General features: G+C 40.7%; 1 long non-coding RNA gene and 6 gene segments (V, D, J or C); all 7 read right to left on the bottom strand.

Moving 5' to 3' along the window:
* LOC133067393 (uncharacterized) overlaps nucleotides 1-660 on the bottom strand; it is a 3548-nt gene extending 2888 nt beyond the window's left edge. The window contains exons 1-2 of one of the 2 annotated variants that reach the window (XR_009695237.1): nucleotides 586-660; nucleotides 1-355 (exon numbers count right to left, since the gene is read on the bottom strand). The exon at nucleotides 1-355 is cut by the window's left edge and continues 149 nt beyond it. This is a non-coding gene — a long non-coding RNA (uncharacterized LOC133067393). Of the gene's footprint in view, nucleotides 356-550 lie in introns of both variants that reach the window. The other variant, XR_009695238.1, reaches the window with a different exon arrangement.
* An 18872-nt stretch (nucleotides 661-19532) lies between these two features.
* Nucleotides 19533-20188, bottom strand: LOC133067053 (T cell receptor alpha variable 14/delta variable 4-like). The segment is given in 2 exon segments: nucleotides 19533-19900; nucleotides 20077-20188. Coding segments are annotated over 2 exon segments (417 nt in total).
* A 7122-nt stretch (nucleotides 20189-27310) lies between these two features.
* On the bottom strand, nucleotides 27311-27968 carry LOC133067052 (T cell receptor alpha variable 22-like). The segment is given in 2 exon segments: nucleotides 27311-27708; nucleotides 27826-27968. Coding segments are annotated over 2 exon segments (450 nt in total).
* A 3677-nt stretch (nucleotides 27969-31645) lies between these two features.
* On the bottom strand, nucleotides 31646-32296 carry LOC133067051 (T cell receptor alpha variable 9-2-like). The segment is given in 2 exon segments: nucleotides 31646-31980; nucleotides 32104-32296. Coding segments are annotated over 2 exon segments (528 nt in total).
* A 3822-nt stretch (nucleotides 32297-36118) lies between these two features.
* On the bottom strand, nucleotides 36119-41167 carry LOC133067049 (T cell receptor alpha variable 14/delta variable 4-like). The segment is given in 3 exon segments: nucleotides 36119-36124; nucleotides 40015-40319; nucleotides 41048-41167. Coding segments are annotated over 3 exon segments (360 nt in total).
* Nucleotides 41168-46043: 4876 nt separating this feature from the next.
* On the bottom strand, nucleotides 46044-46659 carry LOC133067048 (T cell receptor alpha variable 13-1-like). The segment is given in 2 exon segments: nucleotides 46044-46378; nucleotides 46547-46659. Coding segments are annotated over 2 exon segments (399 nt in total).
* A 22111-nt stretch (nucleotides 46660-68770) lies between these two features.
* On the bottom strand, nucleotides 68771-69464 carry LOC133067047 (T cell receptor delta variable 1-like). The segment is given in 2 exon segments: nucleotides 68771-69207; nucleotides 69416-69464. Coding segments are annotated over 2 exon segments (486 nt in total).
* Nucleotides 69465-72089: the final 2625 nt, after the last annotated feature.

The following is a 72089-nucleotide window of genomic DNA, read 5'->3' as shown; positions in this document are numbered from 1 at the left end:
TGCTCCTTGACAACCTCCAGGTGCAGGTTTGGGTACAGAGTGCGAGTGCCTGGGGAGCACGGTGCGCCCACCACACAGATGTAGAAGGCTGGGTCGCCGAGCTGGGCAGCGGTGAGGTGCAGGGAGCTGTGCTTGGCAGTTGCATCCATAGTCGCTGTGTACCGTCCATTTGACTTTTTGTTGTCACTGTTAGTCATGGTGATCAGGGGAACAGGACCTCTCCCAGGGTCCTGTGTGTACCACCTTAGGTTGTTAACGGGGCTCACTGTATAATTGCATTGAAATGTGCAATTCTCTCCCTCCAGGACCACCAGGGCTGGAGGACTCTGTTCCACTTGGCTTTCTCCACTCACACCTGTTCAAAAAGCAAAGAGAGATCTGAGAGATAGCTCACCCATTTTTATTGCTTTCTAATTTGCATCTCTTACTCCTCTCCAGAATGAATCCCAGCTGAATCATAACATGGCCCAAATTCTTCTCTCCTCGTACCCCAAAGCAATACATGCAGTACACCTTTTTGAAAACTTTTAAAAATATTCTCTGGACTTACTGTGTCAACCAGGCTAAAATTCTTCATTAACTTACAGCAGAAATGAAGCCACAGAACCACCAGGGAAGATCTCACATGCATCACCATTCTTCTGCACTGGGCTGTCCCCCAAAACTGACTAGTCTATTCAACACCTTTTATTTATTTACATGAACAAAGGATTCTCAGGGATTATGCTTAGCCAATCAGAGACTACATCCCTATTGAGCCAAAGACCAGATTTTGCTGCTTCATACTCAATCATACCCACAGGCAGGGCCAAGGCAAATACTGCCATCTTGGGGTCAAAACTATGGTTGCTCAGAACTTGGGTTAGGCTTCTTGCTAGGTTTCCTTCTCACTATTTTGAACATAATACTGAATATAAGCCCCTATAAGTCTCTGTAAACAGAGTAGGTTAGTACGTAAAACATACGTTTAAAAACCTTGGTATGAATTCTGACTTATTGGATAGGAGAGTTAAGCCTCCGTTTTCTCATCTGAAAATACATGTGGTAACACTTTGCTGTCATTTTTGAAAGATTTAAAAGACGTGATGTGGACTCTCAGCATGATGGCAAAGGAGGAAGCCGTATCTCCCTCTCCTCCACAGACATGGACGCAACAACGGTATTAGCGACAATATGCCTTGAAGGACAAGGCAGAACCAGCTAAAAGTAAACGCGTTCCCGGAAGAACAAGCTGAGAGCAGTCACATTTACAGGGGGGAGAAGACCAACTTAACCCCACCCACATCAGTCCCTCAGATGGGCTGAGCTCAGTGCTGTGTGCCCATCGTGGCCCCCATGGGGGAGGGGAGTGATATTGGAGCTTGCACCCGACCTTCAGTCCTCTCAGGGCCCCCTCTGTGGGCTGGTTTTCTATCTTACCTCCCGCCCAGTATGACAGGCAGAGAGGAATCCCTTGGACAGTGAGCAACAACAGAAAATGCAGGACGTCTCTTTTGCTGCCAGTCCTGCTCTGTGAACTTGGAAGAGCAGAACTGCGGTTCTTCCTTCAAAGGGGAAAAGAGAGTAAATGTGGGGAGGAGAAGGAGCTGGCCTTACTCCTAGCATTTCGGAGTAGGAATGGTTTCTCTCTCCCCCTATTCAGGATGCAGCAGAGCCTGGTCCCTTGGGACAGTAAGGAACAAGGAAAGGGAGAGTGTAGTTCTCCAGCTAGCACTGCCCTGCAAGACTGGGAATCAGCGCAGAACTGGTTTTAACCCCACACAGAGTGAAGGGGGCCTTATGCCAGATAATTCAATGCACCCTCCGTGGAGCCAGTTTCTACTTGCTTCAGGTCATACTTAGCATGGAATGGCAGGGCTTGGTCACTGGAACAGCTAGCAGCAAAGGGACAAAGAATGGTGTGGTATTACAGCTAGTACTGATCTGCAAGGTGGAGAAAGGATGGAACTGAGGTGTTTCCTCCAAATGAAAGGACAGGAAACCAACAGGTCCTTGTCCAAATTTACTCAGGAGTACACTCCCAAAGGGACTGGTCTCTATCTTGCCTCATATTTAGCACCGCTGACTGAGGAAGTTCTCGTCTAGTCTAGACCAGACCATAAATACTGGGAGAGGTACCTGCTGCTTCAAAAGCTCACACAATAAAGCCAATCTACAAGATGCATAAAGAATCGAGAAAACATGATACAATCAAAGGCAGGAAATAAATTTCCAGTAACCAACTGAAAGAAATGGAAATCTGTGAATTACCTTAAAAAGTGCTAAGTGTAGAAGCTTGTGAAAATTTTCTTATTGCTTCTATTTTCTCAGTGAAATAGGAAGCCAACAAACACTTGAGAGTGTGGATATCTGAGGATTTATTCCAAACTTGAAATATAATGCCCAAAGATTTTGAAAGCAAAAGAATGGCAAAAGATATATCACATAAACACTTACCTTAAAAAGCTAACATATTATCTGCTTGTATAACAAACTAGGTCTTCAGAATAGGATTATTAGAGGAGAAGACACATGCACATTAATCCTATTGGTTCTGTTTCTCTGGGGAACCCTAATACAGAGAATTTTTAAAATTCATAAAGAAATTTCATAAGCAAAAAACCATAGTCTCAAATTTTTGATGTACCTAAATAATATATATATTGTGGGTTTTACATACTTTTGTGAACATGTTATATTTTACAATAAAATTATTTTTAAACATTGGTGGCTCAAAGAAATTGTTGACTAGAAACATTTACTACAGAAAAGGATGAAAACAGAATCAGTCCAGGAAAATCAAGAGGAGAAGAGCTGAGAGAAGACAAGAGAGCAGAGAGGTGAAGGGAGCAGGAGAGGAAGAAGAGAGAGAAGAAAAGAACCTTAGGCCACAGAGCTGCCATACCTGTTCTGCTTAAACTAGGGGCAAGATATTTGAAATACAGTAATCAATTTTCAACAACACCCTCAACAGAAGCAAGGATAGTTACCAAAGTAGATTTTTACAAACTTCTTCAAAACTCAATGTGGCAACAGGAAAAAAAATTCAAAAATGTCCTACAAAGCAATGACAGAGTTCAAAACACTGAGGCAGCTGCAGATTTCAAGGCATTTCAAGTAGATGTGATTCTTCCAAACTCTAAATCCCAGTCCTCATTATTTAAATCCTCTTCTTCAAGAAGACAGATGACACAAGATTGTTCTTGTTCTCCATTGTTGGTTGTCCACTTTCCATCCTCGTGTGGACTAACTGTGAACATGTTTTTAGCGACTTTGTGTGGGTCCCCAACTGACAGAGCTGGAAACACATGTAGATAGTTTCCATTGCCTGAGATGATACTTCTTACACATCTTGTGATGCAATGGAGTGGATTTATCTCTCCTTACTTCTCCAATGGCATCTCTCCAACCACATTGTTTTCTCTATATTTCTAGCATGGGCTTGAGGTTGACTGGACATGTATTCCTTATGTATCCAGTAAGCAACTGGCAAAAAGCATTGCTAATATTGAAATATAAATATTGAATAGAAAAGAATGCCTAGGTTGAAAATGTTAATAAGGAAAAATGAAAGAGATAGGAAAAAAGACAAATATAACATTTAAAAATCAGAAGAAAGATGAGCCATTCAAGATGTTGAGCCTGGATAGCTGCCTCAAAATAAACAAAAACTGAGAAAAACAGATAGCCTTAACCTCAATCTCAACTCACACACACACACACACACACACACACACACAGGCAAATTTAAAGACAAAACTAATCTGAGAGAAATTAAAGAAAATATGAGATAAAATTTTATCATTTAAGGTGCTACAGATTATGAAGCATGAGATATATAACTCAGAATCCACAAAAGAATTTTTTTCATAAATTTACTACATACTATTTTTAAAATTCTGCATAGCAAACATGAACAAAGTAAAAAAGATTTTATTAAACTTTTTTAAAGACATATATATGACAGTTTTATGACAACTTTCTTAACAGAGAATGCTCTTTCAAATCTATATTTAGATGACTCTAACACAGGTGTTGTTTTAGTTGCTAAGTCACATCCGACTCTCAGGCACCCTGTGGACTGCAGCCCACCAGGCTCCTCTGTCCAGGGGTTTCCCAGGCAGGAATGTTGGAGTGGCCGCCATGTCCGTCTCCAGGGCCTCTTCTGGACTCAGAGACTGAGCCCTCATTTCCTTCCTACTGAACCATCTGGGAAATCCCTTAACACAGTAGGGAATGGTAAGATACCTGAATAGAAAACTTACACAAAAACGTGTAAATGACTTTTAAATGAAATGAAGTTCCATCTCATTCATAAACTTTAAATAATTTTTAAAAAATTTAAAGCCTAGCTGATAAGCAAAAGTCCAAAACCTCAGTAATACACAAAGTTTAGGGAAAATAGGTATTCTGCCTAATCATGACTATTGGTGGTAAAACTTATCTAGAAGAAACTTTAGTTGAATCATAAATACTATGGGTATGTTACTTTCTTAAATAATATTTTACTTCCCTAAAGTGAATACTTAATTATTATATTTAAAGTTTTTAATTATTTTGGTTTTCTTACTTACACATACCATTGCTCAAATCATCAATGTCTAGCTTCCAATTTTCTGCTGGGTTTGGAAAGTGATCACTGCTTATTATACAGGCACCGGTAGAGAACATAGGTAGTCTCTGCTTATATATTTTTAGTCCTCCTATTTTCAACCGGACTTCGGAACACACAAACACACACAACACGTCATCCACCCTAATTATTCAAATGTAATTGATGTTTCTGGCTCTAAATTTTTCCTCAAGGGTACAGCAGCATCCCAGTGCTTCTTGTTCCTTTTTTGAATGGCCCCAAGTCTCACTATTTACGTGACTTCACCCTGAAATTACTTTAATACTGGACAAGGATTAAATTACTTTAATCCTGGTGTCATACTCTTTTGCTAAACTCACTAATGAGAGTTGGGTATGAGGAATCTTCACGTCTTGTTCTCAGGCCCTAATCATTTGTATGAGTTTTGTATCAACCAGACACTGAGAGACAGAACACCACAGACTGTGCCACGGAGTGGATCAGACAGTCAGACACTCCGCATCCAGGCCCCGCTGCTGCTCAGAGTGAGCGTCAGCTCCCCCTGCAGTTCCCTTCTCTGTGTCTCTCAGAGCACAGTAGTACACAACCGAGTCTGACTCTTGGACTGAGGCTTTCTTCAAGTGGAAGAATTTTGATTTTCTGTGGTATGTGGCTTCAAACTCTCTGCTGATTCCCTTCTCCTTGTCCTTCGTGGCTTTCAGGAGGAGCTGTGGACCTTCTCTTGAATAGTGAACATACCAAAAAAGAGTTGGCTACCCGGTGGCTGAATTAGTGCAACTGATGGTCACGGCAGCCTTTTCTGGAAGAGTCACTTGGCCGCCTAACTGGGTCACTGAGTCTCCACGGGTTTGTCCTGGGGAAATATAAAAGAGTTCTGTGTGATCTTAGGCATAAAGCTCTGGAATAAAATTATGATTAAAGGTTTTGTTGACATAACAGAAGAAAGAATCCACATTTTTAGAAGCATTTTGCTTACCCAGCAGGAAGAGTATTATGGTCACTAAGCCTGAAGAAGAGTTCATCTCTAGAGTATCTTCTCAGTAGTGTTCTTGATTCTTAACATGAAGAAATGTTCAAGTCACAGTGAAATTTACTTTCACACAGAAAATGTGTCTGCATTAGGAATCTGCACCCTCTGGTGGACTGTCAGGAAGCATTTAACCAGACGCTTCCTGTGTGCTGTTATGGATCTGTCAGGAAACCTTTGGCCCTTACTAATTCCTGAATATTCAGGAATTAAGAGGAGAGGCCCTCCTTTCCAGGGCTGAGGAATCCAGGCATTTCCTTTGTTAATTTCTCATTATGGTGATAAGTACCCTATTCTCTCTTTAATAGGGATCGCCTTGTGTTTTGTAAGTCTGGAATTTTAATCTTTATCTTTGCTGAGAATAACTACAGTATATATGCCCATGCCATGTTGATTAAAATACCTTTGCTCCATCAGAGCTTTGTTCCCCCTGTCTTTCTTTCTTTCTTTTTTTCTCTCTATATCTCTCTCTATCTATTTCTGGCTGATTCCCTGGAGCGTGGAAGCCAACTGCGTAACCCAGGGAATATTAGCCTCTTTACTTCTTTCACTCTCTCATCGTCAACTCCAGACCACCAGGTTCCGGTCCATTAAAGGACCAACAGTGGACAGAGACAGAAAAGTGATGCATGTATCCTGGTCTCCTCCACAAATCAGAAAAGTGTTGTCCTTGACTTTATCCATGAGGCACATGTCAGTCTTCAGGTGGGGCTTGGAAATCTGATCAACAGCTGTCAACACCTCTCAGGTCTGTTTTGGTTTTAGGATACTACCTGACATGGAAGTTCTTTAACAAAGCATCCCAGGTATTTCTGTAGCTGAGAAGATATCAATTTTCTTAAGCACTTTAATATAGTGCTTTATAGTCACATGCATCCATGTGGGCCAATCTATAATCCACTGACTGTCAGAAAAGGGTTTTGTGGCTGATTACAGAGGAAGTAATAAGAAGTCAAGTCAGTATTGAATGTATCTCTATTTCTCAGCATTGTACTCCAATTTATAGAACAGAGACTTACATTTATTACATGCTCACTAATTATTTGCTTTACCAAACAAAAATAATGAATAAAGGGTCTTTGATTGAGGAATCACTACTACTTGAAATATAGTATTTTATCATTCCTAAAATAATATCATTTGTAAGAAATGCTAGTTTTTTAATAAAATATTTTTTGGGGGGAAAATTCACACTGTCCTATTAATAGTCAAATAACCTTGAATTTCAAAACCATTAAAATATGAAAACAAAAAAACTATCATAACTGAATTTATCAAATCCTTATAGAATGATCTGACATCAATATCTTATTCTACTGTTTCCCTGATTTCAAGATAAGATGGCTAACCTATCTGAATCAGCCAAGACTAACCCCATACTCTTAATGAAAATCTAGCTTCAGGATTGATTCTCTTAGCATCCATCTGCCATATTTTGTTGCCAAACTTTAATCAAATAATTTTCCTCCACCAGGTTGGGAACTCTAAAAATGTGGATTTCTGTCAAAAGCCTGGAGCACGAATTAAGACACTGTTCTTTCCCAGCTTTTCAAATTATTAAAGACATAGCTGATATTCATACAACAGCTGATAATAGAATCAATGTGTGACTGATTTTAAATGACAGATTCAGGAATCCCAACTATAACTTCATGAATTGTACTTTTCAGGACTGAGACCAAAATGTAATTTTTTTTTTCCTTGACCCCACTGCACAGTTTGTAGGATCTTAGTTCCCCGCCCAGGGATGGAACCAGGGCCCTTGGCAGTGAAAGAACAGACTCCTAACCACTGGACCACCAGGGAATTCCCAGAAATTCATAACTTTTAAAACTCCCAGATGGTTTTGCTGCAGCCAGTTTGATACTGGTTTATAAGATTTCTTTTGTAATCAGTGTCCTAGAGCAAGATGGTCATCAATGATCAGGAAGAAATGCAGTTTTTTAAACTGGCCTTTTGTTATGAAATAGCAGCAGCAAAAACAAGCACTTCTTTACCTTACTTTTTATGAATATTCATTTTTGAAGAAATAAAATAAACAAAACATCCTCAGGGCTATCAGAATGAAGTTCTGGAGTGGAACGCACCTTCTGTAAAACCCTGTAACCATGCATCCCTAGACACGCATGCATGGGAGCTCAGTCGCTTCAGTCGTGTCCAGTTCTTTGCAATCCTTTGGACTGTAGCCTGCCAGGCTCCTCTGCCCATGGGATTCTCCAGGCAAGAATACTGGAATGGGTTGCCATGCCCTCCTCCAAGGGATCTTCCTGACCCAGCAATCGAACCCTCAACTCCTGAATCTCCTGCATCGCAGGAAGATTCTTTACCACTGAGCCACAGGGGAAGCCCCATACTAGACACAAAGATGGAAGCTTAGCTCAGTCTGATCCCTGGAGTTCACTCTCCACAGATTTGTATCAAGCAGCTTCATCAGTCCAAAGTTAACATACAGATAATTTCCCTGATCCAGATTTAAGTAATAAATCAGGCTCAGATTCTCTTATGGGGCCACATATTCCTTCCTTTCTCCTTTATTTTTCAACTCCATTGTAAAAAATGGCCTCAAAACTATGCTAGGAAGGAATTCTGAAAAAATTTGACACATTAAACAGAAAGCAAAAAATAAGTTTGGATGATGCTGGGTTGAAAATAAATGTATAACACATGGACACAGAAAGTTGCTATACACACTTTAGAAAAAACATATAGGACAGTGAGAACACAGAGGAGAAATATTTGGAACTGGGGTCGCATTAGAAGACTCATGCAACACTGAAGAAAGACATTTGTTAAACTTGGGTTTTTAATTGTGTTATAAATACACATTCACAAAACTGTACTGCACTTATTTTATTTTTTTTTTGCACTTATTTTAAATAAACAAATTAATAAGATTTGACATATATACACATTTGTGAAGCTATTATTCCAATCAAATAACGAACAATGCATCACCCAAAAAAAAGTTTCCTCATATCTCTTTATAATCTTCCTTCAATCCTCTCCCTACCTCCTACTCCAATTTTCATGCAGCACTTCCATCATGAATTAGTTTGCATATTTTATATGATAGAATCCTGTGTACTGTTTTGTCTAGCTTCTTTCTCTCAGCATAATTAAGATTCTTTCATGGTTGTAAGTATCAATGGTTCATTGTTTTGTATTGATGAAAAGTTCCATTACATAGATAAAAATGATTTGTTAATCTATTCACCTATTGACAAACATTTCTGTTAGTTCTATTTGGAGGCTGCTACAAACAAAGTTTCTTTGAGCTTTTATGTGTCACATTTTTAGTAGACATGTGCTTTCATTTTTCTCTTGGGTGAATATCTGGGAGTGGAATTCCTGGAGCATATGGTAGGTGTTTATTTGACTTTAACTTTCTTATTTTTTCTAGTGTTTTTTTTGTAGATTCCCTTGGATTTTGTACTCAGATAATTGTGCTGTCTGTGACTAAAGATAGGTTCATGTCTTCCTTTTCAAATTGTGTTTTTTTGTTTCTTTCTTTTGCCTTTTTACACTGGCTAGAATCCCTAGTAAAGCACTAAACACAAACAGCGAGAGCCAAAATTCTTCCCCTAGTGCTGAAATTAGGGGGAAGCATTCATTCTTTCACCATCAAGTATGATGTTTAATATAGTTTTGCAGAGGTTTTTTATTAAGTTGAGGAAATTGCTTAGGTCCTAATTTGCTAGAAGTTTTTAAACAGGAATGAATGCTAAATTTTCTCAAATGCTTTTTCTGCATCTATTGAGGTTATTCTCCTTAATTAATCAACTGCTACTTGTCAGCCTCTCTGACTAGATTACTGATAACTTGCCACAATAAAATGTCAAAGAATATATCACTCTCCCATTTTATATAGTAAAACAAGGCTCACAAATGTCTAGAAAGTTCATGGCAGAGCTAATAATTTTGAATAGAAATCTCTCTGATAGCAAAACCTGATTCCCTGTTTTTTATACTATAGATAATTTTCCGGGGCTTCCCTGTGGCTCAGTGGTAAAGAACCCGTCTGCAATGCAGAAGCCGCAGGTTGGATCCCTGAGTTGGGAAGATCCCCGGAGAAGGAAATGGCAACCCACTGCAGTATTCTTGCCAGGATAATCCCCTGCACAGAGGAGCCTGGCAGGCTACAGTCCACGGGGTCACAGGGGGCTGGACATGACTGAAGCAGCAGAGCGCACACGCACACAGTACCATCTGTTAACTGCTTTCTTCTTTATTTCTGCACATTGAACAATAAAAAGTGACTAAATCATCACAGATTTGACCCTTTCACCAAAAGAGGACTGCACCACATTGGAAAGAACATCCAAGCTGCAGTTCAGGAGCTGACCACCAGGTAATGACTTGGCCATTCCTTTCAGATCAATTGTTAGGCACCTGAGGAGCAATGCACTATAACAAAGATGACAAATTCTTCTAGGTTTAGGTGAACCACCAGAGTACCAAAATTTCATTCACAGCTCCTGATCACTCGCTTTCTCTAGTTCTTGAAACTGGCTTGTGATAAAGTAGTCTAGAGGATAGCTGTTCGAATTAACTAGGATAAATATTTCTCAAAAATTTAAAAACAGAAGTGTCATATGATTCAAGAATTCCACTTCTAATTATGTCAAAAAATTGAAATTTTGGTATATGCCCCAAATACTGAGATATTTATATATCTATGTTTCTGTCAAAAGGTGGAAGCAACCAAAATATCACCAAATGAATGGATAGATGAAATGTGGTCTATACTTACCCTAGAATATCATTCAACCTTAAAAAGGAAAGAAATTCTAAAACATGTGACAACATAGATGAAACTTGAGTACATCATGATAAATGAAATAAGACACAAAATGACCTGTGGTGCATGATTCCACTTCTGCAGGATGTCTAAAGTAGTCAAACTCAGAGAGAGTAGAAGAGTAGTGGCCAGGGGCTAGAGGAACAGGGGAATGGGGAGCTACTCTTTAATGAGTACAAATTTTCAGTTTTTCAACATGAAAAGAGTTATAGAGATGAATAATGTTTCTGTTTAATGATAATGTAAATGTATTTAACATCACTATATTCAGTTCAGTTCAGTTCAGTCACTCAGTCGTATCCGACTCTTTGCGACCCCATGAATTGCAGCATGCCAAGCCTCCCTGTCCATCACCAACTCCCAGAGTTTACTCAAACTCATGTCCATCGAGTCAGTGACACCATCCAGCCATCTCATCCTCTGTCGTCCCCTTCTCCTCCTGCCCCCAATCCCTCCCAGCATCAGGGTCTTTTCCAATGAGTCAACTCTTCGCATCAGGTGGCCAAAGTATTGGAGTTTCAGCTTCAGCATCAGTCCTTCCAATGAACACCCAGGACTGATCTTCTTTAGAATGGACTGGTTGGACCTCCTTGCAGTCCAAGGGACTCTCAAGAGTCTTCTCCAGCACCACAGTTCAAAAGCATCAATTCTTTGGTGCTCAGCTTTCTTCACAGTCCAACTCTCACATCCATACCTGACCACTGAAATGATCACTGTGTTATGCGGGGAGCCGGCCTGACTGCTCAGGCCCCTTCTCGGCCCTGAGAGAGATCAAAAGGTCCCTCTCTGTCCCGCCACCCCTGATTTGTTAAAGTGCAAATTGGCCTTTCTCACCTCCCTCAAGGAAATCGCTGCAGCCACCATTTGCCCATCTTCCTGACTCTGATAAGATTATCGGGCTCCTGTGAATGGCTTATGTCTAGGTAGTCTTTACCTGATTGTAAGACCCTGGTGCCATGCTCTGCTGGAGTTAAGATAAAACTCCTGAGCTAAAACTAGTGTCTGCAGTTCTGCACGTATGCAAGTCTTTGATCTAAAATTTGGTGAATCCTGTTAGTATATATATGTATGTTACCCCTCAATAAAGTCGTCGGAATCAGTCACATGCTGACTCCGTCCCTCTCAACCCCATCTTTCTTAGTCTTTTTATTTCTCAGGTCCTGTGGTGATTGCGTCCTCGACCTGTTCATCTAGCCGGCAGGCCCGGCAAGTGGCGCCAGAACGAGGGACGTGGGCGGATCCCAGAGCACAGCCACCCAAAAATATTGAAAGGGATCCCAGGAGAAAGCCTCACCTATTCAGGTATCGTTGGAAAACTGTGGGTGGAGAGGGTATATAGTTGAGAGTAAAAATTATGGGGCAAAGTAATAGTAGGCAGTTCTTTGTTTCTATGTTAAAAACTATGCTAAAAGCTAGAGGAATTTCTGTGTCTAAGCAGAAATTAGAAAGATTTCTTGTCTTTGTGGAGGAAACTTGTCCTTGGTTCCCAGAGGAAGGAACTATTAGCCTTGAAACTTGGGTAAAGGTGGGAGAACAAATTCAAACAGTTTATACCCTCTGTGGACCAGACAAAGTTCCTCTTGATGCTTATTCTCTATGGACTCTAATAAGAGATTGTTTAAACCCAGAACACGAAAGTAGGAAATTTGAAACAGCCTTGAAACTTATAACACCCAAGTGTTCAGGTGCCCCCCAACGGGTAGCGGAGCACATATATGACTCCCCAATTGTTTCAGGTTCCAGAAAAAATGATAATGAGACTACTGCTCTGGAACAAGACTCAGATTCGGAACTTTCTCCTGATGAGGAAGACGATTTAAAAGAGCAGGCTTTTGAGCATGACAAAGAAGGATGGGATGCCTTTATAGTAACTCAACAAAAGAATAAAGACCAAGGTTCCCCTTTTTCTGAACTTAGAGAGATGCTAACATCCATATCTCAGAGAATGGAACAACTAGACTTATCGCCCATAAATACAACTAAGCCGTTGCATTCTAAAACGCCATCCGTTATAGCCGGTTTAGATCCTGACCCGCTGCCGCCGCCCGTCCCGCTCCCTCCCCCTCCTCTCGCAGAAGCGCCTTTGATTCCAACAGCGCCAGTATACGTTCCATCTAGCCTAAAAAGGCCAGTACTTTCACCATTACAAATGGCTGTGAAAACAGCCCGAGAACAGGGTGAAAATCTTGAGGGATATTCTATGATTTTCCCTGTTTTTCAAGATGCTAATCATCGGAGGTATCATGAGCCTCTACCTTTTAAACAACTTAAACAACTGAAACAAGATTGCGCCCAATACGGGCCTACTGCGCCGTTTTCTCCAGCCATAACTGAAAGTCTTTCATCTCAGGACTTGCCTCCTAATGGTTGGAAGGCAGTTGCACGAGCCTGTCTCTCAGGAGGTGATTATCTCTTGTGGCGCTCAAAATACGGCGAGGTCTGTAACATCATTGAAGACCGTAACTGCCGCAATGGGCTGCAGGTTACTTTTGACATGCTAATGCAGGAAAGACAATTTAGAGACCTCAATCAACAACTGATCCTTCCTCTCCCAGAATATTAAACGATGAGGGGCGAGCTGCTCTGGCCCTAATTGAAAAGGCCCTCTCTGAACATTTTGCTACCTACTGTGATTTTTCTCAACCGTGGGGACTATATGTGTTTCCCTCTAAACATACCCCGACGGCAGTGTTATATCAAAATGCTCCCTTACAGTGGATCCATTTACCTGTATCGCCTTCAAAAGTTCTTACTCCTTTTTTTTATTTCATTAGCCTCCTCGTTGCCAAAGGAAGGCGTCTTTCCAGAGAAATGTTGGGAGCCGATCCTGCTTACATTTATGTGCCCTATACCAAAGAACAGCAGGAATGGCTTTTTCAGTTTAATGACTCATGGGCTTTGGCCTTTTCCTCCTTTACAGGTCAAATTATTAATCATTTACCTTCTGATAAACTTCTGCATTTTGCCAGCCAGCATTCATTTATTTTTCCAAAGAATGTTTCTAATGTTCCTATTCAAGATGCTCTTACGATCTTTACTGATGGATCCTCCAACGGAACTGCTGCCTTTGTGGTTAATGATACCCCTTTCTCCTGGCAGACGAACTATACATCGGCTCAAGAAGTAGAACTTTCAGCCGTCCATAAAGTATGTTCACGATATTCCTCACAGTCTTTTAATTTGTTTACTGATAGCAAATACATTGCTCATGCTTTGCAATATATAGAAACTGTTCCCTTTATTTCTACTGTGAATTCTAACATTCAACATTTATTACGTTCAATTCAGTCTCTGCTGCAACAGCGCACCTTACCCTGCTTCTTTGGACATTTACGTGCCCACACTGGGCTTCCTGGACCTCTGTCTATGGGAAATCAGATGGCTGATTCTCACACTAGAGTTTTTCTTTCACAGGTGGAAGCAGCACAGCAGTCACATGCGCTACATCACCAGAATAGTAATACTCTTCGTTTGCAGTTTCAAATTCCTCGAGAGACTGCACGACAAATTGTTAAATCTTGTTCTGTTTGCCCTAAGTTTCTTCCAGTTCCACATCTTGGTATTAATCCTCGCGGGCTTCTACCAAATCATCTTTGGCAAATGGATGTCACTCATGTCCCTTCCTTTGGTCGTTTAAAGTACGTTCATGTATCTATTGACACCTTTTCAGGATATATTGTGGCATCCTTACAGACTGGTGAAGCCGCAAAACATTCTATCTCGCATTGTCTTTATGCTTTTTCCATTTTAGGCACGCCAAAGATTATAAAAACTAATAATGGCCCCGGCTATGTTTCCTCTGCTTTCAAAAACTTTTGTTCCTCTTTTTCTATCACCCTAAAAACAGGCATTCCTTATAATCCACAGGGTCAAGGCATCGTGGAACGTGCTAATCAAACTTTGAAACTACAGCTTCAAAAAATACAGAGGGGGGAGCTCTACCCCCTTCTACCCAGAAATTACCTTAATCACGCTTTATATATTTTAAATTTTTTAATTTTAGATAAAGAAGGACATTCAGCCGCGCAGAGATTTTGGGACCCTCAGATTTCCAGCAGAAAGCCGATGGTCTTGTGGAAAGACCCGCTGGATAATAACTGGCATGGCCCAGATCCCGTGTTAATTTGGGGGAGGGGTCATGTATGTGTTTTTCCACAGGATGCCGAAGCACCGCGCTGGCTCCCGGAAAGGCTGGTACGCCAGACGGAGGAGATTACTGAATCAGCAATTAGGTCGGCTGACTTTACAGCAGAGGAATCTTCTCCCGACAAATCAGCAGATGCATGAGTGTTAATGCGTACTTATATTACGAAAATAGATCTGTTTCTTCTCCTAATGATTTTAATCGATTTGAGGGTGACTACTACCAAGTTTGGGATGAATATTTCTGGATGACCCCTGAAAAAGGACAGCTACTGACCCCTGCTGACATTTGCTGGGAGCAAAAGCCTCATGTACCAACATTTGGAGGCCGAGAATTTCCAGGATATCACATGAAACATATGGGACTATTGCCTACCCACAAATGTAAGACTGTAATGGATGTAACATTTATTGTCAACAAGTCTGTTATTTGGCCAGGGACAGATTGGGAAAATAGCCCTGGTATAAGATGGGTAGCCCCAAATAACACTCGATGGATTTGTGGATACAACCTTTGGCCCTGGCTCCCTGTAGGATGGGTGGGGAGATGTACCCTAGGGTTTGTGTTTGCCCCTGGGAGAATTCATAAGCAAAAAATTAGTCAACCTGTTAATTTACCTTATGTTAAAGCCCGGTGGTCATGCTCTGTTTTTCATTGGTATGATTATTTAGCCTCAATTTTCGTGCCCTCTTTAGGAGCCACTGATATTATGCTCAGGGTAGAGGCTTTGAACAATTTTACAAAACAAGCTTTGACAGATACTAGAAGAGCTTTAGAGGCTCTTAATGAAGAACAAAAACAGATGAGAAAAGCCGTTCTACAAAATCGCATGGCTCTGGATATTCTAACAGCCTCTCAAGGGGGAACATGTGCCTTAATAAAAATGGAGTGTTGTGTATATATTCCTGATTATTCCTCAAATGTTTCTGATGCTTTAGAAGATATGAAACAACAAGTAGCCGCTATGGATTTTTCTGACTCCAGCATTTGGAGTCAGATATCTGCCTGGTTTCATAGTGGTTGGTGGAAATCTATAATTTTTATCATTATATGCATATTGTTATTGCTGTGTTTTGGCCCTTGCATTTGTCAATGCATATCTGAGATGATAAATAAAAGATTGCTGATGTTTTCCCATTTGCAAACGCGGCCATTTCCTTCGAGGGAGATGTAATGGCCATTAGTCAAAAGAAAAGGGGGAGATGCGGGGAGCCGGCCTGACTGCTCAGGCCCCTTCTCGGCCCTGAGAGAGATCAAAAGGTCCCTCTCTGTCCCGCCACCCCTGATTTGTTAAAGTGCAAATTGGCCTTTCTCACCTCCCTCAAGGAAATCGCTGCAGCCACCATTTGCCCATCTTCCTGACTCTGATAAGATTATCGGGCTCCTGTGAATGGCTTATGTCTAGGTAGTCTTTACCTGATTGTAAGACCCTGGTGCCATGCTCTGCTGGAGTTAAGATAAAACTCCTGAGCTAAAACTAGTGTCTGCAGTTCTGCACGTATGCAAGTCTTTGATCTAAAATTTGGTGAATCCTGTTAGTATATATATGTATGTTACCCCTCAATAAAGTCGTCGGAATCAGTCACATGCTGACTCCGTCCCTCTCAACCCCATCTTTCTTAGTCTTTTATTTCTCAGGTGCTGTGGTGATTGCGTCCTCGACCTGTTCATCTAGCCGGCAGGCCCGGCAGTGTTATACACTTAAAATTATTAATATGGTAAAAAAAAATATCTCTTAGGACGGTATGATTTTTTGAGTTAAACAAATTTAAGACTTTTTAAAATTAACTTTTACTGGAGTACAGTTGATTTTACTGTGTCATTTTCCGCTGTACAGCAAAGTGAATCAGTTGTGCACACACAGCACACCCAGTCTGTTTAGAATTATACTGCCATGTAGGTCCTTACAAAGTATTAAGCAGAGTTCCCTGTGCCCTTCAGTAGGTTTCTTATTAGTTATCTGTCTATATTATATATGTAGTAGTGTGTATATGACAATCCCAGCCTCCTAATTTATCCCTCCCCTACTTCCCCCTTGGTAACCATAAATTTGTTTCCTGTATCTGTAGCTCTACTTCTGTTTCGGAATTAGGTTCATTTGTACCATTTTTTAAGATTCCACATATAAGTAATATATGATATTTGTCTTTGTTTGACTTCAGTCAGTGTGACAATCTCCAGGTCCATCCATGTTGCTGCAAATGGCATTACCTCATTGTTTTTATGGCTGAGTAATATTGCACAGTATACATGTACCACACCTTCTTTATCCATTCTTTCCATAGACATATAGGTTGCTTCCATGTCCTTGGTATTGTAAATAGTGCTGCAGTGAACATTAGGGTTCATGTATTTTTTCAAATTATGGTTTTCTCCAGATTTATGCTCAGGAGTGGAATCGCTGGGTCATATGGTAGCACTCTTTTTAGTTTTTTAAGGAGCTTCCATACTGTTCTCCATAGTGGCTATACCAATTTACATTTCCACCAACAGTGTAGGAGTGTTCCCTTTTCTTCTTTTCTCCACACCTTCTCCAGCATTTATTGCTTGTAGATTCTTTGATGATGGCCATTCAGATCAGTGTGAGTGAAAGTGAAAGTCACTCAGTCATGTCCCACATTTTGTGATCCCATGGACTATACAGTCCATGGAATTTTCCAGGCCAGAGTACTGGAGTGGGTAGCCTTTCACTTCTCCAGGGGATCTTCCCAATCCAGGAATCAAACCCAGGTTTCCCACATTGCAAGCAGATTTTTTTGCCAGCTGAGCCACCAGGGAAGCCCAAGATTTTTTACCAACTGAGCCACCAGGGAAGCCCAAAGATCAGTGTGAAGTGACATCTCATTGTAGTTTTGATTTGCATTTTTCTAGTAAGTAGTGGTGTTGAGCATCTTTTCATGTGCCTCTTGGTCACCTGTACATGTTCTTTGGAGAAGTGTCTATTGGATCGTCCCCTCATTTTTATTTGAATTGTTTTGGTTTTTTTTTAATATGGATCTGCATGAGCTGTTTGTATATTTTGGAGACTAATCCCTTGTCAATTTGGTTGTGAATATTTTCTCTCTCTGTGAATTTTCTTTCTGTTTTGTTTATGATTTCCTTTGCTATGCAAAAGCTTTTAAGTTTAGTTAGGTTCCATTTGTTTCTTTTTATTTTTATTTTCATTACTCTAGGAGGTAGACCAAGGAAAGATTCTAGTGTGATTTATGTCAAAGAGTGTTCTGCCTATGTTATCCTCTAACAGTTTTATAGTATCCAGTCTTACATTTAGGCCTTTAAACCATTTTGAGTCTATTTTTGTGTATGATGTTAGAGAGTGTTCTGATTTCATTCTTTTACATTTAGCTGTCCAGTTTTTCCAGCCTCACTTATTGTAAAGAATGTAAGACATTCCTTTTAAGATTTCTACTCTACACAATTGCTTTCCAAATACAAATATAAGAAGCAGCTACTATACAAGATCACTTAGCAACCACCCATTACCATTCAGCTTTTAAAACACTGACAAAAATGGGATTCAAGTTAGAAGGAAGAAGTTGCAGAGAAGGAATATTTGGGATTGTGTAACAATGATTGAATGAGAGAGCCTAGAAGGGTGCAAAATCAGCCACATGATGGCAAAAATGCTTTTGGAAGAGAGTGCAGTGAAAGGCAAGACCAGAGACAGAACATAATTCATACAGTACTTTGCAAAATGTCCTTCTAAGAGCCACTAATTATTGATCTTTTTGTGGATAAGACTGAAGAGAGGCAGGAAAATCTTACATTATGGAAATTGAGCCATTCAATGATAGAGGTGTTAATAAGAAGCAATGAGTATTAGCACAAAGTAGGCACCTTAGAATGTAAATAAAGGTACTATTAACTCAGCTAACAAAACTAAAATGAATGAATTTATTAAATGGTTAAAAACAACATGATATTCAAAAGAAGGAAAATCACACAGATTTCATGACAAAACAACGCCTGTAACATAACATATAGTCAATTAATATTTAATGATTTGCTAGGAAAATTAAATAAACAGTCTTGTTTAGGCTTCAGAGACAAAGCAGAACAGGCCTCTGACCTTGCTTCTAACCTTCCTGGACAGTGCCCTGACTGTGAGTAACTGCCTGCTGTGAGTGCAAGACTTCCAGCACCATGGATAAAATGGGGAAGGAATCTTGAGATTGTTGAGCTCCTAGAGGGATCCCCCAGCCTGAGCAACATTCCAAGTTTTACATGACTAAACAAACAGCATTAACATGAAACCAGAGCTGCAACTGGGTCACAGATTGGTGATGATATCAGTTTGCAACTGCCCTGCGATTGTAAATGAGAGCCCTGAACTGTAATCTTTGAAGTCTTACCCATGGAAAGGACTCTTTTCATAACTGGGACTCCAGAAGTGCTGTGACCTGGGACTTCCCAGTGCTGGAAACTCTCAAGTCTGGATGTTGGTCAAAACCCAATTTGTTGATGTATCATCTACTCTTTCTATTTTCTTTTAATGTTAGTGTGTTTAATGCTAATATATTGAAAGTAAGCTAGATAATTCTCCAATAAACATCTATATTATTTATTTGTATATAACAAGTGGCGTATTTTGTTAACAAATCCTTTGAACCTGAGACAAAAGTGAAAACTTTTGGTGAAACATGAATAAATTGAAATGAAAATCCAACAATTCACACATATTTTTACTGATTTATAATTCAGACATTTTTGAATTTCCTTAGTCAGTTCTTCTAGCTCATATGAATCACTGCATGGCAAGGATTTTATGTGGCTAATTTCTGTCCTCAGTACATAATTTTACATTTTTAATAAATAAATAATTTAAACCTAAATTTTTAGGGATAAGGATTTTTTTTAATGAATGATAGCTCTGAATATGGCCTCTGAACCTAGAGAACTGTTTTCTTAGAATGAGTATCTTCTCTCTAACCCTATGCTTGTTCAACCGTAGTCACTTCCTGTCTGTGCTGGCAACTCCCTGCTCTGGTCCCTACGGCAGGTGGAGCAGGGCCCTGGGTTTTGGTGCAGGTCCCTCCTCCACACGTCTCACTGTGGGCTCTCTCAGCGCACAGAAATACACTGCAGAGTCCTCCAGCTGTGAAGCTGAGATGACAAGTGTGATAGATTTTCTTGCTTTCTGGAAATTCAATGAGTAGCGACCTTCTGTGGCATTTTGCTGGTTATGAGAATCCTGACGAATAAGGAGAATCATCCCCCCACTGCTGGGCTGCTTGTACCAGGATAAACTGTAACGTGACTCACTGGTGTCATACTTGCAGTCCAGGGTCACAGCTTCCTTCTCCTGCACTAATACTTGTGGTTGTTGTTCTTGAGTTACCTTCTGGGCAATAATGGATCCTAAAGAAAAAAAAAAAAAAAAAAGAATCAGAACTTTAGGAATAAGTGGTGTGGAATAAAGAAATCCCATTTTAGACCCTACTACCACCCCTTCTTCCCAGGGTTCCCATAAGACTGCTTGTTCCTCCAGTCCTTAGGTAACAGAGGAGGTACAGTTCCACCAGGACCATCCTTACCTAAACACAGTGAAGCCACGACCATCTTCAGAAGGCTGGAGAGAAGCATGTTTCAGCTCTCCGCTAGATGGAAAATATCTTCTTCTTCAATGTCAAGGCTTTGCAAGGTGAGCCTGACAGGGTGAGGGAAGGATTGCTGGGTGTGTGCTGCTGCTGCCCCACAACAGGAAACAGGGGTTTCCTGGAGTAGCAAGTTGATGCGGCTCATGTCAACATCTCTATGGACCAGGTGAGTGTCTCACTCACCCCAAACTTCCTTTTGCATTAACCAGCTCTTCAGTTCAGTTCGGTTCAGTTCAGTCACTCAGTTGGGTCCAATTCTTTGTGACCCCATGAACCACAGCACGCCCGGCTTCCCTGTCCATCACCAACTCCCGGAGTCCACCCAAACCCATTTTCAGTTGATACCAATTACATCTGAAAATAAACACAAGTCAAATTTGATATTGAAAGGAAGAGTGATAGTTTGACTAACTACTGTGTTCAGCTATTGCATCTATGATGGGACTTGTTTCAAGATACTGCATGTAATGGATTATGGAAACAACATAAGATGTAGTGATCAGTTTCACCCCAGATAATATACATGTTTCAATGCTGTTCTCTTGAAATATCCCACCCTCGCCTTCTCCCACAGAGTCAGGAAAAACAATAAAGAATAATAGTGGTAATAATTCTTCAGAGATCTGAAAGGTGTCCAAGAAGATCAAAACTACTTACAATAGAAATTCCAGAAGAATGATAAAGAAGCAAAAATCAATGAAATCAATCTCCCCAAATTTATTAAATACCTGAGAATATATTAATAGGTTTAAATGCTCAGTATCTCCCCAAAATGAAACAATAGAGAGTAACATTTTTAACACAGTAAGTTTTTTGAATTTCAAGGTGAAAGGAAAATCTCTCCACTTATCTATGTTTGAAATAAAGAGAAGGTTTACCTAAAAAAAAAAAAAAAAGATGTAGTGATCTTTTATCCTCATACCTACATATGCTTTCTTTCATTTAAGATAGAAATAAATTGCTTTATGAAAAGAAGACAAATCCGTTTGTGTTAATTACTGCAGCTTTCTCAACCTACATATCAATATAGCAATCACTATAATTCTTCACCACCACATCTGCTCAGTTACCTAACTTGGGACCTAATAGTAGGAGAAAAGATAATCCCCCTTTACAGAAAGCTAGAATGAATCTCACAGACATGGAGTCCTGTCACAGTGGTCCCTTTCTCTTCTCTATTTGTTCTGACAGCCCAGGTCTGTTCAGAGAGGTCAAATAGATGCTAGATAATTGGTCATCAGGTTATCAAACCTTTGAATTTATGTTGTTCCCATTAATTCAATTGGAACCCTCTCAGTCAGGTCCAACTCTCTGTGACCCCAGACCTGCCAGGCTCCTCTGTCCATGGCATTCTCCAGGCAAGAATACTGGAGTGGGTAGCCATTCCCTCCTCCAGTGGATCTTTCCAACCCCAGGATTGAACCCAGGTCTCCTGCATTGTAGGCAGGTTCTTGACCATCTGAGCCACCAGGGAAGCCCAAAAGAGCCAGAAAAAGCCTCTATATTCTGTGCACCTAGTTCTAAGGGAATATACCACAAGAGACCTCCATAAGACAGTTGATCATGAAACTACTACTGATTATAATATTTGTGTAAGAATGTAAAAGGAAAGCCATGCCTAAGGTTAAACAACATGGTGTCAACTACAAATTGGCACTTGCCAAGAGTATTTGTCAGCAACTGAACAACAGCAAGGGCATTTGTCTTCCACCTCGACAGAGACTGAACCCTGTACTGCTGTAGCTGCTGACCTTCAAAACCCTCTGAGGGTAATGCAGGGTGGACAGTGAGGCACTCTGTGCTCCCAGGAAACTGGTGAAACAGGTCTTTACATAGTTAGATATTTTCAGGAACTGATTTCATGATCCCAATCCTTGCATCTCTTCATATCTAGAAAAGCACTAAATCCTTTCATGGTGACATCAGCTCCTTGGGACTAGCAGAAAATCTTTCGTAAAGTAAGCACTTGATTGTGTTGAATTCCCCCTTTGCCAAAATCTTATATGTTGACATTCCCCCACTACCTCTTTGGAGCAGTCTCTCAGAGCTATCTGAGCTTCAGTCTCCCTGGCTGCAGTCCTCATTTTGCCCCAAGTAAAACTTAGCTCACAGCTCTCACATTGTGCATCTTTTCAGTCAACAATGACAAACAGCAGAGAGCTGTTACCTACAATGGCCTACCCCTTAAAGCTGAACAGAATTTACCTTCCTATCTAGAAGTAATTACAGCCTCAGCTAAACTGATTGAAGTTTCAGATCCTGCCCTGGCATCTCCATTAAATCTGATGGTACCACACATAGCACAAATTGTTCTCCAAGCTAAAGCACCCACCTTTTTCTACCAATCATTTTACTAATATAAAACATTAATTTCCCCTCAGGTTATTCAACTTTGTTACCCTTCTCAGTGAAAAGTTCTCCTGATAGTACCTTTGCTATTCAAAATGCCTTCGTGTCCAGAGCAGATTTTTTTAACACTCTCATAGCAAATGTGAATTAATGTGTTTTAAAATAATCTTATCTTAAATATTGAAAAAAAACAATACCAGGCTGTCTATGCAATAACTATTCTAAACTCCTTTTTAAATCAATCATTAGCAAAAACAAAATTAACTAAATATCTGAACTTGTGAATCTATCTTGGATACATTAAATTACAAAAAGTATACATACAGTGGTAGTTATAGGTTTTTAACACAGTTCACATATCATGTATGCCTGTTAAAATGAAAGTGAAAGTTGCTCATTGTGTCTGATTCTTTGTAACCACATGGACTATACAGCCCATGGAATTCTCCAGGCCACAATACTGGAGTGGGTAGCCTTTCCCTTCTCCAGGGAATCTTCTCAACCCAGGGATTGATTCTAACTCTCCCACATTGCAGGCAGATTCTTTACCAGCTGAGCCACAAGGGAAGCCCAAGAATACTGGAGTGGGTAGCCTACTCCTTCTCCAGCAGATCTTCCCAACCCAGGAATCAAACCAGAGTCTCCTGCATTGCAGGATTCACCCTTTCTTATTTCTTTAACAAACATCTACTGATAATTAACTATGTGAATGGGGAATGCTCAATTCAACATATAATAGTAAGTGAAAAACATTATAAGCCTATTGTAACAATAATTTATTGAAAAGGTAAGCTGAATATTCACAATATTATGTGATTGCAGAATTATCAATATCATATTTATTGGATATCACACATTTCCCTATAATTGGCATGCAATATATAATCAGAAAAATAATAAATGTTGTTTTCAAAACACTGTATTAAAAAAAAACCCATTCATGATAAGGATTATAAATTGATACCAAGAGGTTATTTATAGAAAAGGAGTCTGAGTAGCAAATGTAAAGGCAATCTTACAATTTTGAAACAAAACAATGCTAACTCCCTTTAAGAAATCAATAAGCAGCAATTATTCATCAAATGTGTCATACTTTCTGGGTCATCTTGAACCTAACCTTCTTATTCTACGCTTGTCTAACACATCAGTTTCCACTTGCAGACAAACAATATGACAGATGCTACTTTGAAGGTTGCACCAGAGAAGGGGGCTGCCCATCACAAGTATGAGTACAGGTAGTGGCTGCCTGGGCAGCGCTGTGTCCTTGCTGCACAGAAGTAGACAGCTGAGTCTCCAGGCTGGATGGTTGCGATGTGCAGGGAGAGACATTTGGAGGTCTTATTCAAGAAGACAGTCAGTCTCTGGTCTTTTTTTTCACCCATATTTGAATGAATAGCTACAAGGAGCTGGGGACCTTTCCCAGGTTCTTGCTTATACCAAGGGAAATACTCTGAAGCTGTGTCTGTATAAGTGCAGGTGATAACAGTGGTGTTTCCCTCCTGGACACTCAGGGTAGAAGGACTCTGCTCCACCTCGTTTCCAAGACTGACACCTATGGAGAAAGTAGAAGTCAGAGAAAGGAGAAGGTTGTCAGATTATTAAGTTCCACAATTTACTTTCCCTTTTCTACAATAACTAGAAGAAACCTGAATAAAGTCAGTCTCGGTGTCTAACGAATATCTACTAATACACTGTTTCTCTTTTTTTTTTTTTAATTTATTTATTTATTTTACTGTTTCCCTTAAACCCTCAACTCACAGTCCAGCTGTAGCCATAAGAATGTGATTAAAGCTCCAATGGGTGTCTTCATTGTTTTTCCCATTTAAGATCAATTGTGGACCTGCAGTCTCCAGCCAGGAGACCTGCTTCTGTTACCAAGTGTCCCCTTCTTTTCTCTAGTGGTTTCTTTCACTGTCTAGCCAGCCAATAAGAAAAAGACTGCTTCTGCCCTATGCCTATCCATTCAGAATCCATTCAAAGGAGCCCTCTACATGTTCTGATCAGCAGAGGTGCACCACCATCTGGTGGTCACATCTCTAACTACTGAATTCTGGTTAAATGTCCTTTTCATGGCTGTGCCTATGAGGGACATGCATAAAAGCAGCAAAGGTCAAACAAATTATGTCTCAGATTGAAGTAATCTAATGCACAGTAAGAATATAGAGATAGAGAATTTGACTGTTTATAAGCTGAAAAGAGGTAGATGCTGTTGCTCTTTATTCAATGATGGGCCTGATATATAATTTTTAAATTATAAAAGCACCATGATTCACTCTTCTAAACAAACAAGCAAACATATATATATATATATATATTTATATGAAACTATCAAGTTCAGCCAATATACCATTTTCATTTGCCTGTTATGGAGGAAAACTCTGTAAAAGAAACTTGTAAGCCAAAGATCAGAGTAACAGAGAGAAGATCATTTGACATTTCAACTGCCTGTTATCTCAGACTGTCTCCTCTAACCTGGTTTTCAGTGGGCCCTTGCTTTCTCAGAGAATTGACAGTAGAAACAGTTGAAATGTATACTAAAATGTAATTACTAAATGGCAGAGATCTAATGTTGCAGTTTGCATTAGACAGCTTTTCTTTGCTCAGCAACAAGGGTCTGGAATAAGGAGATAGGAAAAGAACATTAAGGGGGAGGTGAGGATATCCAGCTTATCCTCTACTTTCTGCTGCTAGCTCATTTGATCTATTTTTTAATTATACAATTTTTCATTCTGCCATCTTGGATCTAGTTTCTGTTTTGTAAAATGAGGTGAACTAAACCCTGTCTAAGGGCTCATCTAGCTCTAAATTCTTTTATACTATTTAGCAGAAAAAATCTTTATTGAGGCCTGCTCATATACAACGTAGAGTGATGAGAGAGAGTGGGGAGAGACCCCTTGCACTCTGGAACCCCAACACCATTTGTGCATTTCATGCAGTCTTCGGGGGCTGCGGTTGCCACTAATTAACCCTAGGTCCTCTTCTGAAGCAGAGTCCGTGGAGTGAATCCCTATCTGTGATTTCATTTCTCCTATAAGATCAAGGAGAATATAAATCCAGAGTAAAATGGCATAAAATGGGGCAGGGCTCACTGAATGTGAGCGTCATCACAGACAGTGAGGTCAAAGGGGCTTTGTGACTGAATCGGTAAGGAGATGTTCTTCTGGTAATTCATTCTGTAAGTCTTATTTCATCTTGTAGGAATAAAAGAAAAAACATCTGCACGACTGGAGGACCCGGAGGAAGTCGCTGAGTTGCCAACAGGTAAAGCAAGAGGCTCTTTCTAAAGCTACCAAATTGCTTTCTGGCTTCTGTCTCTCTGTGCAAGTGTAGGTGGGGATCACCTATGTCATTTTTAGAACGAGTGCAAAATGAAAATTTGGAATCTTCTTTGCAAGAAGCAGGGTAAAGTCTCATTAAGTAATGTTTCTAGTGGCTTCCCTGGTGGCTCAAATGGTAAAGAACTTGCCTGCAATGCGGGAGACCTGAGTTCGATCCCTGGGTCTGATACCTGGGTCGGGAAGATCCCTTGGAGTAGGAAATGGCAACCCACTCCAGTATTCTTGCCCGGAGAATTCCGTGGAACGAGGAGCCTAGCAGGTTATAGTCCATAGGGTCGCATAGAGTAGGACAGGATGGAGCAACTAACACTTTCACTTTGAACGTTTCTAGTGGCACCATTTTTCTAAAATGCTTTAACTCTTCATACAAATTATTTTCATGTATCTGAATCTAATTTTTTGAGACTTTCGATCATTTTAGGTTCACAGAAAAATTAAAGAGAAGATGCAGAGGTTTCCAATATACCTCCCACTCCCACACTTGCATAACCTCTCTTGCTATCAACTTCCACACGAGACTGGTCTATTTCTCACAACTGATGAGCCCATATTAACACATTATAATCACCCAAAGTCTATAGTTTACTAGGATTCACTCTTGGTGTTGTACATTCTATGGGTTTACACAAATGTACAGTGGCACGTATTCATCATCATAGTATCACAGAGAGTAGTTTCACTCCTAAACATCCTTTGTGCTCTGCCCATTCATCCCTGCAATCAGTGGTTTTCACTCTCTTTATAATTTTGCCTTTCCCAGAATGTCACATAGCTGGAATCGTATAGTAGGCGGCCTTTTAGATTGACTTCTTTCACTTAGTATTATGCATTTAAGTTTCCTTTGTATTTTTATGGCTTGACAGCCCATTTCTTTTTAACACTGAATAATATTCCATTGTTTGGAGGTACCACAATTTACTTATCCATCCACTTGCTGAAGGACATCTTGGTTAGTCCCAAATGTCGGTACCTGTGGATAAGCCACTGTAGACCCGTGCCTTTCTCTCAGCCTGTGGCAGCTGCCCTCAGTGTTTGGTGCTCCTTGGCTTTCAGACACAGCACTCCAGTCTCTGCTTTGTCGTCACATAAAATTATTTTTCTTATATTTGTTATTACCAGGACTCAAAACTCTGAATACAAACTTTAAAAATATTACACACATTTAATTCCCTTTTCACTTTGAAGGAACACACATATGCAGTTAACCAAAAAATTGAGTCATCTCTTTCTGTTTGTTGATCACCATATATCTTTTCAAGCATTTTCCATCAGAGAAATTTATATGTAGCTTATATTTAATCTGTCAGGAGCACTAGACTGTTTTAACAGGACATTGAATATTGGCATCTACATCAGTTATGACAATGGATCCATATTAGAGCTTTATATCCACGAGAGATTTCTGGGATAAGAAGGGCAAAAAAAAAAAAAAAGTGAAATGACAGTCCTAAAGGATCTGATCTTGGGAAGAAAAAAGTGCTGAACTATGAATCTGGAATCCCAAAGAGGTAACAAGGTACTTGCATGGTGTAGCCCTGCGGAGGGGCGGGGCTGAGGCAGCTGCAGTTTGGGCACAGGCTGCAGATCACCAGGGAGCACTGTGCCTCCACCGCACAGAGGTAGGTGGCTGCGTCTTCCAGCTGGGAGGCTGCGATGTGTAGGGTACTGTACCCTTCCTTAAAATTCACTGTGGAACTCAGCCTTTCATTCTGCTTCGTCCCTGAAGTTATGAAAAACAGCGTGGTGAGGCTGCCTCCGGGATTCTGCTGGAACCAGTGCACACTGCTCACTGTGGCAGAAAAATTGCACCTCAGAGTAGAGTTGGCTCCTTCCTGGAGCTTCAAGACTGAAGGGCTCTGCTCCACCTTCAATCCTCTCACCCCTGCTTGGAAAGAGAAAAGCAAACACATATGATGTCACTGAGGGGTCACGGATGGGGTTTCCAGACCAGGAAATGTGGACACTCCCCAGCCCCTTCTCTGGGATGACCCCGACTCACAGCAAATCTGGGCCCACAGAAGCCCCAGCAGGGCTCCCCATTGTCTCTTCATGATCCCTTGCCCAGGTACTGAGGTGCCTTCGCCCCTACTCTGAAGGATATAGAGTCCTGGGGCCAGAGAAATGTTGTTCTTACTGTCAGTGTGTTCCACCAGAATCACTGAGTACCATTCACATCTGAGGTGTGTCAGCTCACTTAACAGGAAACTCCACCCACAGTGGCCTAGTGAGACTGCAGTAAGGTCAGCAATTTCTCCAAAATTGAGGTTTGGGGGGACACTGCAGAGAGGTAAAAGCAATATTTCTGATGTATGTAGTCATAAATAATTTTTTTTTTCTTAAAAGTCTATATGTAAGAGAAGATTGTGGGATAGTGTGTGAGGAAAGGTAGATGATATTTCTAGAAGAATTGTGTCATGATGGATTACATAGAACCTTTAGGAATTATAGGGAAGAATGACCCACTTTTCAAATTGCATAGTTTGGCAGAGATTTTGATAATTCAGTTATGTGAAAATTCTCATCAAGGAAAACTATCTGATACATGCATTGTTTATTGCAGAAGTAAATACAATTCTTGAAATCATTTAGAAGCCAAGATATATAGTCAGCCTCTGCACAGAAATGATTCCAATAAGAATTTCATTGTTGAAAATCGGGACATGCGTATAATGTTCATCTGCCTTAATTTCCACCTCTCCCTTCCTACTGTCCAGCTCTTGGGCACCCTGTTGACCCACAGCTGATTCTGATCTGGCCACACTCTTTTGCTCAAATTCAATGTTGTCTTTCTCCTTTCCTTCTATTTTTGTTCCTTATTTTTTCCTCTTTTTATTCTTGTTCTTTCTACTCTCAAGGAAATATATGAAAAGGTAGGAGGTCTGGGGTATTGGAATCATTTCTGGGTCAGTGGGTTTAGGGAATTCAGTCATAAAAATTTTAAAAATGAATACAGGTAACGCAGGTGTTTTCTGTTGAGCTTCCGTGCACTCAGAGCTCAGTAGTACCCCTATGTCGCTACCTCTGCTCAGAGAATCATCCTCACCATGGATATACAGAGGTAAGGGCTACAGCTTTCCAAAACTTATATAGAATGACAAAGCTGAAATCTGAGATGAACTTCACACAAACACTGTTCCCCTCTCCCCACCTTTGCTGTCTCTAATTTGACGGTTCCCCATGCTCTCTAGGCTCCTCTCTTAACTGTTCCATCTTTGGAATCATCAGAAAAGGTCTTCACGTCTTTAAAGCCTACAGTGCCCCCTAGTGGACTGAAACCATCAACAAAGACCCCTTCAGACCAACAACTGCAGCATCACAGAACCCCAGTCCCATTCACTGCATGCTTCCTGATGAAGAAAGTAGCCAGAAAAAAAAAAAAAAAAAAAGTCACTGCCTAGATTGAATGGAGACTAAAAATAAACTCTTACTCTTAAAATGCCATTTCATGGAAATTTATGCCTTAAAAAATTGATAAGTTTCATTTTGTGCTTTCTTTTCATTTCTTTACTTTAGCCATCTGTATGTCTACTTTTCATTTCTTTACTTTAGTTCAAAATAAATCCTTATTTATAGAAGTTGTGCTGTAAATATGGTAATTTATTAGAAAGAACAAAATTTTGCCATTTGCAACAACAGGGATGGACTTGGAGGGCATTATGCTAAGTAAAATATGTCAGAGAAAGACAAATACTGTATGATATCATCTGTGTATAGAATCCAACAAACACAATAAACTAGTGAATATAACAATAAAAGCAGACTCACAGATATAGAGAACAAACTGGTGGTTATTAGTGGGGGCAGGGCCAGTAGAGGGGTGTGGGTGTGGGAGACACAAACAGTTGGGTATATGAGAGGCTTAAGGATGTATTGTTATAACATGGAGAAGATAGCCAATATTTTGTAATAACTGCAAATGGAAAGTAACCTTTAAAAGTGTTACATAGCCATTGTTATGGCTACAGTCCATAGGGTCACAAAGAGTCAGACAGGACTGAAGCGACTGAGCGTACACATACGCAAGTGAAAGAAACCAGTCTGAGAAAGCCACACACCATATGATCCCGACTATATAATGTTCTGGATGAAGCAAAACTATGGAGACAGTAAAAAGATCAGTGTTTGCAAGGGGTTATAGGGAAGAAGGGAAAAATTTTTACAGAACATTTTTAAGAAAAGAAAGTCTAACCAATGAGTAAAAGTCAAAAGTTTAATAGTATACAACCTTGGGTAGCTCAGCTGGTAAAGAATCCTCCTGCAATACAGGAGACCCCCATTTGATTCCTTGGTCGGAAAGTTCCCCTCAAGAAGGGACAGGCTACCCACTCCAGTATTATTGGTCTTCCCTGTGGCTCATACAGTAAAGAATCTACCTGACTGGGGCTCGATTCCTGGGTTGGGAAGGTCCCCTGGAGAAGGAAATGGCAACCCACTCCAGTATTCATGCCTGGAGAATCCCATGGACAGAGGAGCCTGGGGCAGAGGAGCTAAGGACAGAGGAACCCATGGGGTTGCAAAGAGAAGGACACAGCTGAAGTGACAAAGCCCAGCACAGCACAGACAATGTTTGGGGGAATTTTTTGTGTTGTTCTCAGTTCATTAAAGACTAACTTTCACTTTTATGCTGAGTTTGCTGCTGCTGCTGCTAAGTCGCTTCAGTCGTGTCCAACTCTGTGCGACCGCATAGGCTGTGGCCTACCAGGCTCCTCCATTCCTGGGATTCTCCAGGCAGGAATGCTGGAGTGGGTTGCCATTTCCTTCTCCAATGCCTGAAAGTGAAGTCACTCAGGCATGTCCGACTCTTTGCAACCCTATAGACTGCAGCCTACCAGGCTCCTCCATCCATGGGGATCTCCAGGTAAGAGGACTGGAGTGGGTTGCCATTGCCTTCTCTGTATGCTGTTTAGAAAGTCATCATTGCTTGTCATAAAGAATTGTGGAGAGCACGGCTATTCTTTGCTTACAAATGACCTCACTCAGGCCTCCTGTTTTAGTGCTCCCCAAAACCCTCAACACTCACACATGTGCACTTATTGGGGCAACACCATCTTTCCCAATTATTCAAAGATGATTGGTGCCGTGTTTTCTTAACCTTTGCACAGGTGCTCAGCACACATTCTGATGCATCTCACACAAGGTCTAGGCTCCTCCTTCAACTATTCTACGAGACGAGTCTTCGTTCTTCCTTACACTTCTCATCCTCTGAAATCTGCTGACAGCACTATGTGCCGCTAACTCCTTTTCTGTTCTCTCTGTATTTTCAGGCGTATACCCTTTCTAATTTCTTAGACTTCCAGGAGGATAAAGAGATAAATGTGAATAAAATCCTTTCCTCTCCTTCCACTGTTTCATTATGTATGAGATTTTGTTCCTCCTCCTTTCATCCCTTCTTTCTCTATTAAGAATGATAATTTTTGGAGGCTGTGGCTCTCCTATCACCTCTCATGCCCTGCTCTGTCAGGAAGACATTGTGCAGACCACACCTCATCTGGCACACTTTGGTTCTTTGAAAGTATAGTGAGGCATAGTAATACCTACCTGGGTGACTTGGAACAACTTGTGGAAGCATGACTTTGCAACAATAAAAACACCACTTCTTTGCTTATGTGGTTTTACCTTGAAATTACTTTGACCCTGGAAAAGGAACTATTGGTGTCAGAGAGTTTTCAGTTTTACTAGTAAAGAGTTGGGTATGGGGAATATTTTCTTCTTATTCTTATGCTTTAGCCATTTGTACGTTTTTTGTATCAACCAGAGACTAAGAGACAAACAACCACAGGCTCTGTTGGAAGCACAGTGCATCCAGGCCCCGTCGCTGCTCAGAGTTTGCGCTCAGCTCCCGCTGCAGTTTCCGTCACTGTGTCACCCAGAGCGCAGTAGTACACAGCCGAGTCTGACTCCTGGACTGAGGCTTTCTCCAAGTGGAAGGAGGTGGTTTTTGCATTGTATGTGGCTTCAAAACTTTCGTTGGTTCTCTTGTTGTTGACCTTCGTGGCTTTCAAGAGGAGTTCTGGACCTTCTCTAGGATACTGGACATACCAGATAAGAGTGGGGTACGTGGTGTCTGAATAAGTACAGTTCACAGTCAAGGTAGCCCCTTCCAAAAGGGTCACTTGGCCGTCCATCTGGCTCACTGAGTCTCCACGGGTTTGTCCTAGGGGAAAATAAGAGAGTTCTCTGTGATCTTGGGCATAAAACTCTGGGATAAAATCACGCTTAAAGTTTTTGTTGACATAACAGAAGAAAGGATCCAAATTTTTACAGGCGCTTTGCTTACCCAGCAGGAAGAGTATCACAGTCACTAACCCTGGAGAAGAGATAATCTCTAGAGTGTCTCCTGAAGAACGTTCTTGACTCTTAACATTGAAGTCACAGTGAGGTTTAGTTTCAGTGAAGTTTAGACACACAGGAAATGTGTCTGCGTTAGGAAACTGCACCCTCTGGTGGACAGGGACAAAAATGCGATGCATGTATGAAATAAAGTGAAAGTGAAATCGTGTCCAACTCTTTGCGACCCCGTGAACTGTAGCCTGCCAGGCTCCTCTGTCCATGGGATTCTCCAGGCAAGAACACTGGAGTTGGTTGCCATTTCCTTCTCCAGGGGATCTTCCTGACCCAGGGATCGAACACAGGTCTTCCGAATTGTGGACAGACGCTTTACCCTCAGAGCCACCAGGCAGCTTGATGCATGTATACTGGAAAGAAAGTGAAGTCGCTCAGTCGTGTCCAGCTCTTTGCAATCCCATGGACTGTAGCCTGCCAGGCTCCTCCATCCATGGGATTTTCCAGGTAAGAGTACTGGAGTGCGTTGCCATTTCCTTCTCCAGGGGATCTTCCCAACCCAGGGATCGAACTTGGGTCTCCCACACTGCAGACAGACTCTTTACCGACTGAGCCACCAGGGAAGCCCAAGTATCCTGGTCTCCTCCCTAAATTAGAAAAATGTTATCTTTGACTTTATCCATGAAGCACATGTCAGTCTTTAGGTGGAGCTAGGAAATCTGATAAACAGCTGTCAACATTTCTCAACTCTGTTTTGTTTTTAGGATACTACCTGACATGGAAGTTCTTTAACAAAGCATCCCAGGTATTTTTGTATCCGAGAAGTTATCAATTTTCTTAAGCACTTTAATATAGTATTTTATATTCTCATGTATCCATTATGCTGCTGCTGCTGCTAAGTCGCTTCAGTCGTGTCCGACTCTGTGCGACCCTATAGATGGCAGCCCACCAGGCTCTCCTGTCCCTGGGATTCTCCAGGCAAGAACACTGGAGTGTGTTGCCATTTCCTTCTCCAATGCATGAAACTTTCCTTCTCAAAAGCATGAAACATGCATAAAAAGTGAAAGTGAAATCCCTCAGTCATGCCCAACCCCATGGACTGCAGCCCCACTAGGCTCTTCAGTCCATGGGATTTTCCAGGCAAGAGTACTGGAGTAGGTTGCCATTGCCTTCTCCAGTATCCATTGTGGGCCAACCTATAATCCACTGACTGTCAGAAGAGTTTGTGGCTGATTACAGAGGAAGTAATAAGAAGCAAGTCATTACTGAGTGAATCTCTGTTTTTCAGCATTGTGTCCCAATTTATAGAAGAGTGACTGACAACTATTTGTTGTTTAGTCACTGAATCAGTCATGTCTGACTCTTTTGCAACCCTAAGGACTGTAGCCTGCTAGACTCCTTTGTCTGTGGGATTTCCCACTCAAGAATGCTGAATTGAGTTGCCATTTTCTTCCCCAGGGGATGGAATCTAATCTGAGTCTCCTGCACTGGCAGGTAGATTCTTTACCACTGAGTCACCAGGGAAGCCCTGACCGATGTTTATTACATGCTCACTGAATATTTACTATACCAAAAAAAAGTAATGAATAAAGGGTCTTTGATTGTGGAATCACTACTACTTGAAATAAAATATTTTCTCAGTCCTAAAATAATATCATTTGTAAGAAATGTTATCTTTCTAATAAAATTTTTTTCAAGGAAAAAAGTCACAGTGTCTCATCAATAGTCAAATAATCCTGAATTTCAGAATCATTAAAATGTGAAAACAAAAGATATATCATAATTGAAATTATCAAATCCTTGTAGAATTATCTAAGATCAATATCTTATTTTCCTGCTTCTTCCTTGACTCTAAGATAAGAGGGTTGGCCTATGTATATCAGACAAGTACTAATCCCATTGTATATTCTTAGTTGATATCTAGCCTCAAAGATACTTTCTATTCTATCTGCCACATTTTGTTGCCAAACTTTAACAAAATAATTTTCCCCCAGTGTTTGAAACCCTGAAGAAGTGGATTTGTGTCAAAAGCTCAGAGCATGAGTTAGGACACTCTTTCCCAGCTTTTGAAATTGTTAAAGACCTCTCAGCCAAGATTCACATGACAGCTGAAAGTAGAATTAATGAGTGAATGACTTAAAATTACAGATTCTGGGCCCACCAATAACTTCATGAATCACATTATCCAGAGTTGAGACCCATGAACCTGTAATTTTTGAAAGCTCCTCAAGAAGTTGGGTCGCAGGTTGGATGCATGAGACAAGTGCTCAGGGCTGGTGCACTGGGAAGATCTAGAGGGATGGGGTGGGGAGGGAGGCGGGAGGGGGGATCGGGATGGGGAACACATGTAAATCCATGGGTGATTCATGTCAATGTATGGCAAAACCCACTGAAATGTTGTGAAGTAATTAGCCTCCAACTAATAAATAAATAAATAAAAATACAAAAAAAAAAAAAAAAAAAAACTTCTCTTTTTGAGTGAAGGCAACGGCAACCCACTCCAGTACTCTTGCCTGGAGGATCCCATGGACGGAGGAGCCTGGTGAGCTACAGTCCATGGGGTCTCAAAGAGTCGAACACGACTGAAGTAACTTAGTGCAGCAGCAAAAACAAGTACTTCTTTAGCTCTCTCTTTATGACCGTTCATTTTATAAAACAAAACCTCTGAGGAGTATCAAGATGAAGTTCTAAGAGGCATTCACCTTCTGTAAAGCCCTATAACCATAGATCCCTAAGCATACAGATGGAAGCTTAGCCGATTCTGTTTCTTGGAGTTCACTCTTCTCATCTTCACATCAAGGAATTTCATGAGTCCAGAGTCAGCACATGAACCATTTCCTAAATCCAGATTTAAATTTAAAAAACCAGGCTCAGATACTGCTTGGATTCACATATCCTTTCCTTTCTTCTCCACCTTCCAAATCACATAGTGAGAAACTGCCTCAAAAATACGCCAGAAAGAAATTCTGGAAAATCAGTTACAAACTTCTTCTCTGGTAGGTGGGTTTCCCTGGTGGCTCAGATGGTAAAGAATCCGCTGGCAATTCTGGTGTATAGAAAGAATGCAAAATAGGTTGTAATGATGTAGGACTGAAAATAAATGTATAGCACATGGAGACAGATAGTTGTTATCTCTACTTTCAAAAAACATAGTTTAAGGCTAATGAGTACATATAGGAGAAGTATTTTTGCATTTCAGGGTCATAAAAGAAGACTTGTACAACACTGAAGAAAAGTATTTGCTATATTTGGATTTTAATGGCTTTATTAATACATAGTTCTCTTTAAAATAAATTGCACCTCCTTAACTTAATAAGATTGACATATGTATATACTCATGAAACCATCTCCACAATCAAGATAATGAACAATGCATCACCCCAAAAGTTTCCTCTTGTCTCTTTTTAGTCCTTTCAGCCCTCTCTTCACTTCTTACTCCCATTTTCAAACAACATTTCTCTCATAGTTTGCATATTCAGTAATTTCAAATAAATGGTATCATATGTGCCTTTGATAGCTTCTTTCATTCAGCATAATTATATATATTCCATGGTTATTATAATCATATTTTATTCCTTTGTATTGCTGAGTAGTATTCCATCATATAGATGTGATTTATTTATAGATGTGTTTATCTATTCACTTATTGATGGACATTTAGGTTAGTCCTAGTTTGTGGCTATTACAAACAAAGCTGCTATGAACATGTGTGAATAAGATTTTTTATAGTTATACTTTCATTTCTCTTGTGTCAATATCTGGGAGTAGAATGACTGGAGCCTATGTTAGGTATATATTTGACTTTGTTTAACTTTCTTCTTTTTTCTAGTAGCTTTTTTGTTAATTCCTTTGCATTTGATGCTCAGATAATTATGCTGTCTGTGACTAAAGATAGATTCATTTATTCTTTTCCAAAATGTATGATTTTTGTTTCTTTCCCTGCTTTATTACACTGGCTAGGACCCATAGTACAATATTCAATACAAATGGTAAGAGTCAAATTTCTTCCCTTATTCCTGAAATTTGAAGGAAAGCATTCAGTCTTTTGCTATCAAGTGTATTTGATGTAGATTTGTTGTAGAGAACCTTTATTAACTTAATGAATTCCCTTAAGTCTTATAAATTTGCTGGGAGTTCTTAATCAAGAATAGATACTGAGTTTTGTCCAATGGTTTTTCTGTAGCTACAGAGGTTACGGTCATTAATCTTCTATGACTTGTTAATCTCTGTGGATACATTACTGATAAATTGTCACAACAAAATATTAAAGAAGATATCATTCTATTGTCTTACAAATAGTAAAACAAAGCTATCTGGAAACTTAATTTTAGAGTTAATAGTTTTGAACACAGACCTGTCTAATAGCAAAAATCTGTTTCCTTTTTTCCCCTATAGATTATTTTCAGAGAAATTTTGAGAGAGAGAGGGCAGCAAAATTACTACTCAAATCTTTGAAATATTTTAAGACAGTCTTTTAATAGGTTCTTTACTTATTCAAATTGAACTAATTAAATAATTATAGATTTGGCCCTCTAGCCAAAAGAGGAAAGAAGAATACTCATGAACTTGTTTACAAAACAGAAACAGACTCACAGACATAGAGAACAAACTCACGGTTGCCAAAGGGGAAGAATAGGGGGAGAGATAGTTAGGGAGTTTGGGATGGACATGTACACACTGCTCTATTTAAAATGGATAACCAACAAGGACCTAATGTATAGCACAGGAAACTCTGCCTAATGATACGTGGCAGCTTGGATGGGATGGGAGCTTGGGGGAGAATGGATACAAGTACCTGTGTGGCTGAATTCCTTTGCTGTCCCCCTGAAACTATCGCAACATTGTTAATCAGCTATACTCCAATATAATATAAAATTAAAAAAAAAAAAAATCAAGCTGCAATTCAGGGGATAACCGCCAGGTAGTGCCTTGACCACTTCATACAGGGTGACAAACGCTTCTAGGTTTCCATAAACCACTAGAATTCTGAAACCTCATTCATGACTATTGGTCACTCTATTTCTCTTTCCCTTGAAATAGGCATGTGATAAACTAGTCTAGAGCATAGTTTTTCAGACTAACCAGGATAAATGTTTCTCAAAAATTTAAAAACTGTACTGCCATGTGATCCAGCAATACTACTTCTGATTATATTATATTCAAAACACTTGAAAGAATTTGGATATATACCCCAAATACTGAGATATTCATATATCCATGTTTCTACCAAAAGGTGGAACGAACCCAAATGTTCATCAACAGATGAATGAGTAGACAAAAAATAGTGTATGTGTACAATGGAATATTTTTCACCTTTAGAAAGGTATAAAAAAAATCTACAACGTGGATGAAATTTGAGGACATTATAATCAAAGAAATGTCACAAAATGACCAATATTTTGTAATTTGACTTATATGAGTTATCTAAAGTAGTCAAACTCGTAGAAAGAGAAAGGAGAACAGTAGTGGCCATGGGTTGGAAGGACAAGGGAATGAGGAGTTAGTCTTTTTTTTTTTTTTAATTTATGTTTTTGTCTGCACATTGAGGCATGGGGAATATCAGTTCCTTGACCAGGGATCAAACTTGTGTCCCCTGCATTGTAAGCATGGAGTCTTAATCACTGGACTACTAGGGAAGTCCTGAGGAGTTTGTCTTTAATGAGTATATATTTTCAATTTTTCAAGATGCAAAGAGTACTAGAGATGGATGGTGTTTGCTGAACAACAATGCAAGTGTACTTAGTATCACTGTACTGAACACTTAAAATAGTTAAAATAGTAAAAATGAATGTCAAAATGATAAAAATTTAATTTAAAAAAATTAAGGGAGTATTTTAAGAATTCTACTTTACACATCTGCTTCCAAATGCAAATATAAGAGGGAGTCATAATACAAGACCACTTATCAATCATCTATTACCATTCACATTTTAAGGTGCTGAGAAAATGAGGTTAGAGGTAGGAGGATATTGGAGACAAGGAGTATTTTGGACTGTGTTAACACTGATTGAAAAACAGGCCCTACAGGGTTGCAAAATCAGTCACATGATGGTAAAAATGCTTTTTGAAGAGTGGTACAGCAAAGGGCAAGAGCAGAGAAAGAAGACAATTCATACTCTTCTCCTTCACTATGTCATGTCCTTCTAAGAGCAGCTAATTATTAATCACTTTGTGAGTAAGATTGATGGGAGGCAGTTAAACTATATTATAGAAATTGAGCTATTTCATGCTAGAGGTGTTAATAATGCAGAATGAGTATTAGCATAAAGTTTGTGACATATTAAACATTTTGGAAAGTAAATGAGAGTACATTGATTCCATTAATACATCTAAAATAAATTTATTCATTAAATGGTATAAAACTGTGTTCAAACAGATATTCAAAAAGAGGACTACCATAGAGAGATTTCACCACCTTCCTCATTCCAAGTAATGTTGGTAATATAACATAAATACAATAAATATTTATTGAACAAATTGATCTGTGGAAAATTCTTAAAGAGATGGGAATACCAGACCACCTGACCCACCTCTTGAGAAATCTGTTTGCAGGTCAGGAAGCAACAGTTAGAACTGGACATGGAACAACAGACTGGTTCCAAATCGGGAAAGGAGTATGTCAAGGTTATATATTGTCATCCTGCTTATTTAACTTATATGCAGAGTACATCATGAGAAACGCTGGGCTGGATGAAGCACAAGCTGGAATCAAGATTGCTGGGAGAAATATCAATAACCTCAGATACCCGGATGACACCACCCTTATGGAAGAAAGTGAAGAACTAAAGAGCCTCTTGATGAAAGTGAAAGAAGAGAGTGAAAAAGTTGGCTTAAAGCTCAACATTCAGAAAACCAAGATCATGGCATCTGGTTCCATTACTTCATGACAAATAGATGGGGAAACAGTGGAAACATGACAGACTTTATTTTGGGGGGCTTGAAAATGACTACAGATGGTGACTGCAGCCATGAAATTAAAGGACACTTACTCCTTGGAAGAAAAGTTTCTACCAACCTAGACAGCATATTAAAAAGCAGAGACATTACTCTGCCAACAAAGGTCCATCTAGTCAAGGCTATGGTTTTTCCAGCAGTCATGTATGGATATGAGGGTTGGATTATAAAGAAAGCTGAGTGCCGAAGAATTGATGCTTTTGAACAGTGGTGTTGGAGAAGACTCTTGAGGGTCTCTTGGACTGCAAGGAGATCCAACCAGTCCATCCTAAAGGAAATCGGTCCTGAATATTCACTGGAAGGACTGATGTTGAAGCTGAAACTCCAATACTTTGGCCACCTGATGTGAAGAACTGACTCATTGGAAAAGACTCTGATTCTGGGAAAGACAGAAGGTGGGAGAAAAAGGGGACAACAGAAGATGAGATGGTTGGATGGCATCACCAACTCAATGGACATGAGCTTGAATAGATTCCGGGAGTTGATGATAGACAGGGAGGCCTGGTGTGCTGCAGTCCGTGGGGTCGCAAAGAGCTGGACATGGGTGAGCAACTGAACTGAACTGACCTGATCTGAACGACCAATAATTCACACATATTTTAACCGATTTTTAATTCAGACATTTTTGAATTTCCTTAGTCAATTCTTCTAGTTTTATCTAATTACCATACGGTAAAGATTTTGGTGGTTATATTTGTCTTTGATAAGAAATTTAAATCCAAATTTTCAGGGATAAAAATGTTTTCGATGAGTGATAGCTCTAGACATGGTCTATGAACCTAGAGAAATACTTTCTTAGAGTGAGTATTTCCCCTCTAAACCTACACCTGTGCTGCCGCAGTACTAACCACTCCTGTCTGTGAAGGCAATTCCCCACCCTGGTCCCTACCGCAGGTGGGTGTATCATTAGAACTCTGGGTTTTGGTGCAGGTCCCTCCTGCACGCCTCTCACTGTGGGCTCCCTCAGTGCACAGAAATACACTGCAGAGTCCTCCAGTTGTGAAGCTGAGATGGTAAGTTTGATGAATTTGCTTGCCTTCTGGAAATTCAATGAGTAGCGGCCTTTTGTGGCATTTTGCTTGTTATGAGAGTCCTGGCGAATGAGGAAGGTCATCACCCCACTGCTGTGTTGCTTGTACCAGAACAGACTATAAGTTGTATCACTGGTGTTGTATGTGCAATCCAGGGTCACAGTTTCTTTCTCCTGCACTGACATTGGTGGTTGGTGTTGAGTTACTTCCTGGGCAATACTGAATCCTAGAGGGAAAAAACAGATAGAAGTAGACTGCAGCCATGAAATTAAAAAGCACTTGGTCCTTGGAAGGAAAGCTACGAATAACCTAGACAGTGTATTAAAAAACAGAGACATCACTTTGCCAGTAAAGATCTGTATAGTCAAAGCTATGGGTTTTCCAATAGTCATATATGGATGTGAGTTGGACCAGAAAGGAGGCTGAGTGCTCAAGAATTGATGCTTTCATATTGTGGTGCTGGAGCAGACTCTTGAGAGTCCCTTGGACTGCAAGGAGATCAAACTAGTCAATCCTAAAGGAAATCAACCCTGAATATTCACTGAAAGGATTGATGCTGAAGCTGAAGCTCCAATACTTTGGCCACCTGAGGCAAAGAGCAGACATATTGGAAAAGACCCTGATGCTGGGAAAGATTGAAGAGAAAAGAAGGGTGCAGCAGAAGATGGAATGAGTAGATAGTATCACTGACTCAATGGACGAGAATTTGAGCAAACTCCAGGAGATAGAGAGGAACAGGGGAACCTGGTGTTCTGCAGTCCATGGGGTTGCAAAGAGTCAGACACAACTTAGCTACTGAACAAAAACAACAGAGGTTTAGGAATAAATGGTGTAGAATAAAGAAATTCTACTTTACACTCGGCTAGGCTTCCTTCCCAGGGTACCCTTAAGACTGCCTGTTCCCTTGGTCCTTAGGTCACAGAGTAGGCACAATCCCACTGGGACCATCCTTACCGAAACACAGTGAAGCCACGACCACCTTCAGAAGGCTGGAGAGAAGCATGTTTCAGCTCATCCACTAGATGGAAAATATCTTCTTCTTCAGTGTCAAGGCTTTGCAAGGTGAGGTGAGCCTGAGAGGGTGAGGGAAGAACTGCTGGGTATGTGCTGCTGCTGCCCCACAACAGGAAACAGGGGTTAGTTGATGTAACAAGTTGAGTAGCAAGTTGATGTAGTTAGTTGAGTAGCAAGTTGTTGTGGGTTACATCAACTTCTCTATAAACCAGGTGAGAGTCCTACTCACCCCAAACTTCCTTTTGTATTAACCAGCTCTTCGACTGGTAGCAATTACATCTTAAAATAAACACAAATTAAATTTGATACTGCAAGGAAGACCCCCCCCCCCCCACACACACACACAATGCTGTGTTGGGTCATTGCTTCTGTGAAGGAAATGAGTGAGCAGCTCTTATTTAAAACTGTTATCGGTAATGTATTATGGAAATAATATAAGACACACTAACCATGCAATCTCACATCTGTGTTCTGTTCTTCTACCTAAGGTAGAAATAAATCACTTTATGGTAAGAAGACAAAGCACTTTAGCTCTTCTATTCTGCCTCAGTTCAGTTCAGTTCAGTTCTTAGTTGTGTCCAACTCTTTGCGACCCCATGAATCGCAGCACGCCAGGCCTCCCTGTCCATCACAAACACCCGGAGTTTACTCAAACTCATGTCCATCAAGTTGGTGGTACCATCCAGCCATCTCATCCTCTGTCATCCCCTTCTCCTCCTGCCCCCAATCCCTCCCAGCATCAGGGTCTTTTCCAATGAGTCAACTCTTCGCATGAGGTGGCCAAAGTATTGGAGTTTCAGCTTCAACATCAGTCCTTCCAATGAACACCCAGGACTGATCTCCTTTAGGATGGACTGGTTGGATCTCCTTGCAGTCCAAGAGTCTCTCAATAGTCTTCTCCAACACCACAATTCAAAAGCATCAATTCTTCAGCACTCAGTTTTCTTCATAGTCCAACTCTCACATCTGCACATGACCACTGGAAAAACCAAAGCCTTGACTAGACAGACCTTTGCTGGCAAAGTAATGTCTCTGCTTTTTAATATGCCATCTAGGTTGGTCATAACTTTCCTTCCAAGCAGTAAGCATTTCATGGCTGCAATCACCATCTGCAGTGATTTTGGAGCCCCCCAGAATAAAGCCAGCCACTGTTTCCACTGTTTCCCCATCTATTTCCCATGAAGTGATGGGACCAGATGCCATGATCTTAGTTTTCTGAATGTCGAGCTTTAAGCCAACTTTTTCACTCTCCTCTTTCACTAAAAGGCTTTTTAGTGCCTCTTCACTTTCTGCCTATTGTTACCATAATGCTTCTCCTCACTATCAATATTTTCAGTTGCCCACCTTGGGGCCAAAGCAGGAAAATCTAATCACCCTTTGCTAAAGAGCTTAGGCTGAGGTTGCAGAGATTGACTCCTGTCACAGCAATCCCCTTTTATTCTCTACTAATTTTGACAGTGCAGCTCTGTTCATGAAAGCCAGATTAGATACCTTAGGTTTGTCATTAGGTTATCAAGCCTTTGAACTGATATTCATCCCATTAACTCAACTGGGACCATAAACAAGCCGTACCAAACTGTTATATATCCTGTATGCCCAGCTCTAAAGGAAATACATAGCAGGTGATCTCATACACCTCCATAAGACAGCTAACCATAAGATCACCACTGATTCCACCCCCAACCCTACACCTGTGCTACCACAGCCCTAACCACTTCCTGTCTGTAATAAATCTTTGTTTGTGTATGAATATAATAGGAAAGCCATGCCTAGGGATATGACTCAACACCATGGCAAACAACAAAGACCCACTGCCTATCACAGCCTATTTCTTGATACATTAGCCAAAACTTATCTTCCCCTGATAGCTCAGTTGGTAAAGAATCCACCTGCAATGCAGGAGAGCCCAATTAGATTCCTGGGTTGGGAAGATCTGCTATAGAAGGGATAGACTACCCACTCCAGTATTCTTGGGCTTCCCCTGTGGCTCAGCTGGTAAAGAATCTGCCTGCAATGCGGGAGACCTGGGTTCGATCCCTGGGTTGGGAAGATCCCCTGGAGAAGGGAAAGGTTACCCACTCCAGTATTCTGGCTGGAGAAATCCATGGACAGTATAGTACATGGGGTAGCAAGGAGTCAGACATGACTGAGTGACTTTCACTTCACTATTCACTTCACATCTTCCTGTCACAGTAATGACAGCCTCAGCGAAATTGTTTGAAGCATCTTTAGATCTTGCAGTGAAATCTCCATTAAGTTTAATGGAACCACATACAGTAGGAATTGTTCTCTAATTTAAAAACACCCAACTTTTTTCTAACAACTGGTTGACTAAATATGAAGTATCATTAATTTCTCTTCATATTATTTAAGTCCTTTAAACTTCTCAGTTTAAGGATCTCATGATTGTACCCTGTTACTCAAAGTACATCCATACCCAGAACAATTCTTTGGACAGTCTCACATCAAACTCTGAATTTATATATTTTTTAAATTTTAGAAATGAGTTACGCATGGGCAGGGGGTGCTTCCCTTGTAGCTCAGCTGGTAAAGAATCTGCCTGCAATGCAGGGGACCCCAGTTCAATTCCTGGGTTGGGAAGATGCCCTGGAGAAGGGATAGGCTACCCACTCCAGTATTCATGGGCTTCCCTGGTAGTTCAGTCAATAAAGAATTTGCCTGCAATGTGGGAAATCTGAATTTGATCCCTAGGTTGGAAAGATCCCCTTTAGGAGGGCATGACAACCCTCTCCAATATTCTTGCCTGGAGAATCCCTGTGGACAGAGGAGCCTGGGCAGGCTATGGCCCGTGGGGTCGAGAAGAGTCAGACACAGCTGAATGACTAAGCACAGCACAGCACAGGAATCAGGCGGTTTGTCTTCACAAAAGGGGAGCACGGGGCGTTCTGGGGAGCAGTGAGGCTGTTCTGTGTCAGGATCTCGTGATGGCTACTTGATCTCCACAGTGGATTAAAATTCAAAATAAACAGAAATATAAATAAAAAATAGTCCATTTTTCTATGTAATTACTTGGGAATTAAGATTTCATATACTGAATTCAAAATAGCAAAAGAGGAATCTTCTACCATCTTTTCACCCCGCCAAAAAACGCCAATTTTCACAGTCATACTCCAAGGGAGCTTTGAGAAGTCCAGAAATCCAGCAGAGAAGTTCCAGCACACCGTCTGACGTCAGACACACTGCAGAGAGTTAGGGGAACAATTTCCCATTACCTTCCTCACCCCTCCCTCACAGCACACAGCTGGGCTCCAGGAGAAACATTCATTCGTGACCTGCGATTTCTCCACAGAGGAAAGTGGGAGCCTGTGAGTGAGCATCTGCTCTCCAGCTTTGGGAGAACCTACAGAGAAGACTCGCCCCTTTCTCTCCTCACCCAGAACACTTAGGTGTGCTGCTCAGCTGGGGAGTGGGGAGCCCCTGGGAACGGCAGCCAGGTCTCCAGGAGGGCAGTAAAGTGGACAAGTTTCCTACTGCCAGGGCACTGGCTCCCTCAGGACTGCCCACCAGTCACCAGGGATGCCTTGCCTGCCAATCATCAAAAGTGGCCCAGGGGTACCAGCCATCACACAACGTCTGACTCAAACACCACCCCACCCTGTCGCTGCTCCAGGACTCAAAGAGCAGCCAGAGTGAGGCTCTGCAGATGCCTCGTGAGCATGGGCAGTGGCGGCCCCACCCTGCTGGCCTGGAGGAAACAGACAGATGTGAGCAGCCAGCCTCCCCCTAAGGAAAGGAAGAAACATGGGGGCTATCAACACCCAGACTGGCCTCCTAACAGCAAGAGAAGGCCATGAAGTTCGCAGCAAATTGTCCAGAGACAGGAGAAGGCAAATACACCATTTGATTTGCAATCATTTGAACATGACATTTTCAGATCACTTTCTATCTGACTTTTCCTCAAACACACAAAAAATATATACTGTTACTGGACACTAAAGGAAAACACACATCACATTTTCTCAATAAGAAGGTGGTCAATGCACATAAAAAGGATGTCAGACAATGTAAAATTGTAATTTATTAATATTTTTTATAGAGCTATTTCAAAGCTGATGTTTGGGAACAAGACAATGAAATGAGGAATGCTCAGTTCAATATTTAATATTAAGTGGAAAAAGATACTAATTAAGATAGGAATTTATAAAAAGAGTAAATAATATTAGTGACATTGTGTGATCATAGAATTGTCAAATCATATTAATTACATAAAGCATTTTGTTATATTTGGCATGCAATTTGTATAATCAGAAAAATATGCTGTTTTCAAGGCACAATATTTTAAAAACTCATTCATAATAAGGATTGTGATATGGATAACAGGGGGATTATTTATAGAACAGGAGTCTGAATGGCAAAATGTAAAGTCGGTCTTACAATTTCAAAATAAATCAGTAAATTAATGACTCTCTTCAATAATTCAGTAAGCAACAGGTGTCCAACAACATGTTCTAACCCTTTCTAGCTACTGTTGAGCCTAATATTCTTATCCAATGCTTTTTATGGCTTCCCTGATAGCTCAGTTGGTAAAGAATCACCTGCAATGCTGGAGACCCCGGGTTGATTCCTGGGTCTGGAAGGTCCCCTGGAGAAGGGATAGGCTACCCATTCCAATATTCTTGGGCTTCCCCTGTGGCTCAGCTGTTAAGAAGCTGCCTGCAATGCGGGAGACCTGGGTTCGACCCCTGGATTAGGAAGATCCCCTGGAGAAGGGAAAGGCTACCCATTCCAGTATTCTGGCCTGGAGAATCCCATGGACTGTATAGTCCATAGTGTAGCAAAGAGTTGGGCACAACTGAGTGACTTTCACTTTCTTTCACATGTTTTTTATGACTAGCACATCAGTTTCCACCTGCAGACAAACAATATAACATTTGTCATATTTGAAGGTTGCACCAAAGGAAGGGGGCTGCCCCAGTCACAGGTTTGAGTACAGAGAGAAGATGCCTGGGAAGCACTGTGTCCTTGCTGCGCAGAAGTAGACAGCTGAGTCTCCAGCTTCAGTGGTTGCAATGTGCAGGGAGAGATGTTTGGCCGTCTTATTCAACAAAACAGTCAGTCTCTGGTCTTCCTTTTTGCCCTTATTTGAAAGAATAGCTATAAGGAGCTGGGGACCTTTCCCAGGTTCTTGCTTATACCAAGGGAAGTAGTCTGAGTTACCATCTGTATAAGTGCAGGTGATAACAGAGCTGTTTCTCTCCTGGACACTCAGGGTAGAAGGACTCTGCTCCACCTCATTTCCCAGGCTGACACCTATGGAGAAAGCAGAAGTCAGAGAAAGGAGAAGGGTTGTCAGATTATTTAGCTCTAGAGTTTACTTTTCCTTTTATACAATAACTAGAAGAAACCTGAATAAAGCCAGTCTTGGCATCTAAAGAATATCTACTAATACACTGTATTTCCCTTAAACCCTCAACTCACAGTCCAGCTGCAGCCACAAGAATGTGATTAAAGCTCCAATGGGTGTCTTCATTGTTTTTCCCATTTAGGATCAATTGTGGGCCTGCTGTCTCCGGCCAGGAGAGCGGCTTCTGTTACCAAGTGATCCCTTCTTTTCTCTAGTGGTTTCTTTTATTGTCTACCCAGCCAATAAGGAAAAGGCTCTGCTTCTGCCCCAAGTCTACCTATCCATTCAGAATCCACTCAGATGAACCCTCCACATGTTCTGATCAGCAGAGGTGCACCACCCTCTGGTGGTTACATCTCTAACTACTGAACTCTCTGGTTAAAAGTCCTTCTCATACCTGTGCCTATGAGGGACTCTGATGCATAAAAACAGCAAAGATCAAACAAATTATGTCTTAGGTTGCAAATTTAAATGCACAGTAAGGATGTAGAGATCAAGATTTACACCTCTGCACACAACTGAGTCATTTTTAGTAAGTTAGAAGGAGGTAGATGCTGTTGCTCTTTATCCAATGATGGGTCTGATATTAGTTTTGAAATTAGAAAAGCACCATGATTCACTCTTAAACATAAAAATATAAAACCTTCCTTTTCAGCCTGTATACCATGCTCTTTCATCTACTATGGGGAGAAAATCTTTCTAAAAGGAACATGTAAGCCAAATAAGAGTATAAGAGAAAAAAGATCACTTGATATCCCAAATGCCTATTATCTTAGATTGTGTTCCTCTAAGCTGGTCTTGCTTATTAACTGTGACTATGGTTAACAATACTGTACTTTTCATTTGAGAGTGGCTGGGAGTGCAGACCTTAAATATACTCACCATAATAACAACAAGACAAAAACCCTGGTAATTATGTGCAGTGAAAGATGTGTTCACTAACCTTATCAGTGTTATCACTTCAAAATATATACATATATCAAATCATTATATTAGACACCTTAAACTCACACATATCTTAAAAACAGTGAATGACTCAGAGCCTTAGTGGAATTTCCTCCAGAGGATGAATCAGTTCTACTGGCATGCTTCTGCTGCCTTGGCCATCGCTGGCTCAGAGTTTATATTCTATTATTTTTCTTCCAAACTCCACTACAGTGTTCTTTCCCCAAGACAATGACATTGACATTTCCCCAATAAAATGTTCTTTACCCAAGACACTTCCCCTTAACTTCTGTGAGTTTCCAGAATTATCTTCCTCTGCCAAAACCACTTTAATTACTTAGAATTTTCTGGTTACCTCTGTGAGAATAAACCTAAGAAAGCCTCAATATTGCCTGTGTCTTCTAGAGAAATAGTGCAAATAGAAGATTAACCCTAAAGAACCTGTTGTAAGAAATGGTCCCTGGGCAACCAAGACTACTTCATTTCTAGAGGTAGAAGCCCCTCTCCTGTGATTTGGATTCTCTGGCCCTGTGGATTACAAATCTCATTACCATATCTCATATCTTTAAAAATTTACACAGCTACGGTGAAGAATATCTACTCAATATATAAATATGTATATTTATTAAAATGTTCTGGTTTTATGTGTGTTAAACTTCTTGCATTGCAGGCAGATTATTTACCATCTGAGCCACCAGGGAAGCCCAGGTAATACACAAAGTTTGGAACAATTTTGTATGTGAAGTTCTTAATTCACCAAAGACTAACTTCCAATTTTCTTCTGGATTTAGAAAGCAATTATTGCTTGTTATAAATCCCATGGTGGCTCAAACAGTAAAGAATCTGCATGCCATGCAGCAGACCCAGGTTTGATCCCTGGGTCAGAAAGATCCCCTGGAGAAGGGAATGGCAACCCACTCCAGTATTCTTGCCTGGAAACATCCCATGGACAGAGGAGCCTGGCAGGCTATAGTCCATGGGGTCGCAAAGAGTCAGACACGACTGAACGGCTAACACTACTATAAAGAGCTGTGGAGAGCATTGGTGTTCTTTACTTACAAGTAATCTCACTCAGGCCTCCTGTTTTAGCACCTGCCACAATCCTTCAACCCACACATACACAGGCACTCTCGAGAGCAACACCGTCTTTCTCAACTATTCAAAGGTAACTGGTCCTTCTTTTTTAAAGTCTTCCGCAGCTCACATTGTGACACCTCTCGCACTGAACCTAGGTTTCATCTTCGTCTAGTCTGTAACACAAGCTTTAATTCTTCCTTACACTTCTCACCTTCTGACATTTCGTTGACATCACTATGTGCTGTGATCTCCTCATCTATTCTTTTTGTGTTTGCAGGTTTATACCCTTTCTGATTTCTTTTTTTTTTTTTTTTTTATTATTTTTTTTCCAGTGGGTTTTGTCATACATTGATATGAATCAGCCATGGATTTACATGTATTCCCAATCCCGATCCCCCCTCCCACCTCCCTCTCCACCCGATTCCTCTGGGTCTTCCCAGTGCACCAGGCCGGAGCACTTGTCTCGTGCATCCCACCTGGGCTGGTGATCTGTTTCACCATAGATAGTATACATGCTGTTCTTTTGAAATATCCCACCCTCACATTCTCCCACAAAGTTCAAAAGTCTGTTCTGTATTTCTGTGTCTCTTTTTCTGTTCTGCATATAGGGTTATCGTTATCACCTTTCTAAATTCCATATACATGTGTCAGTATGCTGTAATGTTCTTTATCTTTCTGGCTTACTTCACTCTGTATAATGGGCTCCAGCTTCATCCATCTCATTAGGACTGGTTCAAATGAATTCTTTTTAATGGCTGAGTAATATTCCATGGTGTATATGTACCACAGCTTCCTTATCCATTCATCTGCTGATGGGCCTCTAGGTTGCTTCCATGTCCTGGCTATTATAAACAGTGCTGCGATGAACATTGGGGTGCAAGTGTCTCTTTCAGATCTGGTTTCCTCAGTGTGTATGCCCAGAAGTGGGATTGCTGGGTCATATGGCAGTTCTATGTCCAGTTTTTTAAGAAATCTCCACACTGTTTTCCATAGCGGCTGTACTAGTTTGCATTCCCACCAACAGTGTAAGAGGGTTCCCTTTTCTCCACACCCTCTCCAGCATTTATTGCTTGTAGATTTCACAATTTGTATGGAAATACAAAAAACCTCGAATAGCCAAAGTAATCTTGAGAAAGAAGAATGGAACTGGAGGAATCAACCTGCCTGACTTCAGACTCTACTACAAAGCCACAGTCATCAAGACAGTATGGTACTGGCACAAAGACAGAAATGTAGATCAATGGAACAGAATAGAAAGCCCAGAGATAAATCCACGAACCTATGGACACCTTATCTTTGACAAAGGAGGCAAGGATATACAATGGAAAAAAGACAACCTCTTTAACAAGTGGTGCTGGGAAAGCTGGTCAACCACTTGTAAAAGAATGAAACTAGAACACTTTCTAACACCATACACAAAAATAAACTCAAAATGGATTAAAGATCTAAATGTAAGACCAGAAACTATAAAACTCCTAGAGGAGAACATAGGCAAAACACTCTCCGACATAAATCAAAGCAAGATCCTCTATGACCCACCTCCCAGAATATTGGAAATAAAAGCAAAACTAAACAAATGGGACCTAATGAAACTTAAAAGCTTTTGCACTACAAAGGAAACTATAAGTAAGGTGAAAAGACAGCCCTCAGATTGGGAGAAAATAATAGCAAATGAAGAAACAGACAAAGGATTAATCTCAAAAATATACAAGCAACTCCTGCAGCTCAATTCCAGAAAAATAAATGACCCAATCAAAAAATGGGCCAAAGAACTAAACAGACATTTCTCCAAAGAAGACATACAGATGGCTAACAAACACATGAAAAGATGCTCAACATCACTCATTATTAGAGAAATGCAAATCAAAACCACAATGAGGTACCATTACACGCCAGTCAGGATGGCTGCTATCCAAAAGCCTTTCTGATTTCTTTACTATCTTAGAGATAAATGTGTATTATTAATCTACTATGTTTATACAAATTTCAGAGAAAACATTTTATTGCACAACATTTTGTATTATTTAAAGTATACTTTGACATGCATTTTATTTACAGAACTTTAAAAATAAAATTTGCATTTAAACCAATCTAATAAAAATTTTAACTAGATTTAAACCAATAATGCATAGCTAATACATACTAGATTTAAACCAACAGTGCATAACAAAAATATATTAATGTTATGACTATAGCTTATTCACAAATCCTACAAATATAGCCTTTGAAAAAAGTAGAAGAAAATTTTCATGAAGGTGGAAGAATGAAGCCAAGAAAAATATTTTAGAAGCAGCAGGTATTTCAAGGGCAATAATATTTTTAGTCATTGTTACCATAATAGCCACTGCAGAACCAGAGAACATATGTTGTTCACGTCTGTGCTTAAAACTTTCTCCCAAGCAGCGAAAGTACTCCTAGTGTGCCAATAAACAGATGTTGATTAAATAGGATTGCACCAATATTTACAAAGACCAGCAGTATATTTGCAGTGCAATACAGAGATTGATTGCTCTATTATTCTTTTCAATACACCATCTTCTCTTACTTCTTTATCTCTCACAGTTTCAAGATTATGACAAAATACTCAATATTTTGCAGTAACCTATAAGGGAGAATCTGGAAAGAACCCATACACCACGTGTGTCACACACTACACTCGTGCACGTGACGGACTCTGCTGTGCACCTGACACTGACACAACGCTGTGTGTCAGCTCTACTTCAATCTAAAAATAAAAGTTTTCATAAGTCATGGTTTTTGGAGGTTGTAGCTCTCCTATTACTTCTCCTGCATGCTCTGTCAGGAAGACACTATGCAAATGACACCTTCTCTGGTGCACTCTGGCTCTCTAAAAGTATATTGTATACTAAAAGTATGATAAAACTCAGTAAAGCAAAACCCATCAAGTTGGCCTGGAACAACCTGCGGGGCATGGATTTGACTGCAAGGGTGAGCAAGGGACTATTGCATTGTTTATGTGGTTTAACCTTGAAATCACTTTGGTCTTTGATAAGGAACCTTTGGTGTCAGACAGTTTTTAACTTCACTAACAAGAGGTTGGGTAAAGGGAACGTTTCCCAGTGATGCAGTGGTAAAGAATCCGCCTGCAAAGCAGCAGACCCAGGTTCGATCCTTGGGTTGGGAAGATCCCCTGGAGGAGGGTATAGCAACCCACTCCGGTATTCTTGCCTGAAGAATTCCATGGACAGAGGAGCCTGGAGGGCTACAGTCCATGGGGTCCCAAAGAGTCGGACATGATTGAAGTGACTGAGCACTCACACAGGGGAGTGTTTACTTCTTTTTCTCATGCTCTAGACATTGGTATGATGTTTGTATCAACCAGAGACTGAGCGACAAACCACCATAAACTCTGCTGGGACCAGAGGGGATCAGAGACACTCAGCATCCAGGCCCCGCGGCTGCTCAGAGTTTGTGCTCAGTTCCCCCTGCAGTTTCCGTCACTGTGTCACTCAGAGCACAGTAGTACACAGCCGAGTCTGACTCTTGGGCTGAAGCTTTCTCCAAGTGAAAGGAGGTGGTTTCTGTATTGTATGTGGCTTCAAAACCTTTGTGGCTTCCCTTCTCATTGACCTTTGTGGCTTTCAGGAGGACCTGTGGACCTTCTCCAGGATACTGGACATACCAGAAAAGAGCATGGTACCCAGACGTTGAATAAATGCAGTTTATAGTCACAGAACTCCCTTCTGAAAGAGTCACTTGGCCATCCATCTGGGTCACTGAGTTTCCATGGCTTTGTCCTGGGCAAAGTATAAATAAAAATTTTGTGTCACCTGGGGCATATTTTTCTGGGATAAAATTATGGTTAAAGAGTTTGCTGACATAATATAAGGAAAAATCCGTGTTTTAAGAGGCGTTTTACTTACCAAGCATTAGGAGTATCACAGTCACTAAACCTGGAGAGGAGCTCATCTCTGGAGTGTCACCCAAATAAAGAGGTGACACCTGACACTTCTTCTTTTAAGAGGAAGAAAGGTTGACATCACAGTGAAGTGACAAGTCAAAGCCTGCATTTCACACAGGAAGTGTGTTGGTGTCAGGAAGCTGCACCCCCTTGTGGACAGAGAGAGGAATGGGATGCTTGTGACCTAGTCTCCAGAACATGTTCTCATCCCCAGCTTTATTTTTGAGATATATACTGGTCTTCAGATGGCACTTGGAAATGTGACCAAGTTGCTCTAACCTCTTAGGACTATTTTGTTGTTAGGTCTCTACCTGACAGAAGTCCTTTAACAGAACATCCCTAGGGTATGTCTGTAACTGAAAAGATAGCAGTTTCCTTGAGCATGTTAAAACAGTCCTTTACATCCTCATGTATTCAGTGTGAGCTAGGCATAATTCATCAAATACCAGAAAAGCATTTGGTATTGAACTTAGAAGAAGTAATAAAAAAGTCATTACTGAGTGATTCTTTTTTTCAACACTGTACCCTAATATGTAGAGCAGTAAACTGATATTATTACATCATAAAATATCTGTCCAATTAAACAAACATGATGAATAAACAATCTTTGAGGAACCACTACTTTTTGAAATGCACTGTTTCCTTGGTTGGTTGGTTTAGTCCCTAAGTCTTGTCCAACCCTTGCAACCCCATGGACTGTAGCCTGCAAGGCTCCTCTGCCCATGGGACTCTCCAAACAAGAATACTGGAGTGGTTTGCCATTTCCTTCTCCAGGGGATCTTTCTGACCCAGGAATCAAACCTGGATCTCCTGCTTTACAGGCAGATTCTTTACCAACTGAGCTTTGAGGGACTAGTCCTAAATTACATCAATTGTAAGGAATTCTATCTTTTAGTAAAAGATTTTAAGGAGGAAAAGTCACATATCTTACTAATAGTCATGTATTCCTGAATATAAAAATCATTTGAAAATGAAAATATGAATCCTAGTCAGAAAGAAACACCATAATTGAATTTATGAAATTCTACTTGATGTTCTCATATGAATATCTTATCTCTCACAGTTTCAAGCTGGCTGAGTATCAGTCATTTAGTAATGTCTGATTCTTTGTGACCCCGTTGACTGTAGCCCGCCAGGCTCCTCTGTCCATGGAATTCTCCAGGCGAGAATACCAGAGTGGGTTGCCATTCCCTTCTGCAGGGGATCTTCCCAACCTAGGGAACCTGTGTCTCCCACATTGCAGGCAGATCCTTTACTGTCTGAGCAACAAATACTAATCTTACTAAATCCTACCAACAATACCCTCAGTAGATATCTAATCTCAAATACAGTTTTTATTACTTAAGGTAATAAGTAATAATCAAAATGTTATACCAACATTTTGATGCCAAACTTTAACCAAATAATTTTCCTCCTCCGTGTCTGGAACCCCAAAGATGTGAATTTCTGTCAAAAGCCTGGAGCTTGAGTTAGGACTGTTTTTTCCCAGCTTTTCAAATCATTAAAGACTTATAAATTGATATTTATACAACCACTGATGATAAAATCAATATGTGCATGATTTAAAATTACAGATTCTGGATGCACCACAAATTTCATGAATCGTATTTTCCAGAATTGAGACTTGTGAATTTGTAATTTTGAAAGCTCCCTTAGAGATTTTGTTGAAAACAGTCCAACAAAATTTCATTTGTGATCATTGTCTAGACAAAGATAGTTGCCAAGGTTCAGGGAGAAAGCTCTGGGCTCAGAATGAAAAAAATGTTTCCATGAGTATACTGTGCTAAGTCACTTCAGTTGTGTCGGACTCTTTGTGACCCTATAGACTGTAGCCCACCAGGCTTCTCTGTCTATGGGATCCTCCAGGCAAGAATACTGGAGGGCATTGCCATATCCTCCTCTAGAGGATCTTCCTGACCCAGGGATTGAACCCACGTCTCTTATGTATTCTGCACTGGCAGGTTGGTTCTTTACCACTAGTGCCCACTGGGAAGCCAATGACTCTACAGGTTGTGTTAAACGATCCTTCTCTGTGAAGTACCAGCAGCAAAAAGAAGTCTTCTCTAGCTCACTTTTTTTCAAGCTGGCTTTTTATGAATGTTCATTTTATTTTAAAAAAATTAAAAGAAACAAAAAATCCTGAGGGCTATCAGGATAAAGTTCTGGAGAAGGAAACAGTCAGTAAAGCCCCTGGAATCATTAGTCCTTAGACACATAGATGGGAGTTTAGCTCAGTTTCCTTCAGAGAGTTGACTCTCCACAGTTTCAGATCAGGGAGTTCCATGAGTCCAAAGTCAACGTGTGACTGGTTTCCCAGATTCTGATTAAGTAGGAAAAGCAGACTCAGATACTGGTTGGCTTCACATATTTCTTCCTTTCGCCTTCGCCTTCCAAATCGCATTGTTAGAACCCGCCTCAAAATTATGCTAGAAAGGAATTCAGGAAAAGCAGCTTAAAACTTTTATTCTTATATAAAGGGGAAAAACAATACAGGTTTGATGACATTGAGTTGAAAAAATAAGTATAGAATGCATGGATGCAGAAAGTTGTTATCCATGCTTAAAAAAAAAAAAAAAAAACAAAACATATTTTAAGGCCAGTAAGAATGTATGAGAGGGTAACAGGCAGGAAGGCCAGGGGTCTCCAAACTGAGGAAATAGGCTGCAAGTGCCAGGCATTTTTATCTCTCTTAAGCAGCAGGAGGAAACAAACCAGCGATATTTTTTTCTTCTCTATACAAATTTTAAAAGGAGGTTTCTCTTAAAGTGCTGTGTTGCCATGACACCTGGTTTCACCTGAAGCTAACTACTCTCAAACCTTGAGTTAACCAATACATTTCTTTTTTTATGGAAATGTTTGTCTTAAGATATGTTAATTTACCCCAGACTCTAAGTTCCGCCAAATGGCATAACCTACTTACTCAGATATTGTTCCCCTAATCTATGTAAATGAAACTATTTGTTGGTAATCTGCCCTTCTACAAGATTCAAGTCTATTGTTTTATGGCCAGGGATGAATTATCTGGTGCCATTCTAAATTCTAAGACATTCCTTTCTTTTCATTAACAGACTGTGAGTGACTATATAACTTACAGCTAAAGACTAAGAGGGGGGTACTCTTTCCGCCCCCTTCTGATGCCTATGTCAAAAGCTTTCTCTATCTCCTTTATACTTTAATAAAACTTTACTGCACAAAGCTCTGAGTGATCCAGCCTCGTCTCTGGCCCCGGATTGAATTCGTCTCCTCTGGAGGCCAAGAATTCCGGTGTCTTATCATTCAGCAACAACCTTGCATCTTGGGGGCTCCTCTGGGATCCTTCAGGACAAGGTAAGTGTGCTTGGAGCTCTAGTCCTTTGTTCTCCTAGCAAACACGTTTTCCGCTGTACTTTACTAACTCTACGGTGTGCTTGTGTGAATGAATGAAACGCCCTGCGTGAAGCAAGTGAAGAGCTCTGCTCTGCGGTTCCGCAGCGACCTCATAAGTCTTATGGCAGAAACCTGTTGGCGGTTTATACTGACCTGCCAGTGCCAAGAGGCAACCAATGTCTCCTTCGGGAACCGATCAGAAATGGGCAAAGTGTGTGGACCGAACTCTCCTTTCTCGGTCAAACCTTTTGGTCTCTTTGCCCATTTCATAACTCTTTGGGAATTAGAAGTACTAACCTAATCTATCAGATCATAAGCTTTCAAGGGACTTGTAATCTAAGTTGCTACTGTGTAGTAGGTGGCCTAGGTCTCAAACTTGGATTGGAAGTCAGGAAGCGCCTAGCCTCGCTAGGCATCGAAAGTTCAGAAGCTAGATGGAACTCTAACTCCAAGAGCATCTCTGAGGTTAAAGGTTACTCGGATTGGAACTGCAATGGTTTTTTTTCCTTTGGTAACACCGGCTCTTAGTGGACCAGAGGAGGCTCTTATACTCGTGTGGTGATGTTTGGCAGGAACATCTCAGTTTAAAGTTCGTGCAGGTCTTACTGCGGCCAGGAATACACTCAGGGTCTTGCACAGGCACTCAGGTGACGAAAGTTCCCCCCAGAGGTCTTAGCTTGGGAAGCAGTCCAGAAGGTTACTCTGATTGCACCCCGGGTGGCTTCAGAGGCAAGCGAGGTGAAGAGCCGGACGTCAGTCAGGGATGCCATCAGGTCTACCCCTGGTGCATCCCCACCCCGTCTCGGTGGTAGAACCGGGAGGGACGAGTGTGACGCCTGCGTTGGTAAGGGACAGACTAAGTCCGACCAGGAAGGAAAAGCTTTTGGTGTAAAGTCTGTCTACATCCCCATCTAGAGCAGGGAAGGACGCCTCCAGTAGAAAAAATGGCGCTGGTCGCTTTTTTTCTGTCTTACAGATGGGAGCTAACAATTCCAGCCTCACTCCTTTGAACTGTATCCTTAAAAAACTGGGATAGATTTGATCCCCAGGGCTTAAAGAAGGCACACTTGGTCTTCCTATGTGATACTGCATGGCCGCGGTACCCACTGGGAGTCAGGCGGTCCCAGCTACAGAACCAGACTGAGACTATAACCCTGCTAAAGGAAGATGGGATCAGAGTCATTTTGTCAGATATATTCTTGGAGGACTCAGGCAGGCGCGTTCTAAGCCTTTAAACTATGGCAAACTGGCAGACATAGAACAGGAGGAGAAGGAAGCTCCTGGTAAATTCCTAGATAGACTGAGAGAAGCCCTTCGCAGATTCACTAAGATTGATCCTGAAAGTGAAGAGGGAAAAGTGATCTTAGATTTCTCACTCAGTCGGCTCCAGATATTCGTGTAAGTTATCAAAATGGGCGTATGGACCAAATCATAATGTTAGATTTATCTGTTTAGATAATCATCTGTTAGATTTAGATAATCTGTTACAACTGGCTCAGACAGTCTATTATGGTAGGGAATATGAAGAAAAGAAAGAAAGGCAGGAAAGACAAAGGAAAAGGTGGAAGCCCTCTCAGTGGCTATGAAAACCATTCTTAAACAGCCTGCGAAAAATGCCCAGAGGGACCCAGGTGAAAAGGGATGGGCTTGCTATTTCTGTGGAAAGGAGGGGCATTTCAAGCGGGATTGCCCTCAGGCATCTAAGCCGCCCCCAGCTCCATATCCGGTCTGCAACAGACCACACTGGAGGAGAGACTGCCCCCCCTCCCCCCCAGGCGTAGGTCTCAGGGGTCTGACTCTCAAGACCATCAGGACTGAAGGTGCCCGGGGGTCCCCACACAAGCTCCCGTCCTAATTACACCTGAGGAACCCCGGGTATTGATAACGGTGGGAGGCCAATCCGTCAATTTCCTTTTAGATACTGGGGCAACTTACTCCGTGCTTACTGAAGCCCCTGGCCCACTTTCTTCCCAATCCGCTTCCATAATGGGACTGTCTGGATGAGACAAAAGGTATTATTTCAATAATTCTCTATCTTGCAACTGGCATTCTGTGCTATTTTCCCACGAGTTTCTGATCGTGCCAGAAGCACCCTCACCCCTTTTGGGGAGGGATATACTGAGCAAGGTCCATGCCTCTGTTTTCATGAATATGGAGCCCTCTCATTCTCTCCCTTTAGTTGAACAAAATGTAAATCCTAGAGTATGGACTGATGGAAAACCTGTGGGTCGAGCACAAAATGCTATTCCTGTAGTTGTCAAGCTCAGAGACCCGCACTTATTTCCACATAAGAAGCACTATCCTCTGAAACCCGAGGTTAAGGAAGGGTTAAAACCCATCGTTGAGAATTTAAAGGAGCAGGGCCTATTAATTCCCTGTAACAGTCCATGCAACACTCCTATTTTGGGTATAAAGAAATCAAATGGTAAATGGAAACTAGTTCAAGATTTACAAATAATAAATGAGGCTGTGGTTCCTTTACACCCCATGGTGCCTAATCCTTATACTCTATTGTCTGAAATTCCTGAAAGAGCCAAATATTTTTCAGTAATTTATTTAAAAGATGCCTTCTATTCAGTGCCTTTGGTGGAGGAAAGTCAATTTTTATTTGCCTTTGAAGACCCCACGCAGCCAGCTTCTCAGTTAACCTGGACAGTTTTGCCCCAGAGATTTCGTGACAGTCCTCACTTATTTGGGCAAAGTTTGTCACGGGATCTACAAAACTTTAATAGCGCTGAAGCGGTAGTGTTACTATATGTAGATGATATTTTGCTCTGTGCTGAGACAAAGGAAGCTTGTTCACAAGCCTCAGAAGATTTCTTAAACTTTCTGGCAGGCTGCGGTTACAAGGCATCAAGAGAAAAGGCTCAGCTTTGTCAACAATCTGTTAGATATCTGGGCCTAATCATATCAGAAGGGACTAGGGCCATAGGCCCTGAGAGAATTAAACCTATACTAAATCGTCCCCTACCTATGACTTTAAGACAATTGACAGGATTTTGGGGAATCACAGGCTACTGTATTTGGATTCCGGGCTATGGGGAACTTGCCCAGCCTTTATGTAAACTTATAGCTGAAACGCAGCAGGCCCAAACCGACAAACTGATTTGGTCTCCAGATACTCAAAAGGCTTTTAAGGTTCTTCAGACTGCTCTCCTGCAAGCTCCCGCTTTGAGTTTGCCCACAGGGTCAGAATTCAACTTGTTTGTCACTGAAAGAAAAGGTATGGCCTTGGGAGTTTTGACACAACCCGGAGGGCCTCACCAGCAACCCATTGCTTATCTAAGCAGAGAATTAGATGTAATTGCACGTGGGTGGCCCCACTGCCTAAGAGTAATTGGGGCCACGGCTTTATTAGCACCTGAAGCTTTAAAAATAATTATTGGACGAAACCTTACTATACTGACTTCTCATGATGTGAGTGGAATCTTAAATTCTAAGGTTAATATTTGGATGACAGACAGTAGACTTCTTAAATATCAGTCATTGTTGTCAGAAGGACCAGTAAATATGCTTAAAATTTGTGGAAATTTAAATCCCGCCACTTTCTTCCTGAGAAGGAAAATGAAACACCTGATCACGATTGCTCCCAATTCCTAACTTTAAACTATGCAGCTCGGGAGGATCTAATGGATACCCCATTAGACAATCCTGACATGGAAATATTTACAGATGGCAGTTCTTTTGTTCAGGATGGAAAGTGTAAAGCAGGTTACGCCATGGTGACTGCTGAACTGGTTTTAGAAGCAAAATCTCTCCCCCAGGAAACCAGTGCCCAGGTAGCTGAGCTTGTGGCTCTGACCTGAGCTCTAGAGTTAAGCAAAGGGCAGGAAGTAAATATCTACACTGATTCTAAGTATGCTTATTTGACTTTACATGCTCATGCTGCAATATGGAAAGAAAGACAATTTAAAACTGCAACAGGAGAACCTATTAAGCATTTCAGAGAGATCGAGAGACTTTTAACTGCTATCTATTGTCCTAAAGAAGTAGCGGTTATGCATTGCAAAGGGCACAGCAGGGATGGGAGTAAAGTAGCCGCCAGTAACCTGTTAGCTGACTCTCAAGCCAAAAAAGTGGCATTTTAGGAAACCCCCTCCCTACAGACGCCTTTGATCTGGACAGGTCCTGTGGAACAGGAGAAACCACAATATACTGAGGAAGAATTAGAAAGATATGAGAAAAGAGAAGCAAAGATTACTAATAAAGGATGGTTACAGTCTGAGGATGGATGATTAATAATTCCTGAAAATGCTCAGTGGAAAATTCTTAAGGATTTACATCAGAGTTTTCATTTGGGTGTAGAAAGTACTTACCGGATGGCTTCTCATTTGTTTGAAGGTAAGAATGTAATGAAAACTTTAAAGAACATTATCAAACAGTGTGAGGTTTGTCAGAAAAATAACCCACAGACTGAAAAGCTAGCAAAATCTAGATTACAACGAAGTGGAATGTATTCTGGAGAGGACTGGGAAATTAATTTTACTCATATGCCAAAAGCATATGTGGATACTTCTGCTGGATGGATTGAGGCTTTCCTCTGTTGTAGTGAACAAGCTAAGGTGGTTATGAAGATTTTCCATGAAATCTCCCCAGATTTGGGCTGCCACGGAGCCTTCACAGTGACAATGGCTCCGCCTTTAAAGCTGCTGTAACTCAGGGGGTATCTAAAGCTCTAGGAATAGAATATCACTTACACTGTTCGTGGAGGTCTCAGTCCTCAAGAAAGGTTGAAAAAGCTAATGACATTATCAAAAGACGTCTGCGCAAATTAACTCAAGAAATGCAGGACAACTGGATTAAAGTCCTACCCACAGCTTTAATGAGGGCTCGAACTGCCCCCCAAAAGGAAGGACTGTCCCCCTTTGAATGTATTTATGGAAGGCCTTTCTGACGCACAGACATTGTTATAGATCCTGAAGCCTTGGAGTTAACTAATTATGTAACTCAGCTCTCAGCTTTTCAACAGGCATTAACAGAACTCCGAGAGAGGACTCCTGACCCAGCCTCTGAGTCAAGCAAGCCTCTATATGAGCCTGCTCAAGCCTCTGCTTGAGCCAGAAACCGAGGTCCTCATAAAAACATTGGGGTCTGGGGGCCCATCTCTCGAGCCCCTCTGAGAAGGCCCTTACCAGGTTATTCTTTCTTCTCCCACAGCTGTCAAAGTCCCAGGAATTGATTCATGGATACATCACACTCGAGTTAAGAGGTGGCACCCTGGCCAGAATTAAGTGATGTCATTTTATGTCTTTACTTTCCTATGCTCTGACTTTGTATGTTTCAGATGGGCCTGATAATCTATGTGAGCCTACTTCTGCTGACTCCAAAAATCCTGAGTCTGCCGTTTGATCCTCAAGACAATGCCATCCTGTCCTGGGTTCACTCTTACGGTGCATTCCACAATCTTCCACAATTGGTCTAACTGCTGGGTCTGCGGAGCACTCCCCTCTTCATCAGTGGAAAGCTTTCCATGGTGGACATCTCCACTTCAAGAAAAAGACTTTCTCCAAGTCTGTGAATACCTTTGACAACAATCATATGTGATGCCTCTTCTTCATCTGATGACATCCAGGAATCCTAAAATGGACTGGTGCAACACTTTGTATTTTAACTATGGACATAGCGTGACTTTTTATTTTGATTATACATTGTCTCGGTTTAATGACTATTTTGCTGCACATAAGACAAATAGGTCTAGGTCTGATGGTTTCTTACTTGACGTTAATCAAATATGGGATGAGGTTATATGGCTAACTCCTGAAAAAGAACGTCTAATATCTACTGCCCCATATGCTGGGAACAAACACAGCTATCCCCCCAATTTAGCCAACAACTTAATTACAATGATTGGAAACAATTGGGATTTTTGCCTCAGGAAATATGTAACGTAATCATTCCCGTGTTTTCCAACCCCAGTTCAGGATCTCCCTTTGTCTGGCCAGGCACTAATTGGGACTGGATATCTCAGTCACTCTGGCTTGCTCCAAACGGGACTTATTGGATATGTGGCTCTTACCTATGGGCTTGGCTTCCCCCTGGCTAGATAGGGAGATGCACCCTGGGTCTAGCCTTTTCTCATGGCTTTATATTTTCAGAGCTTCCGGAGAAGCCTGCTAATTTACCCCACCTTAAAACCCGGTGGGCAAGGTCTTTATTTCACTGGTATGATTATTTGGCTGTAGTGTTTGTCCCCTCTTTGGGAACTACAGATGTTATGCTACGAGTGGATGCTTTGACTAATTTTATTCAACAGGCATTATAAGATTCTCAAAAAGCTATTTCAGCTCTTAATGCTGAAAAAAGCTCAAATTAGAAAGGTGGTTTTACAAAACAGATTGGCTTTAGATATTCTGACAGCTGCACAAGGAGGAACTTGTGCCATCATTCATACTCAACGCTGCACATATATACCTGATATGAGCACTAATGTTACTCATTTTACTAAACACATGAACAAGATGACTGGGGCCATGGATACTCCTGAAGCCTCAATTGCCTCACTTTGGGAGACGTTAACTAGTTCCCCAGGGTGGAAAACTGTCTTAATTACAATAATTCTGATTGTTTTGTTTTTGCTGTTTGCTCCCTGCATGTGTAACTGTGTAACTGGATTTGTTTCCAGTCGCATGAAAGCTTTTAAGTTACAAATGGTTGCTCAAACGCCTGCTATCACTGCAGCTTCTTCCAACTACTATTTGGGGCCCCTGGATCAGACATCCTCACTATGAGGATTAGGAGAATACGTTGCCTCACCAATTTAGAGACAATGCCCCTTGTCAGCTCAGAAGCAGTTATGGAATGAGAACGACGCCCCTTTTCCCTAGGCAACATAATTCTCCTAAAAGAAAAAGGGAGAATGAGAGGGTAACAGGAAGGAAGGCCAGGGGTCTCCAAACGGAGGAAATAGGCTGCAAGTGCCAGACATTTTTCTCTCTCTTAAGCGGCAGGAGGAAACAAACCAGCGATATTATTTTCTTCTTTATACAATTTTAAAAGGAGGTTTCTCTTAAAATGCTGTGTTGCCATGACATCTAGTTTCACCTGAAACTAACTATTCTCAACTTTGAGTTAACCAATACATTTTGTTCTTATGGAAATGTTTGTCTTAAGCTATGTTAATGTGCTATGCATTTACCCCAGACTCTAAGTTCCGCCAAAATGGCTCAAACTATACTCAGATATTGTTCCCCTAATCTATGTAAACGAAACTATTTGTTTGGTAATCTGCCCTTCTACAAGATTCAAGTCAATCGTTTATGGCCGGAGATGAATTATCTGGTGTCATTCTAAATTTTATGACATTCCTTTCTTTTCATTAACAGACTGTGAGTGGCTATATAACATACAGCTAAAGACTAGGAGGGGGGTACTCTTTCAACCCCCTTCTGATGCCTATGTCGGAAGCTTTCTCTATCTCCCTTATACTTTAATAAAACTTTATTACACAAAAGCTCTGAGCTATCCAGCCTCGTCTCTGGCCCCAGATTGAATTCGTCTCCTCTGGAGGCCAAGAATCCTGGCGTCTTATCGTTCAGCAACAACCTTTCAGTCATAAGGGATTTGATTAGGTAATCAAAAAAGCAAGAGAGTTCCAGAAAAATATCTATGTCTGCTTTATTGACTATGCCAAAGCCTTTGACTGTGGATCACAATAAACTGTGGGAAATTCTGAAAGAGATGGGAATACCAGACCACCTGACCTGCCTCTTGAGAAACCTGTATGCAAGTCAGGAGGCAATAGTTAGAACTGGACATGGAACAACAGACTGGTCCCAAATAGGAAAAAGAGTATGTCAGGCTGTATATTGTCACCCTGCTTATTTAACTTATATACAGAGTACATCATGAGAAACGCTGGGCTGGAGGAAGCACAAGCTGGAATCAAGATTGCTGGGAGAAATATCAATAACCTCACATAAGCAGATGACACTACCCTTATGGCAAAAAGTGAAGAACTAAAAAACCTCTTGATGAAAGTGAAAGAGGAGAGTGAAAAAGTTGGCTTAAAGCTCAACATTCAGAAAACTAAGATCATGGCATCTGGTCCCATCACTTCATGGCAGTTAGATGGGGAAACAGTGGCTGATTTTCTGGGCTTCAAAATCACTGCAGATGGTGATTGCAGCCATGAAATTAAAGACGCTTACTCCTTGGAAGGAAAGTTATGACCAACCTAGACAGCATATTAAAAAGCAGAGACATTATTTTGCCAACAAAGGTCCATCTGGTCAACGCTGTGGTTTTTCCAGTGGTCATGTATGGATGTGACAGTTGGACTGTGAAGAAAGCTGAGTGCTGAAGAATGGATGCTTTTGAACTGTGGTATTGGAGAAGACTCTTGAGAGTCCCTTGGACTGCAAGGAGATCCAACCAGTCCATCCTAAAGGAGATCAGTCCTGGGTGTTTATTGGAAGGACTGATGTTGAAGCTGAAGCTCCAATACTTTGGCCACTTGATACAGAGAGCTGACTCATTTGAAAAGACCCTGATGCTGGGAAAGATTGAGGGCAGGAGGAGAAGGGGATGAGATGGTTGGATGGCATCACCGACACAATGGACATGGGTTTGGGTAGACTCTAGTAGTTGGTGATGGACAGGGCACTCTGGTGTGCTGCAGTTCATGGGGTCGCAAAGAGTCGGACATGACTGAGCAACTGAACTGAACTGAACTGAACCCACTCCAGTATTCTTGCCTGGGAAATCCATGAACAGAAGAGCCTGGTGTGCTACAGTCCATGGTGTCCCAGGAGTTGGACACAACTGAGATACACACATCTTAGTTGTATGACCTCTGTATTCATCTGTGTTTTCTATGTTTTCATAGGTCTATGCCACTCCACAAATTGTTTTCATTATTTCTGGCTCCTTTCTTTGTCACACCCCCATTATGAGCCTCAGTTGCTGGCTTCTTTGTAGTTTTCCTTTTGTTTTCTCTCTTCCCATATTTAAAGGTTATTCAATGTTTATAGAGAGAGTTTGGTACAGGTAAAGCACTCAAGAGTTATCTGTTTTCTGAATGAGTAGATGAGTTGTTATTCATGAACTTAGTGAAAGAAGTTATACTGAACAACTCTTGAAATTATTCTAAAAGCAATCTTCCAATACTATGGAAGTCAAGTTAAACAAAAGACTCCAACAGGATAAATAGAGGGTTATATTCATGGACAAAATTCAATAACAGATAACAAACATCCCAAGTCTGGGATGGAGGAAAATTAAACTGATATGGGTATAAATATTATTCCCATATAAATATTTAACAAATATTCATAAATATTCTTTGATAGTCTGTTCTGCGGCAGATCACACACACACAAGTCAACACCCATTACAACTGAAAATATAGGAACAGCTAAAAATGAATTTATTTAAACTATGTAGAAATATATTATTTTAATATTACCGAAAGGCAGAAAAAAAAAATGTTTTTGCTTTTTGGTTTCTTTGACTTTACTTTTTAGAAGATTTGACAACACACTTCAAAGTGGCATTTTAAATAATACTGAAAACCAAAAAAATGAAAACCAAAATATGGAGAATCTAAAAATAAGTTTTTTAGCCTATTAGCTCTTTTCAGAATTTTTGGTTTTAGAAGATTATATCTTGACCATATAAGGTGAAGTTATCCTTCTTTGCTTGATGAAAACCAAAATAATGTATTTAATTTAATTTTAAAAAATCAAGGGAATTTGATGAAAGGCTAATGTCTCTGCATGATGAATACTCCCAACAATCCAAAAATAAAAGAGAAATTCCCAAATCTAATAAAGGGTATCAGTGAAAATATCAAAGTCAATATTATTCCCTACAGGATCACAAACAAGACATGTACTTCTATTCATTACTTCTATTCACTGTCCTAATGGAGGGCCTGTGATCAAAACAGGAAAGGAAATAAGATATATTAAGTTTTAAAAGGAGAAGCAAAAAACAAAACAATAAAAGGAGAAGCAAAACTATTTTAATTTACAGATCATAAGTTTATACATGTAGAAAATACAAAGTACTTCTAAACAAGCTGTTTAAGAACTAGAACCTATTAGTGCATTGATATAGTCACCAAACACAAAAATCAATTTTATTTCTAGATTCTAGCAAAAGCATTAGAAAATGCAATTAAAATGTCATTTATCAAATGCTGGGGAACTAATGTAATATAAGATATGCAAGACCTCTTCTTGATTCCTCTCCAATAACTCTAGAATAATTTTGATTTGAGAGATAAAAATCACATAGCATTTTAGGGAGATGAGAAATGTCCTCACTTCTGAGGTCTGGGGTAACTAACATAAATCATGGCCTGGTACTCAGTGATGACCAGTCCTTGCCACCTACAGACACTAATGTCAGGAAAGACCATTTCCTAAGGTTGCTCAATGAAATAGTGTTTTCAAAACCCCAAGCAAGAGGTTGGTACCATTTATTTGGCTGTTGAACTAAATCTGTTCTCATATTGACAGGTATCTAGCTCTGTTCTGGCTATTTCAGGGCATAATTAATTCCCTGTATTTGCATTTTCTTGACCCAATTAGTCCTAGCTCTGGATTTGACGCTGGGCATTTAGGTCAATTAAGGTAAAAAAGCTATATGAAATAAAAGATAAAATTGTTATAAGTAGCCTTGCTTCCCAGGTGGCTCAGTGGTAAAGAGTCCACCTGTCAACCAGGTGGACTATTTTTATTTACACAGCATACGTTTGTACATGTAGAAAATACCCCTGCTTTGGGAAGATCCCCTGGAGAGGGGAGGGGCAACCCACTCCAGTATTCCTGACCGGGAAATCCCGTGGACAGAGGAGCCTGGCGGGCTACAGTCCACGGGGTCGCAAAGAGTTGGACACGACAGAGACTAAACAGCAGCAACAATACAAGTCCTCTACAAAAATCTTAATACTAACGAAAGAAATTAGAGAGGACCTAAATGAATGAAATAAATTAGAGAGGACATAAATAAAGAGGTTATGGCTCTAAAGACTCCATGTGTTAAAATGTCAATTGTCCTAAATGAATTCATAAATTCAACACAATCCCAATCAAATTACCTCAATCTCTTGTGTTAGAAGCTGTTCTATAATTTATGTGAAAGTGCAAAGACGTAGAATAAGCCTTGAATAAGACACGGAAAACATGACATGCATTTTCAGATTTCAAAACGTGTATGAAGCCCCAGTAATTAAGATAGAATGGTCTGTTGGTATGAAGATAAAATAAGGAAGTCAATAAATAAAATCAAGTCCAAAAAGGTGTGCCATAATACATGTGCCATCAATTTATTTTCTCTAAAGGTGCCTATGCAGCTCCACTGGGGGAAAGTTGATCTTTCTAGGATAATAGCTAGAATAATTGGCTATTTTTATTTTTTCGAAGTACCAGTGTTTTGTAGCTTTCTGTGTATAATTTCTGTACATTTCTTAGATTTATGTCTAAGGATTTAGGGTCTTTCTTGAGCCATTGTAAACAGTATTATATTTTTAATTTAGGTATCCACATGTTTACTGATAGTATATAAAAATGCATTTTATTTTGTGTGTTTACCTTATATATCCTGAGACCTTCTGAACCCACTTAATAGTTGTAGGAGTTTGGAGGGTATATTCTTTGGGATTTTCTACATAGAAAATAGTGGTAATTTGACTGCCTTTCTGGCTTAAAAGATTGTTTATGTATTTATTTTCTTTACTGCACTTGCTACAACGTCCAGCACTGTGCTGAAGGAGAGTGATTAAAGTGGATATTCTCCCTTTGTTCCCTTCCTTAGGGAAAAGTATAGTCTTTTACCAGTAAACATGCTAAGAGCTGTTGAGGAGCTTCTCCATTATTCCTGTGTTTCTTAGAGTTTTCACCATGGCTGACTATTGGATTTTGGCAAATGCTTTTTCTACACATTGCTGTTGCTGAACTAGCTCAACTTATTGTTGACTCACAACTCCTCCACTTCCCGTTAGATGTCCTCCTCATCTTCTTTGTCTTGGGCCAAGTATGCATGTAGCAAGATGGCAAATGATGCCCACTTGTCTTCAAAGTCGCCCACTATTGTGAGACTGAGGGAGGTGAGGGACAGACAAGTCTTTGTGGGTTCCAGTTGTCCTCATAGTTCAAGTATGACTTTGTTTGTCCACGTTTGTCCATGCTTTTGTCCCCATCAGACTTTGCTTTACAAATGTTAACCTCAGTTCAGTTTTGTCCAGTTCAGTTGCTCAGTTGTGTTTGACTCTTTGCGACCCCATGGACTGCAGTATGCCAGGCTTTCCTGTCCATCACCAACTCCCAGAGCTTACTCAAACTCATGTCCATTGAGTCAGTGATGCTATCCAACCATCTCATCCTCTTTCGTCCCCTTCTCCTCCCACCTTCAATCTTTCCCAGCATCAGGATCTTTTCCAATGAGTCAGTTCTTTGCATCATATGGCTAAAGTATTGGAGTTTCAGCTTCAGCATCAGTCTTTCCAATGAATATTCAGACTGATTTCCTTTAAGATGGACTGGTTGAATCTCCTTGCAGTCCAAGGGACTCTCAAGAGTCTTCTCCAACACCACAGTTCGAAAGCATCAATGTTACTCTGAGCTGACTTAAAGTGAATTCAGGCTCAACAACAGATATGAAGATAACAGCTTTGTACAGACTCGTCCACCAGCTCTAGCCATTGCCTGAGTTTTAACCCCTAGAACTAATCTCTTATTCTACATCACCCATGGTCTGCTTTACTGATTCTGCCCTGACACAAAGTCTAAGAGGGAGTGACTAAGGAAATGGTTTTGATGGTGATTCCACACAACTAGACCCAGGTTTTGATGAAGTAAAAATGCCAGTTTAAAGTACTATGGGGCAAGTTTTCAAATTTAGACAACTTTACAAATGTTTTGTACAATTGATTTACAGTCAAAAATTCAAGAGAATATATTAATAGAAAGTTACTCTGGACACCTGTTTCCAAATAATGTAGAAGGTGCCTTTAACTAGAACTAAATCTTCTGATCCAGACCACAACTTAAATAACCACAGGACTATCATTTCTTGTCTGGGGTCTGTGGGTGTGCATTTCAATTGGGGTCTTGCAGCAGGGGGGGCTCTCTCTTACTAAGCTCCGGGGGTTTTGTACAGCTTTTCCTATTACTTCAAGCACTGTGAGTTCCCAGAGAGCACAGAAGTACTTTGCAGAGTCTTCCAGTTGTAAGGCTGAAATGGTGAGGCTGATGGATTTGTCTGCTTTCTTAAAGTTTACAGAGTAGCAGTCTTTCCTTGTGCTTGAGGCTGATGAACTCTGACGAATAACGTAAGTCATCTGTCCACTGGGAGGTTGCTTATACCAAAAGAGGTAGTATGCGTTCCAACTTGTTTCATACCGACAATTCAGGGTGACTGACTGCCCCACTTGTCTGGATATGTCTGGCTGGTCTTGAGTAACTTTCTGGGCCACACCATATCCTGTGGGAAAAAAATCAGAAAACAAAGATGAAGCAGTGAATAAAATAATTTAGGAGTTATTTAGGATCCAAAGACAAAAAATTGAAATCATAAGATTCTTGCTTTTCTCCATCTTTCCTTTCTTCCCCAAGTCCCTGTGAAGCATCACGTGCCTGTGTGCAGTCCTTTCACCCTGGATACTCGCACCCTAGTTTGACAGCATCCCTACCAGAGAAGGTGAAGGCCAGGAACACCCAGAGCAGACTGGAGAGTGGCATGAGGCATGGATTTCCCTGAACAAATGCGCTGAGTTCTGCCTCAAGCTGAGAGTGCAGTGTCTTTGAGTGCCCAGCAGCACATTTACATACTACCCGGTACCTGTGTGACTCCCCCTGACAGGAAGTGGGGTGTGTCATGTTCATAGACCACGTGGTCTGTGCATGCATGGGAAAAAGTCTGGCTGACCACAGACCTTTACTTTGTCTGCTTGTTTTTTCCAGGTCATTAAATTAGGCAGAAGGATCTTCTACCTAGAAGATTTAGAAAGAATTAGAATTAGAAAGTAGGCATGAAAAAAAGCAATCAGTATTAAAATTTGAGCTGAGGAGAACTGAATATTAGACAAGTTGATATATATTGATAATTATTCAGCAAAATAGTTTTGCCATTCTGTTTAAGATATAATTTACTATAGCCTATGAAACTTTCGGTAATCTACTAACAGGTTATTCATTTAGCCTATACTTTTCTCCTTCCAGAATCTAATGACTCTTAAAAACTTGCAGATCTTAGGCTTCTTGGTGAATGGAAATTTCATTCAAAATCATGTATCTCTGTCTTGGTATTGAGTTTTGTGAGTCTATTTATGTTTTTCAATAAATAAAGTTACTTCACCATGAAATGACAAAAGATAATCAGTCCATCTGACTTTCAGAGTCTATTCAGTTTAAATTTTGAATGAAATTACACAGGAATAAAATATTCTTTTGAAATTTGAGAGTGAGTCTTATTTATTAGACTTTGAGGAAGACCAGGATATTCAGTCCTGTCCCCTCCACAAGCAGAATTGCATTTATTAGACCATGTGTCCTAGAATTGTCCTGACATCACATTTTCTATGTCAGTGGTCCAAAGTGTTCAGTCTCACTTGTTAGTGGCTCATTATTTTTCTCTTTGTAAATAAATTCAAGATAAGCATGCCAGATCTTTCTGTGACATAATGCTGTAATGTTCTCCTACAAAACTTGGTATCTACAGGTTTTAAACATGTTTTTGTTGTTGTTTAGTCACTAAGTCATGTCCAAACTTTGTGACCGCATGGACTGCAGCACCCCAGGCTACACTGTACTTCAATATCTCCCAAAGTTGCTCTAATTCATGTCCATTGAGTCAATGATGCTATCTAATCACCTCATCCTCTGCTGCTCCTTTCTCCTTTTGCCTTCAATCTTTCCCAGCATCAGGGTTTTTCCAAAGAGTGGCTCTTCACATCAGGTGGCCAAAGTATTGGAGCTTCAGCTCCAGCATCAGTCCTCCCAGTGAATATTCATGATTGATTTCTATTAGGACTGACTGGTTTGTCCTCCTTGCAGTCCAAGGGACTCTCAAGAGCTTTCTCCAGCACCACAATTCAAAAGTATCAATTCTTCAGCATTCAGCCTTATGTGTGGTCCAACTCTCACACCACACATGACAATTGGAAAAACCATACCTTTGATTATACAGACCTTTGTCTGCAAAGTGATGTGTCTGCTTTTTAATATGACATCTTGAGATTCCCAGGGAGCACAAATGTTTAAGAACCTGCCTGCAAATGCAGGAGACATAAGAGATGTGGGTTCAATCCCTGGGTCAGGAAGATTGCCTGGAGGAGGGCATGGCAACCCACTCCAGTATTCTTCCCTGGGTAATCTCATGAACAGAGGAGCTTGGAGGGTTATGGTTCATGGGGATGTAGAGCCGGAGACGACTGAAGCGACTTAGCCCACCTGCAGGTTTGTCATATTTTCTCTTCCAAGGGGCAAGCATCTTATAATTTCATGGCTTCAGTCACCATCTATAGGGATTTTGGAGCCCATGGAAATTAAATTTGTCACTACTTCTACTTTTTCCGCTTCTATTTGCCATAAAGTGATGGGACCAGATGCCATGATCTTAGATTTTTGAATGTTGAGTTTCAAGGCAGCTTTTTCACTCTCCTTTTTCACACTCATCAAGAGTCCCTTTAGTTCCTCTTCACTTTCTCCCATTAGAGTGGTATCATCTGCATATCTGAGGTTTTAGACATTTCTCCCAGCAATCTTGATTCCAGCTTGTGATTCATCCAGCCCGGCATTTCGCATGTTATACTCTGCATAAAAGTTAAATAAGAAGACTGGCAATACAGCCTTGATGTACTCCTTTCCCAATTTGGAGCCAGTAGGTTGTTCCATGTCCAGTTCTAACTGTTGCTTCTTGACCTGCATACAGGTTTCTCAGGAGACAAGGTGGGTTGGTATTTCCATCTCCTTAAGAATTTTCCAGTTTGTTGTTATCCACACAAAGTTTTTAGTGTAGTCAATGAAACAGAAGTAGATGTTGTTCTGTAATTCCTTTGCTTTCTACATGATCCCATGGATGTTGGCAATTTGATCTCGGGCTCCTCTGCCTCCCTGAAATCCAGTTTGTACATCTGGAAGTTCTTGGTTCATGTACTGCTGAAGCCTAGCTGAAGGATTTTAAGCATAATCTTACTAGCATGTGAAATGAACACAATTGCATAATAATTTGAACAATCTTTGGTATTGCCCTTCTTGGGACTGGAATGAAAACTGACCTTTTCCAATCCTGTTCAAACACTTAGTATATGTCAATACCACAGAACTTGATATTTGAAGTTTTGTATACTGTACATGATCATGAAG

This window comes from Dama dama, chromosome 12 (genome assembly GCF_033118175.1).
Source record: "Dama dama isolate Ldn47 chromosome 12, ASM3311817v1, whole genome shotgun sequence".
Classification (NCBI taxonomy): Eukaryota; Metazoa; Chordata; class Mammalia; order Artiodactyla; family Cervidae; genus Dama; species Dama dama.
This window is presented reverse-complemented; position numbering and strand designations above follow the sequence as displayed.